Source organism: Periplaneta americana, chromosome 15, assembly GCF_040183065.1.
Source record: "Periplaneta americana isolate PAMFEO1 chromosome 15, P.americana_PAMFEO1_priV1, whole genome shotgun sequence".
NCBI lineage: Eukaryota > Metazoa > Arthropoda > Insecta > Blattodea > Blattidae > Periplaneta > Periplaneta americana.
This window is the reverse complement of record NC_091131.1, coordinates 174,904,367-174,976,455: the sequence shown is the minus strand read 5'-3', so window position 1 is coordinate 174,976,455 and position 72,089 is coordinate 174,904,367.

Below are 72,089 nucleotides of genomic sequence, written 5' to 3'. Positions count from 1 at the left end.
TTTGGGTGTGTTTGAAAGTGTCTAATATTGTTCAGGTGTGTTTGCAAGTGTTTAACAGTGTTTGGGTGTGTTTACATATGTTCAAAGTTGTTTGGGTGTTTTTACAAATTTTTAACAGTGCTTGGGTGTGTTTGCAAGTGTTTCACAGCGTTTGGGTATGTCTCAATGTGTCTTATAGTATTCGGGTGTGTTTGCAAGTTTTTAATAGTGCTCGGGTGTATTTGCAAGTGTTTAACTGTGTTTGGGTGTGTTTGCAAGTGTTTAACAGTGTTTGGGTGCGTTTGCAAGTTTTTAACAATGTTCTGGCTTTTTTGCAAGTGTTTAGGTGTTCGGGTGTGTTTGCATGTGTTTAATAGTGTTCGGGTGTGTTTGAAAGTTTTTAACAGTGTTTTGGTGTGCTTGCAAGTGTTTAACAGTGTGTGGTTTTGTTTCTATTTGTCTGATAGTTTTCTGGTTTGTATGCACGTTTTTAGCAGTGTTCGGGTGTGTTTGCAAGTGTTTAACAGTGTTTGGTTTTGTTTGCAAGTGCATAACAGTTTTTGGGTGTGTTTGCAAGTGTTATCAGTGTTTGGGAGTGTTTGCAAGTATTTAAGAGTGTTTGGTTCTGTTTGCAAGTTTTAACAGTGTTTGGGTGTGTTTGCAATTCTTTAACAGTGTTCGGGTGTATTTGCAAGTGTTTAACTGTGTTTGGGTGTGTTTGCAAGTGTTTAACTGTGTTTTGTTGTGTTTTGCAAGTGTTTACCGTTTCGGCTGTGTTTGCAAGTGCTTACCTGTGTTTGAGTGTGCTTGCAAGTGTTTAACAATGTACGGGTGTGTTAGCAAGTGTTTTTAAAGTGCTCGGGTGTGTTTGAAAGTGTTTAACAGTGTTTGGGAAAGTTTGCAAGTGTTGAACAGTGTTTGGTTGTGTTTGCAAATGTTTAACAGTGTTCGGGTGTGTTTGAAAGTGTCTAATAGTGTTCGGGTGTGTTTGCAAGTGTTTAACAGGGTTTGGGTTTGTTTGCAATCATTTAACAGTTTTTGGGTGTGTTTGCATGTGTTTAACAGTGTTTGCGTGTGTTTGCAAGTGTTTAACAGTGTTTGGGTGAGTATGCAACTGTTTCACTGTGTTCGGGTGTGTTTGCAAATGTTTAACAATGTTTTTGTGTATGTGCAACTCTTTACCAGTGTTTGGGTGTGTTTGCAAATGTTTAACAATGTTTGGGTGTGTTTGCTAGTGTTTAACAATGTTTGTTTTTGTTTGAAAGTGTCTAATAATGTTCGGGTGTGTTTGCAAGTGTTGAACAGTGTTTGGGTGTGTTTGAAAATGTCTAATAGTGTTCGTGTTTGTTTGCATTTTTTAAACAGAGTTTGGTTGTGTTTGAAAGAGTCTAATAGTGTTCGAGTGAGTTTGCAAGCGATTGACAATGTTTGGTATTGTTTGAAAGTGTCTAATGGTGTTCGGGTGTGTTTGTAATTGTTTAACAGTTTTGGTTGTGTTTGGAAGTATCTAATAGTGTTCGGGTGTGTTTGCAAGTGTTTAATAGTGTTTTGTTGTGTTTGCAAGTGTTTAACAGTGTTTGGGTGGGTTCGAAAATGTATAACAGTGTTTGGTTGTGTCTGAAATTGTCTAATAGTGTTCGGGTGTGTTTGCAAGTGTTTAACAGTGTTTTGGAGTGTTTGAATGTATTTACCAGAGTTTGGGTGTGTTTGAAATTGTTTAGCAGTATTTCGATGTGTTTGAAATTGTTTACAAGTGCTTGGGTGTGTTCGAAATTTGTTACCAGTATTTGGGTGCGTTTGAAAGTGTTTACCAGTGTTTCTGTTCGTTTGAAAATTTTCACATGTGTTTGGGTTAGTTTGAATTTGTTTGCCAATGATTTGGTGTGTTAGAAAATTTTTACCAGTGTTTGGGTGTGCTTGAAATTCTTCACCAATGTTAGTTTGTGTTTGAAAATGTTTACCAGTTCTTGGCTGTGTTTGACATTGTTTGCCAGTGTTTGGGTGTGTTTTAAAGTGTTTATCTGTGTTTGGGAATATTTGAAAGTGTTTACCAGTGTTTGGAAATGTTTCAAATTGTTTGCCTGCGTTTGGGTGAGTTTGAAAATGTTTACCAGTGCTTGGGTGTGTTTGAAAATGTTTACCAGTGCTTGGGTGTGTTTGACATTGTTTGCCAGTGTTTCGGTGTGTTTGAAAGTGTCTATCTGTGTTTGGGAATATTTGAAAGTGTTTACCGGTGTTTGGAAGTGTTTGAAAGTGTTTGCCAGTGTTTGGTAGTGTTCGAAAAGTTTTACCAGTGTTTGGGTGTGTTTGTAAGTGTTTAAACGTGTTCCGGTGTGTTTTCAAGTCTTTACCAGTGTTTGGGTGTGTTTGAAAGTGTTTAACAATGTGTGGGTGTGTTTGCAACGTTTAACACTGTTTGTTGTGTTTGCAAGTGTGTAATATTGTTTGAGTGTGTTTGCAAGTGTTTAATAGTGTTTCGGTGTGTTTGCAAGTATTTAACAGTGTTCTGGTATGTTTGCATGTGTTTAAGATTGTTCGGGTGTGTTTGCAAGTGTCCAATATTGTTTGGTTTTGTTTGAAAGTGTTTGACAGTTTTTGGGTGAGTCTGCAATTGTTTAACAGTGTTTGGGTATGTTTGAAATTGTGTAACTGTGTTAGGGTGTGTTTGAATGTGTTTACCAGTGTTCGTGTGTGCTTGAAACTGTTTATCAGTGTATGGTTGTGTTTGAAAGTGCCTAATAGTGTTCGGGTGTTTGCAAGTTTTTAACAGTGTTTGGGTGTGTTTAAAAGTGACAAATCGTGTTTTGGTGTGATTGCATGTGTTTGAAAGTGTTTAACAGTGTTTGGGTGTGTTTGCAAGTGTATAACAAAGTTCGGGTACGTTTGCAAGTGTTTAAAAGTGTTCGGGTGTTTTTGCAAGTGTCTTAAAGGGGTTTGGCTTGCTTGCAAGTGTTTAACAGTGTTTGGGTGTGTTTGCAGATGTTTAACAGTGTTTGGTTGCGTTTGCAAGTGTTTAACAATGTTCGGGTGCGTTTGCAAGTGTTTAAAAGTGTTCGGGTGTTTTTGCAAGTGTATTAAAGTGGTTTGGTTTGTTTGCAAGTGTTTAACATTGTTTGGGTGTGTTTGCAAGTGTTTAGCAGTGTTTGTGTGCGTTGCAAGTGTTTAACAGTGTTTGGGTGTGCTTCAAAGCGTCTAATACTCTTCGGCAGTGTTTGCGTGTTCACCAGTGTTTGGGTGTGTTCGCAAATGTTTAACAGTGTTTGGGAGTGCTTGCAACTGTTTACCAATGTCTGGTTGTGTTTGAAATTGTTTAACATAATTTGGGTGTGTTTGAAAGTGTTTAACAATGTTTAGTTTGTTTGAAAGTGTATAAGTGTTTGGCTGTGTTTGCAAGTGTTTAAGGGTGTTTGGGTTTGTTTGCAATTGTTTAAGTGTGTTTGGGTGTGTTTGAAAAATTTAACAGTGTTTGGGTGTGTTTGCAAGTGTTTACCTGTGTTTGGGTGTGTTTGAATATGTTTAAGAGTATTTGGGTGTTTTGAATGTGTTTAATAGTATTGGGTGTGTTTGCAAGTGTTTGACAGTTTTTGGGGGTGTTTGCAAATGCTTAAAATTTTTTGGGTATGTTTGCAAGTGTTAGCAGTGTTTGGGTGTGTGTTGCAATATTTTAACAGTGTTTGGTTGCGTTTGCGATTGTTTAACAGTGTTTGGGTGCGTTTGCAAGTGTGTAACAGTGTTTGGGTATGTTTGCAAGTGTTTAACAGTGTTTGGATGTGTTTGCAATTGTTAACAGTTTTTGGGTGAGTTTGAACATGCTTAAGAGTGTTTGGGAGTGTTTGCAAATGGTTAACCGTGTTTGGGTGTTATTGCAAATATTTAACACTGTTTGGAAGTGTTTGAAAGCGTTTTACAGTGTTTAGGAGTGTTTGCAAATCTTTAACAGTGTATGGGTGTGTTTGTAAGTGTTTAACAGTGTTAGGGTGTGTTTGAAATCGTTTTGCAGTCTTTGGCTGTTTTTGAAAGTGTTTAATATGTTTGGGTGTGTGTGCAAGTCTTTAACAGTGTTTGGGGTGTTTGAAATTGTTTAACAGTGTTTGGGTGTGTTTCCAGGAGTTTAAAAACGGTTGGGTGCGTTTGCAAATGTTTAAGATTGTTTGGATGTGTTTGCATGTGTTTAACATTGTTTGGGTGTGTTTGAAAATGTTTAACAGTGTTTGGGTGTGTCTGAATGTGTTTAAGTGTATTTGGTTGTGTTTGAAAGTGTTTAAAAGTGTTTGTGTGTTTGGAAGAATTTAAATGTGTTTTGGTGTGTTTAAAACTGTTTAACAGTGTCTGAATATTTTTAATGTGTTTAACAGTATTTGGGTGTGTTTGAAAGTGTTTAATATTGTTTGGGTGTGTTTGAAAGTGTTTAACAATGTTTGGGTGTTTTTGAAATTGTTTAACAGTGTATGGATGTGTTAGAAAATCTTTAACAGTGTTTGCGTGTGTTTGAAAGTGTTTAACACTCTTTGGTTTTGTTTGAAATTGTTTAACAATGTTTGGATGTGTTTGAAAGTGTTTGAGAATGTTTGGGTATGTTTGAAATTCCTTAACAATGTTTGGGTGTTTTTGAAAGTGTTTAAGAGCGTTTGCGAGCGTTTCAAAGTTTTTAACAGTGTTTGGGCGTGTATTCAAGTTGTTAACAGTGTTTGTGTGTGTTTGCAAGTATTTAACAGTGTTTGGGTGTGTTTGTAAATGTTTAGTAGTTTAGTGTGTGTTTGAAAGTGTCTAACAGTGTTTGGGTGTATTTGAATTTTTTAACAGTGTTTGGGTGTGTTTGAATGTGTCTAAGTATACTTGGTTGTGTTTGAAAGTGTTTAACAGTGTTTGGGTGTGTTTGCAAGAGTTTATATGTGTTTGGGTGTGTTTGAAACTGTTTAACGATGTTTGGATTTTGTTTAATAGTGTTTGGGTTATTTTGAAAGGGTTTAACAGTGTTTGTTTGTGTTTGAAATTGTCTAATAATGTTCGAGTATGATTGCATGTGTTTAACTGTGTTTGATTGTGTTTGAAAGTGTCTAATAGTGTTCGGGTGTGTTCGCAAGTGTTTAACAGTGTTTGGTTGTGTTTGAAAGTGTCTAATATTGTTCGGGTATGGTTGCATGTGTTTAACAGTGTTTGAGTGTGTTTGAAAGCGTTTAACAGTATTTGGTTGTGTTAGAAAGAGTTTACCAGTGTTAGGGTGAGTTTGGAAATGTGTAACAGAGTTAGGGTGAGTTTGAAAGTGTTTACAAGTGTTTGGGTGTCTTTGAAAGTGTTAAGAGTTTCGTTTGTGTTTGAAAGTGTTTAATAGTGTTTGGGTATGTTAGGAAGTGTTTATTTGTGTTTGGTGTGTTTGAAATTGTTTACCAGTGTATGGGTATGGTTTCAGTGTGTCTAATAGTTTTCGGGTGTGTTTGGAAGTTTTAACAGTGTTTGGGTGTGTTTGCTAGTGTTTTAAAGTGTTTGGGTGTGTTTGCATGTGCTTAAGAATGTTGGGGTGTGTTTGTAAATGTTTAACCGTGTTCCGGTGTGTTTGCAAGTGTTTACCAGTGTTAGAGTGAGTTTCCAAGGGTTTAACGGTGCTTGGGTGTGTTTGAAATTTTTATTAGTGTTTATGTGTGTTTGCAATTTTTACCAGTGTGTGGGTGTGTTTGAAATTGTTTACCAGTGTTTGGGTGTGTTTGCAAGTGTTAAGAGTGTTGTTTGTGTTTGAAAGTGTCTAATAGTGTTTGGGTGTGTTTGTAAGTGTTTAACCGTGTTCCGGTGTGTTTGCAAGTCTTTACCAGTGTTTGGGTGTGTTTCAAACTGTTTAACGGTGCTTGGGTGTGTTTGAAATTTTTAACAGTTTTTGGGTGTGTTTGCAAATTTTTTACAGTGCTTGGTTTTGTTTGAAAGAGTTTAACATTGTTAGGGTGTCTTTGAAAGAGTTTAACAGTGTTTGGTTATGACTGAAGTTGTTTAACAGTGTTTGGGTATGTTTGTATGTGTTTAACAATGTTTGGGAGTGTTTTAAATTGTTTCACAGTGTTTGGGTGTTTGTGTGCAAGTTTTTAAAAATGTTTGTTTGTGTTTGCAAGTATTTAACATTGTTTGGATATGTTTGCAAGTGTTTACCAGTGTTAGGGGGCGTTTGAAAGTATTTAACACTGTCTGGTTGTGTTTGAATGTGTCTAATAGTGTTTCGGGTATGTTTGCAACAGTTTAACAGTGCTTGCTTTAGTTTGCAAGTATTTAACAGTGCTTGGTTTAGTTTGCAAGTATTTAGCAGTGTTTGGGTGTGTTTGAAGTTGTTTACCACTGTTTGGGTGTGTTTGAAAATGTTTAACAGTGTTTGGTTATGTTTGAAAAAGTCTAATAGTATTTGGGAGTGTTTGCAAATGTTTACTAGTGTTTGGGTGTGTTTGAAAGTGTTTACCAGTGTTTGGGTGTGTTTTCAGGTGGCTAATAGTTCTGTGAGTGTTTGCAATTGTTTAACAGTGTTTGGTTGTGTTTGAAAGTGTCTAATAGTGTTCGGGTGTGTTTTCAAGTGTTTAACGGAGTTTGACTTTGTTTGAAAGTATCTAAGAGTGTATGGGTGTGTTTGCAAGTGTTTAACAGTGTTTGGGTGTGTTTGACAGTATTTAACAGTCTTTGCGTGTGTTTGCAAATTTTTAACAGGTTTCGGTTGTGTTTCAAAGTCTCTAATAGTGTTCGGGTGTGTTTGCATGTGTGTCACAGTGTTTGGGAGAGCTTGCAAGTGTTTAACAGTGGTTGGGTGTGTTTGCAAGTATTTAACATTGTTTGGTTGTGTTTGCAAGTGTTTAACAGTGCTTGGGTGTGTTTGCAAGTGTTTAACATTGTTTGGGTGTGTTTGGAAGTGTTTAACAGCGTTTGGGTGAGTTTAGAAGTGTTTACCAGTGTCTGTGTGTGTTTGCAAGTGTTATGCAGTGTTTGGGTGTGTTTGCAATTGTTTGCCAGTGTTTGGGTGTGTTTGCATGTGTTTGCCAGTGTTTGGGTGTGTTGGAAAGTGTTTAAGAGTGTTTGGGTGTGTTTGCAAGCTTTTACCAGTGTTTGGGTGTGTTTACAAATGTTTAACACTGTTTGTTTGAGTTTGAGAGTGTCTAATATTGTTCGGGTGTGTTTGAAAGTGTATAACATTGTTCGGGTCTGTTTGCAAGAGTTTAAAAGTGTTTGGGTGTGTTTGCAATTGTTTAAGATTGCTTGGGTGCGTTTGCAAGTGTTTTAGAATGTTTCGGTGTGTTTTATATAGTTTAACACCCTTTGTGTGTGTTTGCAAGTCTTTTTGAGTGTTTGGGTGTGTTTGGAAGTTATTAACAGTGTTTCGGAGTGTTGCAAATGTTTAACTTTGTTTGGTCTGGTTTCCAAGTGTTTAAGATTGCTTGGGTGTTTTTGCAAGTGTTTACGAGTGTTTGTGTGTTTTTGCAAGAGTTTGACTGTGTTTGGGTGTGTTCGCAAGTATTTAACAATTTTGGTTGTGTTTGCTAGTGTTTACCAGTGTTTGGATGTGTTTTCAAGTGTTTAACAGTGTTTCGGTGTGTTTGCTAATATTGAACAGTGTTTGGTTGTGTTTGAAATTGTCGAATAGTGTTCGAGTGTCTTTGCAAGCGTTAACAGTGTTTGGTTATATTTGAAAAAGTCTAATAGTATTTGGGAGTGTTTGCAAATGTTTACCAGTGTTTGGGTGTGTTTGAAAGTGTTTAACACAATTTGGTTGTGTTTGAAAGTGTGTAATATTGTTCGGATGTATTTGCAATTGTTTAACAGTGTTTGGGATTGTTTGAAATTGTTTAACAGTGTTTGGTTTGTTTCAAAGAGTTTACCAGTGTTAGGGTGAGTTTGGAAGTGTCTAAGAGTGTTAGGGTGTGTTTGATATTGTTTAACTGTGTTTGGGTGTGTTTGAATGTGTTAAGAGCTTTGTTTGTGTTTGAAAGTGTCTAATAGTGTTTGGGTCTCTTTGCAAGTGTTTACCTGTGTTTGGGTGTGTTTGAAAGTGTTTACCAGCGTATGGGTGTGGTTTCAAGTGTATAATAGTGTTCGGGTGTATTTGGAAGCTTCAAAAGTATTTGGGTGTGTTTGCAAATGTTTAAGAGTGTTTGGGTGTGTTTGCATGTGCTTAAGAATGTTCAGGTGTGTTTGTAAGTGTTTAAACGTGTTCCGGTGTGTTTTCAAGTCTTTACCAGTGTTTGGGTGCGTTTGAAAGTGTTTAACAATGTGTGGGTGTGTTTGCAATGTTTAACACTGTTTGTTGTGTTTGCAAGTGTGTAATATTGTTTGAGTGTGTTTGCAAGTGTTTAATAGTGTTTCGGTGTGTTTGCAAGTATTTAACAGTGTTCTGGTATGTTTACATGTGTTTAAGATTGTTCGGGTGTGTTTGCAAGTGTCCAATATTGTTTGGTTGTGTTTGAAAGTGTTTGACAGTTTTTGGGTGAGTCTGCAATTGTTTGAGAGTGTTTGGTTGTGTTTGCAATTGTTTAATAGTGTTGGCTGTGTTTGAAAGTGTTTAAGAGTGTTTTTGGGTTTTTGCAATATATTAACAATATTTGGGAGTGTTTGGAAGTGTTTAACAGGGTTTGGTTGTGTTTGAAAGTTTCTAATTGCGTTCGGGTGTGTTTTCAAGTGTTTAACAGAGTTCGGATGTAATTGCAAATGTTTAAGTGTGTTAGGGTGCGTTTGCTAGTGTTTAATAGTGTTTGGGTGTGTTTGCAAGTGTTTACCCGTGTTTTGTTGTGCTTGCAAGTGTTTAACAGTGCTAGGGTGTTTTTGCAAGTGTATAACAGTGTTGGGTGTGTTTGCAAGTGTGTAAATTTGTTTGGGGATGTTTGCAAGTATTTAACGGTGTTTGGGTGTGTTTGCAATTCTTTAACAGTGTAAGGTGTGTTTGCAAGTATTTAAAAGTTTTTGGTTGTGTTTCAAGTGTTTAACAGTGTTTGGGTGTGTTTGAAAGTGTTTAACACTGTTTGGGTGTTTTTGAATGTGTTTAACAATATTTGGGTGTGTCTGAAATTGCTTAACAGTGTATCGGTATGTTAGAAATTCTTTAAGAGTGATTTTGTCTGTTTGCAAGTGTTTAAGAGTGTTTGGGTGTGTTTGAAATTGTTTAACATGGTTTGGGTGTTTTTGAAAGTGTTTAACAGCGTTTGCGGTTGTTTTAAATTGTTTAACAGTGTTTGGGTGTGTTTGCAAGTGTTTACATTGTTTCTGTGTGTTTGTAAGTTTCTAATATTGTTCGTGTGTGTTTGCAAGTTGTTAACAGTATTTGGGTGTGTTTGCAAGTATTTAACAGTGTTTGGGTGTGTTTGCAAGTGTTTAGTAGTTTAGGGTGTGCTTGAAAGTGTTTAACAGTGTTTGGATTAGTTTGAATGTGTTTAACAGTGGTTGGGTGTGTTTCAATATGTCTAAGTGTTTTTGGGTGTGTTTGAAAGTGCTCATCAGTGTTTGGGTGTGTTTGCAATTGTTTAACAGTGTTTGGGTGTGTTTTGCAAGTTTTTAACCGTTTTTGTGTGCGATTGCAAATGTTTAACATTGTTTGGTTGCGTTTGGAAGTGATAGACAGTGTTTGGGTGCGTTTGCAAGTTTTTAAAAGTGTTTGGGTGTGTTTGCAAATGTTTAACATTGTTAGGAAGCGTTTTGAAGTGTTTCGATGTGTTTGCAATTGTTTAACAATATTTGGGTGTGTTTGCAAATGTTTAACTGTGTTTGGGTTTGTTTCAAAGTGTTTAACAGTGTCTGAGTGTGTTTGCAAGTGTTTAACGGTGTTTATGTGTGTTTGGATGTGTTTAATAGTGTTTAACAGTGTCAGGGTGTGTTTGCAAGCGTTTAATATTGTTTGGGTGTGTTTGAAGGTGTTTAACAGGGTTTGGTTTTGTGTGAAATTGTTTAAGTGTGTTTTTTATGTTTGAATGGGGTTAACAGTATTTGTGTGTGATTGAAAGTGTTTAACAGTGATTTAGTGTGTTTGCAAGTGTTTAACAGTATTTGGAGTGTTTGCAAGTGTTGAAGAGTGTTTGGGTTGTGTTTTCAATTGTTTAACTGTGGTTGAGCATCTTTAAATCTGTTCAACAATGTTTGGATGTGCATGAAAATGTTTAAAAATATTTGGGTGTGTTTGAAATAACAACAGTGTTTGGGTGTGTTTGCAAGTGTTTAACAGTGTTTGGTGTGTTTGAAAGTTTTTAAAAGTGTTTGGGTGTGCTTTCAAGTGTTTAAGAATGTTTGGTTCTTTTTGCATGTGTTTAATTGAGTATGGGTGTTTTTGCAAGTGTTAACAGTGTTTGGGTGTGTATGCAAGTGTTTTACAGTGTATGGGTGTGTGAGAAATTGTTTTACAATATTTAGTTTTGTTTGCAATTGTTTAACAGTATTTGGGTGTGTTTGCAACTGCTTAACAGTGTTTGGATGTGTTTGCAAGTGTTTAACATTGTTTGGGTGTGTTTCAATGTGTCTAATAATATTTGTGTGTGTTTGCAAATTTGTAACAGTGTTCTGTGTGTATTTGCAATTGTTTAAGAATGTTTGGGTGTGTTTGCAAGTGTTTAAAAGTGTTTCGGTGTGTTTGAAAGCTTCTAATATTATTCGTGTGTGTTTGCAAGTGTTTAACAGTTTTCGGGTGTGTTTGCAATTGTTTAACGGTGTTTGGGTGTGTTTGCAAGTGTTTAACAGTGTTTGAGTGTGTTTGCAAGAGTTCAGCATTGTTTTGGTGTGTTTGCAAGTTTTACCAGTGTTTGGTTGTGCTTGCAAGTGTTTAACAGTTTTGGTGTTTTTGCAAGTGTTTAACAGTGTTGGTTGTATTTGCAAGAATTTAACAGTGTTTGGGTGTGTTTGCATGTGTTTAACAGAGTTTGGGTGTGTTTGCAAGTGTTCAACTGAGTTCGGGTGTGTTTGCAAGTGTTTAAGAGTGTTTTTGTGTGTTTGCAACTGTTTACCTGTGTTTGGGTGTGTTTGCATGTGCTTAACCCTGTATGGGTGTGTTTGCAAGTGTTTAACATTGTTGGGTGTGTTTGCAATTTTTTAAGTCTTTGGGCGAGTTTGCAAGTTTTTAAGAGTGCTTGGGAGTGTTTGCAAGTGTTTAATATTGTTTGGCTGTGATAGCAAATGTTTAAAATTGTTTGGGTGTGTTTACAAGTGTTTAACAGTTTTTAGGTATGTTTGAAGCGTTTAAAAGTGCTTGGGTGCTTTTGAAAATGTTCAACTGTATTTGGTTGTGTTTGAAAGTGTATAGCAGTGTTTGGGTGGTTTCGAAAAAGTTCAAATGTGTTTGGGTGTGTTTGAATCTGTTTAACAGGGTTGAATATTTTTGAATGTGTTTAACAGTGTTTGATTGTGTTTGAAAGCGTTTAAAATGATTGGGTGTGTTAGAAATTCTTTAACAGTGTTTGTGTGTGTTTGAAAGTGTTTAACAGTGTTTGGTTGTGTTTGAAATTGATTAACAGTGTTTGGGTGTGTTTGCAAGTGTTTAACAGTTTGGGTGCGTTTGAAATTGTTTAACAGTGTTTGGTTGATTTTGAAAGTGTTTAACAGTGGTTGGTTGTGTTTGAAATTGTTTAACAGTGTTTGGGTGTGTTTTCAAGTGTTTAACAGTTTTTCGGTGTGTTTAAAATTGTTTAACAGTGTTTGGGTGATTTTGAAATTGTTTAACAGAGGTTGCGTCTGTTTGAAAATGTTTAAGAGTGTTTGGGTGTGTCTGCAAGTGTTTAACAGTGTGTGATTGTGTTTGAAAGTGTTTAACAATGTTTGGTTTTGTTTGCAAGCGTTTGGCAAAGTTTGGGTGTGATTGCAAGTATTCAACCTTGTTCGGGTTTGTTTGCATGAGCTTAACAGTGTTTGGGTGTGTTTAAAAATGTTTAACAATGTTTGGTTGTGTTTGCAAGCGATTGGCAAAGTTTGGGTGTGTTTGCAAGTATTCAACATTGTTTGGGTTTGTTTGCATGTGTTTAACAGTGTTTTTAAGTGTGTTTAAAATTGTTTAACAATGTTTGGGTGTGTTTGAATATGTTTAACAGTGTTTGGGTGTGTTTGAATGTTTTTAACAGTGTTTGGTTGTGTTTGTAAGAGTTTAAATGTTTTCGGGTGTGTTTGAAACTGTTTAACATTGTTTGGATGCTTTTGAAAGTGTTTAAAAGTGTTTGGGTGTGTTTGAAAGTGTTTAACATTGTTTGGGTGTGTTTGAATGTGTTTAACAGTGTTTGGTTTTGATTGAAGTTGTTTAACAGTGTTTGGGTATGTTTGCAAGTGTTTAACAGTGTTAGGGAGTGTTTGAAATTGTTTCACAGTGTTTGGGTGTTTGTGTGTGCAAATGTTTAACAGTGTCTGGGTGTGTTTGCAAGTGTTTAACAGTGTTTGTGTGTGTTTGGAAGTGTTTAATAGTGTTTAACAGTGTCAGGGTGTGTTTGCAAGCGTTTAATATTGTTTTGGTGTGTTTTAAGGTGTTTAACAGGGTTTGGTTTTGTGTGAAATTGTTTAAGTGTGTTTTTTATGTTTGAATGGGGTTAACAGTGTTTGGGTGTGATTAAAAGTGTTTAACAGTGATTTAGTGTGTTTGCAAGTGTTTAACAATATTTGGAGTGTTTGCAAGTGTTGAACAGTGTTTGGGTTGTGTTTTCAATTGTTTAACTGTGGTTGAGCGTCTTTAAATCTGTTCAACAATGTTTGGATGTGTATGAAAATGTTTAAAAATATTTGGGTGTGTTTGAAATAACAACAGTGTTTGGGTGTGTTTGCAAGTGTTTAACAGTGTTTGGTGTGTTTGAAAGTTTTTAAAAGTATTTGGGTGTGCTTTCAAGTGTTTAAGAATGTTTGGTTGTTTTTGCATGTGTTTAATTGAGTATGGGTGTTTTTGCAAGTGTTAACAGTGTTTGGGTGTGTATGCAAATGTTAACAGTGTTTGGGCGTGTATGCAAGTGTTTTACAGTGTATGGGTGTGAGAAATTGTTTTACAATATTTAGTTTTGTTTGCAATTGTTTAACAGTATTTGGGTGTGTTTGCAATTGCTTAACAGTGTTTGGATGTGTTTGCAAGTGTTTAACATTGTTTGGGTGTGTTTCAATGTGTCTAATAATATTTGTGTGTGTTTGCAAATTTGTAACAGTGTTTTGTGTGTATTTGCAATTGTTTAAGAATGTTTGGGTGTGTTTGCAAGTGTTTAAAAGTGTTTCGGTGTGTTTGAAATCTTCTAATATTATTCGTGTGTGTTTGCAAGTGTTTAACAGTTTTCGGGTGTGTTTGCAATTGTTTAACGCTGTTTGGGTGTGTTTGCAAGTGTTTAACAGTGTTTGAGTGTGTTTGCAAGAGTTTAGCATTGTTTTGGTGTGTTTGCAAGTGTTTACCAGTGTTTGGTTTTGCTTGCAAGTGTTTAACAGTGTTGGTGTTTTTGCAAGTGTTTAACAGTGTTGGTTGTATTTGCAAGTATTTAACAGTGTTTGGGTGTGTTTGCATGTGTTTAACAGAGTTTGGGTGTGTTTGCATGTGTTTAACAGTGTTTAGGTGAGTTTGAAAATCTTTAACAGCGTTGGGGTGTGTTTGCAAGTATTTAACAGTGTTTGGGTGTGTTTGCATGTGTTTAACAGAGTTTGGGTGTGTTTGCAAGTGTTCAACTGTGTTCGAGTGTGTTTGCAAGTGTTTAAGAGTGTTTTTGTGTGTTTGCAACTGTTTACCTGTGTTTGGGTGTGTTTGCAATTGCTTATCACTGTTTGGGTGTGTTTGCAAGTGTTTAACATTGTTGGGTGTGTTTGCAAGTTTTTAACAGTCTTTGGGTGAGTTTGCAAGTTTTTAAGATTGCTTGGGAGTGTTTGCAAGTGTTTAATATTGTTTGGCTGTGATAGCAAATGTTTAAAATTGTTTGGGTGTGTTTACAAGTTTTTAACAGTTTTTAGGTATGTTTGAAGCGTTTAAAAGTGCTTGGGTGCTTTTGAAAATGTTCAACTGTATTTGGTTGTGTTTGAAAGTGTTTAACAGTGTTTGGGTGGTTTCGAAACAGTTCAAATGTGTTTGGGTGTGTTTGAATCTGTTTAACAGGATTGAATATTTTTGAATGTGTTTAACAGTGTTTGATTGTGTTTGAAAGCGTTTAACAATGATTGGGTGTGTTAGAAGTTCTTTAACAGTGTTTGTGTGTGTTTGAAAGTGTTTAACAGTGTTTGGTTGTGTTTGAAATTGATTAACAGTGTTTGGGTGTGTTTGCAAGTGTTTAACAGTTTGGGTGCGTTTGAAATTGTTTAACAGTGATTGGTTGATTTTGAAATTGTTTAACAGTGGTTGGTTGTATTTGAAATTGTTTAACAGAATTTGGGTGTGTTTGAAAGTGTTTAACATTGTTTACGTGTGTTTGAAAGTGTTTAACAGTGTTTGGGGTGTTTGAAATTATTTAATATGTTTGGTTGTGTCTGCCAGTGTTTAACAGTGTTTGTGGTGTTTGAAAGTGTTTAACAGTGTTTGGGTGTGTTTGCTAGAGTTTAAAAGTGTTCGGGTGTCTTTAAGCTGCTTAACAGTGTTTGGATGCTTTTGAAAGTGATTAAAAGTGTTTGGGTGTGTTTGAAAGTGGTTAACATTGTTTGGGTGTGTTTGAAAGTGTTTAATAGTGTTTGGCTTTGATTGAAGTTTTTTAACAGCATTTGGGTATGTTTGAAAATGTTTAACAGTAATTGGGAGTGTTTGAAATTGTTTCACAGTGTTTGGTTGTGTGTGTGTGCAAGTGTTTAACAATGTTTGGGTGTGTTTGCAAGTATTTAACATTGTTTGGTTGTGTTTGAAAGTGTTTAACTGTGTTTGGTTTTGATTGAAGTTGTTTAACAGTGTTTGATTATGTTTGCAAGTGCTTAACAGTGATTGGGAGTGTACGAAATTGTTTCACAGTGTTTGTGTATGTGTGTGTGCAAGTGTTTAACAATGTTTGGGTGTGTTTGCAAGTATTTAAAATTGTTTGGGTGTGTTTGCAAGAGTTTAGTAGTTTAGAGTGTGTTTTAAAGTGTTTAATAATGTTTGGGTGTGTTTGAATGTGTTTTACAGTGTCAGGGTGTGTTTGAATGTCTCTAAGAGTGTTTGGGTGTGTTTGAAAGTATTTATTAATGCTAGGGTGTGTTTGCATGTGTTTAACAGTGTTTGGGAGTGTTTGAAATCGTTTCACAGAGTTTGGGTGTGTGTGTGCAAGTGTTTAACAATGTTTGTTTGTGTTTGCAAGTATTTAACATTGTTTGGGTGTGTTTGCAAGTGTTTACCAGTGTTAGGGGGCGTTTGAAATTGTTTAGCACTGTCTGGTTTTGTTTGAATGTGTCTAATAGTGTTCGGGTATGTTTGCAACCGTTTAACAGTGCCTGGTTTTGCTTGCAAGTATTTAACAGTGCTTGGGTGTGTTTGAAAGTGTTTACCACTGTTAGGGTGTGTTTGAAAATGTTTAACAGTGTTTGGTTATGTTTGAAAAAGTATAATAGTATTTGGGAGTGTTTGCAAATGTTTACCAGTGTTTGGATGTGTTTGAAAGTGTTTACCAATATTTGGGTGTGTTTTCAAGTGGCTAATAATGTTCGGAAGAGTTTGCAATTGTTTAAGAGTGTTCGGTTGTGTTTGAAATGTCTAATAGTGTTTGGGTGTTTTTTCAAATGTTTAACAGTGTTTGGTTTGTTTGAAAGTATCTAAGAGTGTATGGGTGTGTTTGCAAGTGTTTAACAGTGTTTGGGTGTGTTTGAAAGTGTTTAACAGTCTTTTCGTGTGTTTGCAAATTTTTAACAGCTTTCGGTTGTGTTTCAAAGTGTCTAATAGTGTTCGCGTGTGTTTGCAAGCGCTTAACAATGTTTGAGTAAGTTTGAATGTGTCAAATCTTTACCAGTTTTTGGGTGTGTTTGCAAGTGTTTAACATTGTTTGGATGTGTTTGCAAGTGTTTAACAGCGTTTGGGTGAGTTTATAAGTGTTTACCAGTGTCTGTTTGTGTTTGCAAGTGTTTACCAGTGTTTGGGTGTGTTTGCAAGATTTAGCCATTGTTTGGGTTTGCTTGCAAGTGTTTAACAGCGTTTGGGTGAGTTTACAAGTGTTTACCAATGTCTCTTTTTGTTTGCAAGTGTTATGCAGTGTTTGGGTGTGTTTGCAAGTGTTGAACGGTGTTTGGGTGTTTTTGCAAGTGATTAACAGTGTTTAGCTGTGTATGCAATTGTTTAACAGTGTTTGGGTGTGTTTGCAAGTGTTCACCCATGTTTGGTTGTGCTTGCAAGAGTTTAAGAGTGTTGGGGTGTTTTTGCAAGTGATGAACAGTGTTGGGTGTGTTTGCAAATGTGTAACTTTGTTTGGGGATGTTTGCAAGTGTTTAAGATGTTTGGGTGTGCTTGCATGTCTTTAAGAGTGTAAGGTGTGTTTGCAAGTATATAAACGTGTATGGGTGTGTTTTCAAGTGTTTAACAGTGTTTGGGTGTATTTTAAACTGTTTAACTGTGTTCGGGTGTGTTTGCATGCGTTTAACATTGTTTTTGTGTGTTTGCAACTGTTTACCAGTGTTTGGGCGTGTTTGCAAGTGTTTGACATGTTTGGGTGTGTTTGCAAGTGTTTAACAGTGTTGTGTGTGTTTGCTAGTGTTTGACAGGTTGTGTTTGAAAGTGTCTAATAATGTTCGGGTGTGTTTGCAAGTGTTTAACAGTGTTTGGGTGTGTTTGAAATTGTCTAATATTGTTCGGGTGTGTTTGCAATTGTTTACCATTGTTTGGTTGTGTTTGAAATTGTCTAATAGTGTTCGAGTGTGTTTGCAAGTGTTTAAAAGAGTGTTTGGTTGTATTTCAAAGAGTCTAATATTATTCGGGGGTGCTTCCAAGCATTTAACAGTGTTTGGTTGTGTTTGAGAGTGTCTAATAATGATCGGGTGTGTTTGCAAGTGTTTAACTGTGTTTGGCTGTGTTTGTAATTGTCTGATAGTGTTCGGGTGTTTTGTTCAATTGTTTAACAGTGCTTGGTTGTGTTTGAAGGAGTCTAATAGTGTTCAGGTGTGTTTGCATGTGTTTGACAGTGTTAGGGTGTGTTTGCAAGTGTTTTACAGGGTTTGGTTGTGTTTGAAAGTGTCTAATATGTGTTGGGGTGTGTTTGAAAATGTCTAATAGTGTTTGGGTATGTTTGAAATTGTTTACAATTGTTTGGGTGTGTTTTCAAGTGTCTAATATTTTTCGGGTATGTGTGCAAACGTTTTCACAGTGTTTGGGTGTATTGGTAAATGTTTAACAGTGTTTGGGTGTGTTTGCAAGTATTTAACAGTGATCGGGATGTTTGCAAGTGTTTAACAGTGTTCGGGCGTGTTTGCAAGTGTTTAACAGTTTTCGGTTGTGTTTGAAAGTGTCTAATAGTGTACGGGTGTGTTTGAAAGTGTTTAAGAGTGTTTGGTTTTGTTTGAAAGTGTTTAAGAGTGTTTGGTTTTGTTTGAATGTGTCTAATATTGTTCGGGTATGTTTGCAAGTGTTTAACAGTGTTTGGGTGTGTTTGCAAGCGTTTAACAGTGTTTGGTTGTATTTGTTAGTCTTTACCAGTATTTGGGTTTGTCTGAAAGTGTTTACAGGTGTTAGGATATGTTTGAAAGTGTTTAATAGTGTTTGGTTGTGTTTGAATGCGTCTAATAGTGTTCGGGTGTGTTTGCAAGTGTATAAAATTGCTTGGGTGTGTTTGAAATTGTTTAACACTGTTTGGATGTGTTTGAAACTGTTACGTTTGCAGGGGTTAAAAGTTTTTGGAAGCGCGTGCAAGTGTTTAACAGTGTTTGGGTGTGTTTGCAAGTGTTTAACAGTGTTTGGATGTGTTTCCAATTGTTTTACAGTGTTTGGGTGTGCTTGCATCTGTTTAACAGTGTTCGGGTGTGTTTGCAAGTATTTAACAGTGTTTGGTTATGTCTGTATGAGTTCAAAAGTGTTTGTGTGAGTTTGCAAGTCTTTTCCATTGTCTGGGTGTGTTTGCAAGTGTTTAACACTGTTTGGGTGTGTTTGCAAATGTTTAAAAGTGGTTGGGTGTGATTGCAAGTGTTTACCAATGTTTCGGTATGTTTCCAAGGGTTTAACTATGTTTGGGTGTGTTTGCAAGTTTTTACCAGTTTTTGGGTGTGTTTGCAAGAGTTTACCGGTGTTTTGCTGTGTTCGCAAGAGTCTAACAGTGTTTGGGTGTGTTTGCTTTAGTATATCAATGTTTGGGTCTGTTTTCAATTGTTTAAGTGTGTTTCGGTGTGTTTGCTATTGTTTAACAGTGTTTGGCTGTGTTTGAAATTGTATAATAGTGTTCGAGTGTGTTTGCAAGCGTTAACAGTGTGTGGTTTTATTTGACAATGTCTAATAATGCTCGGGTGTGTTTCCAATTGTTTAACAGTGTTTGGTTGTGTTTGAAAGTGTCTAATAGTGTTCGGGTGTATTTGAAATTCTTTACCAGTGTTTGGTTGTGTTTCAAAGTATCTAATAGTGTTCGGGTGTGTTTGTAAGTGTTTAACAGTGTTTGGGTAAGTTTGCAATTGTTTAACAGAGTTTGGTTGTGTTTCAAAGTGTCTAATAGTGTTCGGGTGTGTTTGCAAGTGCAAACAGTGTTTCCGTGTGTTTGAAAGTTTCTAATACTGTTCGGGTGTGTTTCCAAGTGTTTAACAGCGTTTGGGTGTGTTTGAAAGTGTCTAATATTGTTCAGGTGTGTTTGCAAGTGTTTAACAGTGTTTGGGTGTGTTTACATATGTTCAAAGTTGTTTGGGTGTTTTTACAAATTTTTAACAGTGCTTGGGTGTGTTTGCAAGTGTTTCACAGCGTTTGGGTATGTCTCAATGTGTCTTATAGTATTCGGGTGTGTTTGCAAGTTTTTAACAGTGCTCGGGTGTATTTGCAAGTGTTTAACTGTGTTTGGGTGTGTTTGCAAGTGTTTAACAGTGTTTGGGTGCGTTTGCAAGTTTTTAACAATGTTCTGGCTTTTTTGCAAGTGTTTAGGTGTTCGGGTGTGTTTGAAAGTTTTTAACAGTGTTTTGGTGTGCTTGCAAGTGTTTAACAGTGTGTGGTTTTGTTTCTATTTGTCTGATAGTTTTCTGGTTTGTATGCACGTTTTTAGCAGTGTTCGGGTGTGTTTGCAAGTGTTTAACAGTGTTTGGTTTTGTTTGCAAGTGCATAACAGTTTTTGGGTGTGTTTGCAAGTGTTATCAGTGTTTGGGAGTGTTTGCAAGTATTTAAGAGTGTTTGGTTCTGTTTGCAAGTTTTAACAGTGTTTGGGTGTGTTTGCAATTCTTTAACAGTGTTCGGGTGTATTTGCAAGTGTTTAACTGTGTTTGGGTGTGTTTGCAAGTGTTTAACTGTGTTTTGTTGTGTTTTGCAAGTGTTTACCGTTTCGGCTGTGTTTGCAAGTGCTTACCTGTGTTTGAGTGTGCTTGCAAGTGTTTAACAATGTACGGGTGTGTTAGCAAGTGTTTTTAAAGTGCTCGGGTGTGTTTGAAAGTGTTTAACAGTGTTTGGGAAAGTTTGCAAGTGTTGAACAGTGTTTGGTTGTGTTTGCAAATGTTTAACAGTGTTCGGGTGTGTTTGAAAGTGTCTAATAGTGTTCGGGTGTGTTTGCAAGTGTTTAACAGGGTTTGGGTTTGTTTGCAATCATTTAACAGTTTTTGGGTGTGTTTGCATGTGTTTAACAGTGTTTGCGTGTGTTTGCAAGTGTTTAACAGTGTTTGGGTGAGTATGCAACTGTTTCACTGTGTTCGGGTGTGTTTGCAAATGTTTAACAATGTTTTTGTGTATGTGCAACTCTTTACCAGTGTTTGGGTGTGTTTGCAAATGTTTAACAATGTTTGGGTGTGTTTGCTAGTGTTTAACAATGTTTGTTTTTGTTTGAAAGTGTCTAATAATGTTCGGGTGTGTTTGCAAGTGTTGAACAGTGTTTGGGTGTGTTTGAAAATGTCTAATAGTGTTCGTGTTTGTTTGCATTTTTTAAACAGAGTTTGGTTGTGTTTGAAAGAGTCTAATAGTGTTCGAGTGAGTTTGCAAGCGATTGACAATGTTTGGTATTGTTTGAAAGTGTCTAATGGTGTTCGGGTGTGTTTGTAATTGTTTAACAGTTTTGGTTGTGTTTGGAAGTATCTAATAGTGTTCGGGTGTGTTTGCAAGTGTTTAATAGTGTTTTGTTGTGTTTGCAAGTGTTTAACAGTGTTTGGGTGGGTTCGAAAATGTATAACAGTGTTTGGTTGTGTCTGAAATTGTCTAATAGTGTTCGGGTGTGTTTGCAAGTGTTTAACAGTGTTTTGGAGTGTTTGAATGTATTTACCAGAGTTTGGGTGTGTTTGAAATTGTTTAGCAGTATTTCGATGTGTTTGAAATTGTTTACAAGTGCTTGGGTGTGTTCGAAATTTGTTACCAGTATTTGGGTGCGTTTGAAAGTGTTTACCAGTGTTTCTGTTCGTTTGAAAATTTTCACATGTGTTTGGGTTAGTTTGAATTTGTTTGCCAATGATTTGGTGTGTTAGAAAATTTTTACCAGTGTTTGGGTGTGCTTGAAATTCTTCACCAATGTTAGTTTGTGTTTGAAAATGTTTACCAGTTCTTGGCTGTGTTTGACATTGTTTGCCAGTGTTTGGGTGTGTTTTAAAGTGTTTATCTGTGTTTGGGAATATTTGAAAGTGTTTACCAGTGTTTGGAAATGTTTCAAATTGTTTGCCTGCGTTTGGGTGAGTTTGAAAATGTTTACCAGTGCTTGGGTGTGTTTGAAAATGTTTACCAGTGCTTGGGTGTGTTTGACATTGTTTGCCAGTGTTTCGGTGTGTTTGAAAGTGTCTATCTGTGTTTGGGAATATTTGAAAGTGTTTACCGGTGTTTGGAAGTGTTTGAAAGTGTTTGCCAGTGTTTGGTAGTGTTCGAAAAGTTTTACCAGTGTTTGGGTGTGTTTGAAAGTGTTTATCAGTGTCTGGGAATGTTTGAAAATGTTTAGCAGTGTTTGGAAGTGTTTCAAATTGTTTACCAATATTTGGGTGTGTTTGAATGTTTTTACCAGTGTTTGGATCTTTTGAAAGTGTTTGCAAGTGTTTGGGTGTGTTTGAAAGTGTTTACCAGTGCTTTGTTTGTTGACAGTTTTTACCAGTGTTTGGGCGTTTCAAAGTGTTTACCAGTGTTTGGGTGTGTTTGAAGTTCTCTATCAGTGTTAGGGTGAGGTTGAAAGTGTTTACCATGTGTTTGGGAGTGTTTGAAAGTGTTTACCAGTGTTTGGGTGTGTATTAAATTGTTTACCAGTGTTTGGGTGTGTTTGAAATTGTTTACAGGTGTTTGGGAGTGTTTGAAAGTGTAAAAAATGTTTGGGAGTGTTTGAAATTGTTTATCAGTGTTTGGGTGTGTTTGAATGTGTCTACCAGTGTTTGGGTGTGTTTGAAAGTTTTTACCAGCGTTTGGGTGTGTTTCAAAGTACTTACCAGTTGTTTGGGAAAGTTAGAAGGTTTTTACCAATGTTTGAGTGTGTTTGAAAGTGTTTGCCATTGTTTGGCTGTGTTTGAAAATGTTTAACAATGTTTGGGTTCGTTTGCAAGTGTTCACCAGTGTTCGGTTGTGTTTGAAAGTGTCTGATATCGTTCGGGTGTGTTTAAAAGTGTTTAACAGTGTCCAAGTGTGTTTGCAAGTTTTGAAGTGTCCAGGTATGTTTGCAAGTGTTTAACAGTGTTTGTATGTGTTTGCAAGTGTTTAACAGTGTTTGGGTGTGTTTGTAAATGTTCAACAGTGTTTGAAGTGTTTGCAAGTGTTTAACAGAGTTTGGGTTTGTTTGCATTTGTCTAATAGGATTCGGGTGTGTTTGCAAGTTTTTAACAGTGCTTGGGTGTATTTGCAAGTGTTATACAGTGTTTGGGTGTGTTTGCAAGTGTTTAACAGTGTTTGGGTGTGTCTGCATGTGTTTAACAGTGTTTAGTTGTGTTTGCAATTGTTTAACAGTGTTTGTTTGTGTCTGCAAGTGTTCAACAGTGTCTGGGTGTGTTGCAAGTGTTAAAAGTGTTTGGGTGTGTTTGCAAGTGTTTAACAATGTAAGAGATTGTGTGAAAGTGTTTAACAGTGTTTAAGTGTGCTTTCAAGTGTTCAACTGTGTTTAAGAGTGATTGGGTGTGTTTTCAATTTTTTATCATTGTTTGGGTGTGTTTGCAGTTGTTGACCACTGTTTGGGTGTGTTTTGAAACTGTTTAACATTGTTTGGGTGTCTTTGCAAATGATTAACACAGTTTGGGTGTGTTTGAAAGTGTTTAACAGTGGTTGTGTGTGTTTGAAAGTTTTTAACAGTGTTTGGTTGTGTTTGCAAGTGTTTGACAGATTTGCGGGTGTGTTTGCAAATGTTTAACAGTGTTTGGTATTGTTTGCAAGTGTTTAATAATGTTTGGGTGAGTGTAGCAAGTTTTTGAACAGTGTTTGGTTGCGTTTGCGATTGTTTAACAGTGTTTGGGTGCGTTAGCAAGAGTTTAACAGTGTTTGGGTGTGTTTGCATGTGTTTAACTGTGTTTGGATGTGTTTGCAATTGTTAAAAAATTTTTGGGTGTGTTTGCAACTGTTTTACAGGGTTTGGGTGTTTTTAGCAAGCGTTTAACATTTCTGGGTGTGTCTGCAAATGTTTAACAATGTTTGGGTGTGTTTGCAAGTGTTAAACAGTGTTTGGGTGAGTTTGAAATTGTTTAACAGTCTTTGGGTGTTTTTGAATGTGTTTAACAATGTTTGCGTGTGTTTGAAAATGTTTAACAGTGTTTGGGAGTGTTTAAAAGTATTTAATATGTTTGTGTGTGTCTGCAAGTGTTTAACAGTGTTTGGGGTGTTTGAAAGTGCTTAACAGTGTTTGGGTGTGTTTGCAAGAGTTTAAAGATGGTTGGGTGTGTTTGCAAAAGTTTAACATTGTTGGATGTGTTTAAATGTGTTTAACAATGTTTGGGTGAGTTTGAAAGAATTTAAATGTGTTTGGGTGTGTTTGAAATTGTTTAACAGTGTCTGGATATTTTTAATGTGTTTAACAGTGTTTGGGTGTCTTTGAAAGTGTTTAACAGTGATTGGGTGTTTTCAATATATTATCCTTGTTTGGGTGTGTTTGCAGTTGTTGACCACTGTTTGGGTGTGTTTGAAAGTGTTTAATATTGTTTGGGTGTGTGTGCAAGTGATTAACACAGTTTGGGTGTGTTTGAATGTGTTTAACAGAGTTTAGGTGTGTTTGAAACTGTTTAACAGTGTTCGGGGGATTTGCAAATTTTCAAATGTGTTTGGGTGTGTTTGAAAGTTTTTATAGTATTGGGTGTGTTTGAAACTGCCAAACAGCGTTTGGCTGTGTTTGAAAGTGATTAACAATGTTTGGGTGTGTCTGAAATTGTTTAACAGGGTATGGGTGTGTTAGAAATTCTTTAAGAGTGATTGTGTGTGTTTGCAGATGTTTAACAGTGTTTCGGTGTGTTTGCAAGTGTTTAACAGTGTTTGAGGTTGATTGCAATTATATAGCAGTGTTTGTGTGCGTTGCAAGTATTTAACAGTGTTTGGGTGTGCTTTAAAGCGTCTAATACTCTTCGAGTGTGTTTGCAGTTGTTCACCAATATTTTTGTTGTGTTCGCAAATGTTTAACAGTGTTTGGGTGTGCTTGCAATTGTTTACCACTGTTTGGATGTGTTTGAAATTGTTTAACAGAATTTGGGTGTCTTCCAAACTATTTCACAGTGTTTAAGTGTGTTTGAGAGTGTTTAACAGCGTTTAGTTTGTTTGAAAGTGTTTACCTGTTAGGGTGTGTTTGCAAGAGTTTAAGTGTGTTTGGGTTTGTTTGCTAGTGTTTAAGTGTGTTTGGGTGTGTTTGCAAGTGTTTAAGTGTGTTTGAGTGTGTTTGCAAGTTTTAAAAAGTGTTCGGGTGTGTTTGCAAGTGTTTACATGTGTTTTGGTGTGTTTGGAATTGTTTAACAGTGTTTGGGTGTGTTTGCAAGTGATGACAGATTTTTGGGTGTGTTTGCAAATATTTAACAGTGATTGGTTGTGTTTGCAAGTGTTTAACAATGTTTGGGTGAGTGTTGCAAGTTTTTTAACAATGTTTGGTTGCGTTTGCTATTGTTTAACAGTGTTTGGGTGCGTTAGCAAGAGTTTAACAGTGTTTGAATGTTTTCGCAAGTGTTTAACAATGTTTTGGTGTATTTGAAGTGTTTAACAGTGTTTGGTTGTGTTTGCAAGTGTTTAACAATTTCTGGGTGTGTCTGCAAATGTTTAACACTGTTTGGGTGTGTTTGAAAGCGTTTAAAAGTTTGTTAGTTGTGTTTGAAAGTGTTTAACAGTGTTTGGGTGTGTTTGCAAGTGTTTAACAGTGTTTGGATGTTTTTTAAAATTGTTTAACAGTCTTTGGGTGTTTTTGAATGTGTTTAACAATGTTAGCGTGTGTTTGAAAGTGTTTAACAGTGTTTGGGAATGGTTGAATATATTTAATATCTTTGTTTGTGTCTGCAAGTGTTTAACAGTGTTTGGGGTGTTTGAAAGTGTTTAACAGTGTTTGGGTGTGTTTGCAAGAGTTTAAAGATGGTTGGGTGTGTTTGCAAATGTTAAATATTGTTTGGATGTGTTTGCATATGTTTAACGTGTTTGGGTGAGTTTGAAAGAGTATAAATGTGTTTGGGTGTTTTTGACACTGTTTAACAGTGTCTGGATATTTTTAATGTGTTTAACAGTGTTTGGGTGTGTTTGAAAGTGCTTAACAGTGATTGGGTTTTTTCAATTTTTTATCATTATTTGGGTGTGTTTGCAGTTGTTGACCACTATTTGGGTGTGTTTGAAAATGTTTAACATAGTTTGGGTGTGTTTGCAAGTGTTGAACAGTGGTTGGGTGTGTTTGCAAGTGTTTAACAGTGTTTGTGTGTGTTTTAAATTGTTTAACAGTCTTTGGGTGTTTTTGAATGTGTTTAACAATGTTTGCGTGTGTTTGAAAGTGTTTAACAGTGTTTGGGAGTGTTTAAAATCATTTAATATATTTGGGTGTGTCTGCAAGTGTTTAAGAGTGTTTGGGGTGTTTGAAAGTGTTTAACAGTGTTTGGGTGTGTTTGCAAGTCTTTAAAGATGGTTAGGTGTGTTTGCAAATGTTTAACATTGTTGGATGTGTTTGCATGTGTTTAACAATGTTAGGGTGTGTTTGAAAGAGTTTAAATGTGTTTGGGTGTGTTTGAAACTGTTTAACAGTGTCTGGATATTTTTAATGTGTTTAACAGTGTTTTTGTGTGTTTGAAGGTGTTTAACAGTGATTGGGTGTTTTAAATTTATTATCCTTGTTTGGGTGTGTTTGCAGTTGTTACCACTGTTTGGGTGTGTTTGAAAGTGTTTAACATTGTTTGGGTGTGAGTGCAAGTGATTAACACAGTTTGGGTGTGTTTGAATGTGTTTAACAGTGTTTAGGTGTGTTTGAAAGTTTTTAACAGTGTTCGGGGGTTTTTGCAAATTTTCAAATATGTTTGGGTGTGTTTGAAAGTTTTTATAGTATTTCGGTGTGTTTGAAACTGCCAAACAGCGTTTGGCTGTGTTTGAAAGTGATTAACAATGTTTGGGTGTGTCTGAAATTGTTTAACAGTGTATGGGTGTGTTAGAAATTCTTTAAGAGTGATTGTGTGTGTTTGCAGATGTTTAACAGTGTTTCGGTGTGTTTGCAAGTGTTTAACATTTTTTGAGGTTGATTGCAATTATATAGCAGTGTTTGTGTGCGTTGCATGTATTTAACAGCGTTTGGGTGTGCTTCAAAGCGTCGAATACTCTTCGAGTGTGTTTGCAATTGTTCACCAGTGTTTGGTTGTGTTCGCAAATGTTTAACAGTGTTTGGGTGTGCTTGCAATTGTTTACCACTGTTTGGATGTGTTTGAAATTGTTTAACAGAATTTGGGTGTGTTCCAAACTATTTCACAGTGTTTAGGTGTGTTTGAAAGTGTTTAACAGTGTTTAGTTTGTTTGAAAGTGTTTAACTGTTAGGGTGTGTTTGCAAGAGTTTAAGTGTGTTTGGGTTTGTTTGCAAGTGTTTAAGTGTGTTTGGGTGTGTTTGCAAGTGTTTAAGTGTGTTTGGGTGTGTTTGCAAGTTTTAAAAATTGTTTGGGTGTGTTTGCAAGTGTTTACATGTGTTTTGGTGTGTTTGGAATTGTTTAACAGTGCTTGGGTGTGTTTGCAAGTGTTTGACAGATTTTTGGGTGTGTTTGCAAATATTTAACAGTGATTGGTTGTGTTTGCAAGTGTTTAACAATGTTTGGGTGAGTGTTGCAAGTTTTTTAACAATGTTTGGTTGCGTTTGCTATTGTTTAACAGTGTTTGGGTGCGTTAGCAAGAGTTTAACAGTGTTTGGGTGTTTTTGCAAGTGTTTAACAATGTTTTGGTGTATTTGAAGTGTTTAACAGTGTTTGGGTGTGTTTGCAAGTGTCTAACAATTTCTGGGTGTGTCTGCAAATGTTTAACACTGTTTGGGTGTGTTTGAAAGCGTTAAAATTTTGTTAGTTGTGTTTGAAAGTGTTTAACAGTGTTTGGGTGTGTTTGCAAGTGTTTAACAGTGTTTGGATGTGTTTAAAATTGTTTAACAGTCTTTGGGTGTTTTTGAATGTGTTTAACAATGTTAGCGTGTGTTTGAAAGTGTTTAACAGTGGTTGGGAATGTTTGAAAGTATTTAATATCTTTGGGTGTGACTGCAAGTGTTTAACAGTGTTTGGGGTGTTTGAAAGTGTTTAACAGTGTTTGGGTGTGTTTGCAAGAGTTTAAAGATGGTTGGGTGTGTTTGCAAATGTTAAATATTGTTTGGATGTGTTTGCATATGTTTAACAGTATTTGGGTGTGTTTGAAAGAGTTTAAATGTGTTTGGGTGTTTTTGACACTGTTTAACAGTGTCTGGATATTTTTAATGTGTTTAACAGTGTTTGGGTGTGTTTGAAAGTGCTTAACAGTGATTGGGTTTTTTCAAATTTTTATCATTATTTGGGTGTGTTTGCAGTTGTTGACCACTATTTGGGTGTATTTGAAAATGTTTAACATAGTTTGGGTGTGTTTGCAAGTGTTGAACAGTGGTTGGGTGTGTTTGCAAGTGTTTAACAGTGTTTGTGTGTGTTTTAAATTGTTTAAAAGTCTTTGGGTGTTTTTTAATGTGTTTAACAATGTTTGCGTGTGTTTGAAAGTGTTTAACAGTGTTTGGGAGTGTTTAAAATTATTTAATATATTTGGGTGTGTCTGCAAGTGTTTAAGAGTGTTTGGGGTGTTTGAAAGTGTTTAACAGTGTTTGGGTGTGTTTGCAAGAGTTTAAAGATGGTTGGGTGTGTTTGCAAATGTTTAACATTGTTGGATGTGTTTGCATGTGTTTAACAATGTTAGGGTGTGTTTGAAAGAGTTTAAATGTGTTTGGGTGTGTTTGAAACTGTTTAACAGTGTCTGAATATTTTTGATGTGTTTAACAGTGTTTTTGTGTGTTTGAAAGTGTTTTACAGTGATTGGGTGTTTTCAATTTATTATCCTTGTTTGGGTGTGTTTGCAGTTGTTGACCATTGTTTGGGTGTGTTTGAAAGTGTTTAACATTGTTTGGGTGTGAGTGCAAGTGATTAACACAGTTTGGGTGTGTTTGAAAATGTTTAACAATGTTTAGGTGTGTTTGAAAGATTTTAACAGTGTTCGGGGGTTTTTGCAAATTTTCAAATGTGTTTGGGTGTGTTTGAAAGTTTTTATAGTATTTCGGTGTGTTTGAAACTGCCAAACAGCGTTTGGCTGTGTTTGAAAGTGATTAACAATGTTTGGGTGTGTCTGAAATTGTTTAACAGTGTATGGGTGTGTTAGAAATTCTTTAAGAGTGATTGTGTGTTTGCAGATGTTTAACAGTGTTTCGGTGTGTTTGCAAGTGTTTAACAGTGTTTGAGGTTGATTGCAATTATATAGCAGTGTTTGTGTGCGTTGCAAGTATTTAACAGTGTTTGGGTGTGCTTCAAAGCGTCGAATACTCTTCGAGTGCGTTTGCAATAGTTCACCAGTGTTTGGTTGTGTTCGCAAATGTTTAACAGTGTTTGGGTGTGCTTGCAATTGTTTACCACTGTTTGTGTGTGTTTGAAATTGTTTAACAGAATTTGGTTGTGTGTTCCAAACTATTTCACAGTGTTTAGGTGTGTTTGAAAGTGTTTAACAGTGTTTAGTTTGTTTGAAAGTGTTTACCTGTTGGGGTGTGTTTGCAAGAGTTTAAGTGTGTTTGCTGGTTTTAAAAAGTGTTTGGGTGTGTTTGCAAGTCTTTACATGTGTTTTGGTGTGTTTGGAATTGTTTAATAGTGTTTGGGTGTGTTTGCAAGTGTTTGACAGATTTTTGGGTGTGTTTGCAAATGTTTAACAGTGTTTGGTTGTGTTTGCAAGTGTTTAAGAATGTTTGGGTGAGTGTTGCAAGTTTTTTAACAATGTTTGGTTGCGTTTGCTATTGTTTAACAGTGTTTGGGTGCGTTAGCAAGAGTTTAACAGTGTTTGGGTGTGTTTGCAAGTGTTTAACAGTGTTTGGATGTGTTTGCAATTGTTTAAAAATATTTGGGTGTGTTTGCAACTGTTTTACAGTGTTTGGGTGTTTTTGCAAGTGTTTAACAATGTTTTGCTGTATTTGAAGTGTTTAACAGTGTTTGGGTGTGTTTGAAAATGCTTAACGGTGTTTGGGTATGTTTGCAAGTGTTTAACAATTTCTGGTTGTGTCTGCAAATGTTTAAAACTGTTTGGGTGTGTTTGAAAGCGTTTGAAAGTTTGTTAGTTATGTTTGAAAGTGTTTAACAGTGTTTGGGTGTGTTTGCAAGTGTTTAACAGTGTTTGGATGTGTTTGAAATTGTTTAACAATGTTTGGGTGTTTTTGAATATATTTAACAATGTTTGCGTGTGTTTGAAAGTGTTTAACAGTGTTTGGGAATGTTTGAAAATATTTAATATGTTTGGGTGTGTCTGCAAGTGTTTAAGAGTGTTTGGGGTGTTTGAAAGTGTTTAACAGTGTTTGGGTGTGTTTGCAAGAGTTTAAAGATGGTTGGGTGTGTTTGCAAATGTTAAACATTGTTTGGATGTGTTTGCATATGTTTAACAGTGTTTGGGTGTGTTTGAAAGAGTTTAAATGTGTTTGGGTGTGTTTGACACTGTTTAACAGTGTCTGGATATTTTTAATGTGTTTAACAGTGTTTGGGTGTATTTGAAAGTGCTTAACAGTAATTGGGATTTTTCAATTTTTTATCATTGTTTGGGTGTGTTTGCAATTTTTTAACAGTGTTTGGGTGTGTTTGCAAGTGTTTAACAGTGTTTGGGTGTTTTTGAATGTGTTTAACAATGTTTGCGTGTGTTTGAAAGTGTTTAACAGTGTTTGGGAGTGTTTAAAAGTATTTAATATGTTTGGGTGTGTCTGCAAGTGTTTAACAATGTTTAACAGTGTTTGGGTGTGTTTGCAAGAGTTTAAAGAATGTTGGGTGTGTTTGCAATGCTTACCATTGTTGGATGTGTTTGCATATGTTTAACAGTGTTTGGGTGTGTTTGAAAGAATTTAAATGTGTTTGGGTGTGTTTGACACTATTTAACAGTGTCTGGATATTTTTAATGTGTTTAACATTGTTTGGGTGTATTTGCAAGAGTTTAAATGTGTTTGGGTGTGTTTGAAACTGTTTAACAGTGTTTGGATATTGTTTAACAGTGTTTGGGTGATTTTGAAAGGGTTTAACAGTATTTGTTTGTGTTTGAAATTGTCTAATAATGTTCGAGTATGTTTGCATGTGTTTAACAGTGTTTGATTATGTTTGAAAGTGTCTAATAATGTTCGGGTGTGTTTGCAAGTTTTTAACAGTGTCTGGTTTGATTCTGAAAGTGTTTAATAGTGTTCGGGTATAGTTGCAAGTGTTTAACAGTGTTTGAGCGTGTTTGAAAGCGTTTAACAGTATTTGGTTGTGGTTGAAAGAGTTTAACAGTGTTAGGGAGAGTTTGGAACTGTCTAACAGTGTTAGGGTATGTTTGAAAGTGTTTACCAGTGTTTGGGTGTGTTTGCAAGTGTTTACACGTGTTTGGGTGTGTTTGCAAATGTTTAACAGTGCTTGGTTGTGTTTCAAAATGTTTAACATTGTTTGGGTGTGCTTGAAAGTGTTTAACAGCGTTTGGTTATGATTGAAGTTGTTTAACAGTGTTTGGGTATGTTTTCATGTGTTTAACAGTGTTTGGGAGAGTTTGAAATCGTTTCACAGTGTTTGGGTGTGTGTGTGCAAGTGTTTAATAATGTTTGTTTGTGTTTGCAAGTATTTAACATTGTTTTGGTGTGTTTGCAAGTGTTTACCAGTGTTAGGGGGCGTTTCAAAGTGTTTAACACAGTCTGGTTGTGATTGAATGTGTCTAATAGTGTTCGAGTATGTTTGCTACAGTTTAACAGTGCTTGGTTTTGTTTGCAAGTATTTAACAGTGCTTGGGTGTGTTTGAATGTGTTTTCCACTGTTTGGGTGTGTTTGAAAATGTTTAACAGTGTTTGGTTATGTTTGAAAAAGTATAATAGTGTTTTGGAGTGTTTGCAAAGGTTTAAAAGTGTTTTGGTGTGTTTGAAAGTGTTTACCAATGTTTCGGTGTGTTTTCAAGTGGCTAATAGTGTTCGGGAGTGTTTGCAATTGTTTAACAGTGTCTGGTTGTGTTTGAAATTGTCTAATATTGTTTGGATGTGTTTTCAAGTGTTTAACAGTGTTTCGTTTTGTTTGAAAGTATCTAAGAATGTTTGGGTATGTTTGCAAGTGTTTAACAGTGTTTGGGTGTGTTTGAAAGTGTTTAACAGTCTTTGCGTTTGTTTGCAAATTTTATAACAGTTTTCGGTTGTGTTTGAAAGTGTCTAATAGTGTTCGGGTGTGTTTGCAAGTGCTTAACAATGTTTGGGTAAGTTTGAAGGTGTCAAATGTTTATCAGTTTTTGGATGTGTCTGCAAGTGTTTAACATTGTTTGGGTGTGTTTGCAAGTGTTTACCAGTATCTGTGTGTGTTTGCAAGTGTTATGCATTTTTTTGGTGTGTTTGCAAGTGTTTACCAGTGTTTGGGTGTGTTTGCAAGGGTTTGCCAGTGTTTGGGTGTGTTTGCAAGTGTTTAACAGTGTTTGGATGAGTTTACAAGTGTTTACCAGTGACTGTGTGTGTTTGCAAGTGTTATGCAGAGTTTGGGTGTGTTTGCAATTGTTTACCAGTGGCTGGGTGTGTTTGCAAGTGTTTGCCAGTGTTTGGGTGTGTTGAAAAGTGTTTAAGAGTGTTTGGGTATGTTTGCAAGCTTTTACCAGTGATTGGGTGTGTTTGCAAATGTTTAACACTGTTTGTTTGTTCTTGAAAGTGTCTAATAGTGTTCGGGTGTGTTTGAAAGTTTATAACATTGTTTGGGTCTGTTTGCTAGAGTTTAAGAGTGTTTGGTGTGTTTGCAATTGTTTAAGATTGTTTGGGTGTGTTTGCAAGTGTTTAAGAGTGTTTCGGTCTGTTTATTATAGTTTAACAGCGTTTGTGTTTGTTGGCACGTCTTATCCAGTGTTTGGGTGTGTTTGCATGTTATTAACAGTGTTTCGGTGTGTTTGCAAATGTTTAACATTGTTTGGTTCTGTTTCCAAGTGTTTAAGAGTGCTCGGGTGTGTTTTGTAAGTGTTTACCAGTTTTGGTTGTGTTTGCAAATGTTTAACAGTGTTTGGGATTGTTTGAAATTGTTTAACAGTGTTTGCTTGTGTTTCAAAGAGTCTACCAGTGTTAGGGTGAGTTTGGAAGTGTCTAACAGTGTTAGGGTGTGTTTGCAAGTATTTAACAGTGATCGGGGGTGTTTGCAAGTGTTTAACAATGTTCGGGTGTATTTGCAAGTGTTTAACAGTGTTCGGTTGTGTTTGAACGTATCTAATAGTGTACGGGTGTGTTTGAAAGTGTTTAAGAGTGTTTGGTTTTGTTTGAATGTGGGTAATATTGTTCGGGTATGTTTGCAAGTGTTTAACAGTGTTTGGTTGTATTTGATAGTCTTTACCAGTATTTGGGTGTGTTTGAAAGTGGTTACCAGTGTGAGGCTATGTTTGAAAGTGTTTAATAGTGTTTGGTTGTGTTTGAAAGTGTGTAATAGTGTTCGGGTGTGTTTGCAAGTGTTCAAAAGTGCTTGGGTGTGTTTGAAATTGTTTGACACTTTTTGGATGTTTTTGAAATTGTTACACAGTTTCTGGTTATGTTGGAAAAGTGTCTAATAGTATTTGGGTGTGTTTGCAAATGTTTACCAGTGTTCGGGTGTGTTTGGAAGTGTTTACCAATGTTTAGGTGTGTTTTCAAGTGGCTAATAGTGTTCGGGAATGTTTGCAATTGTTTAACAGTGTTTGGTTGCGTTTGAAAGTGTCTAATGGTGTTTGGGTGTGTTTTCAAGTGTTTAACAGTGTTTGGTTTTGTTTGAAAGTATCTGAGAATGTTTGGGTGTGTTTGCAAGTGTTTAACAGTGTTTGGGTGTGTTTGAAAGTGATTAACAGTCTCTGCGTGTGTTTGCAAATTTTTAACAGTTTTCGGTTGTGTTTCAAAGTGTCTAATAGTATTCGGGTGTGTTAGCAAGTGCTTAACAATGTTTGGGTAAGTTTGAAAGTGTCAAATGTTTACCAGTTTTTGGGTGTGTCTGCAAGTGTTTAGCATTGTTTGGGTGTGTTTGAAACTGTCTAATAGCGTTTGGATGTGATTGCAAGTGTTTACAGTTGTTTGGGTATGTTTGAAAGTGTCTAATAGTGTTCGGGTTTGTTTGCAATGTTTAACAGTGTTTGGGTGTGTGTGAAAGTTTTTAACAATGTTTCTTTGTATTTGAAAGTGTATTCCAGTGTTTGGTTGTGTTTGAAAGTGTTTAACAGTGTTTGGTTGGGTTTGAAAGTGTCTAATAGCGTTTGGATGTGATTGCAAGTGTTTACAGGTGTTTGGGTATGTTTGATAGTGTTTACCAGTGTTTTGGTGAGTTTTCAAGTGTCTAATATTGTTCCGGTGTGTTTGCAAGTGTTTCACAGTGTTTGGGAGTGCTTGCAAGTGTTTAACAGTGGTTGGGTGTGTTTGCAATTATTTAACAGTGTTTGGGTGTGTTTGCAATTGTTTACCAGTGTTTGGGTGTGTTTGCAAGTGTTTGCCAGTGTTTGGGTGTGTTGGAAAGTGTTTAAGAGTGTTTGAGTGTGTTTGCAAGCTTTTACCAGTGTTTGGGTGTGTTTGCAAAGGTTTAACACTGTTTGTGTTTGAAGTGTCTAATAGTGTTCGGGTGTGTTTGAAAGTGTATAACATTGTTTGGGTCTGTTTGTAAGAGTTTAAAAGTGTTTGGGTGTGTTTGCAATTGTTTAAGATTGTTTGGGTGTGTTTGCAAGTGTTTAACAGTGTTTGGATGTGTTTGAAATTGTTTAACAGTGTTTGGGTGTTTTTGAATATATTTAACAAAGTTTGCGTGTGTTTGAAAGTGTTTAACAGTGTTTGGGAATGTTTGAAAATATTTAATATGTTTGGGTGTGTCTGCAAGTGTTTAAGAGTGTTTGGGGTGTTTGAAAGTGTTTAACAGTGTTTGGGTGTGTTTGCAAGAGTTTAAAGATGGTTGGGTGTGTTTGCAAATGTTAAACATTGTTTGGATGTGTTTGCATATGTTTAACAGTGTTTGGGTGTGTTTGAAAGAGTTTAAATGTGTTTGGGTGTATTTGAAAGTGCTTATCAGTAATTGGGATTTTTCAATTTTTTATCATTGTTTGGGTGTGTTTGCAGTTTTTGACCACTGTTTGGGTGTGTTAGAAAATGTTTAACATTGTTTGGGTGTGTTTGCAATTTTTTAACAGTGTTTGGGTGTGTTTGCAAGTGTTTAACAGTGTTTGGGTGTTTTTGAATGTGTTTAACAATGTTTGCGTGTGTTTGAAAGTGTTTAACAGTGTTTGGGAGTGTTTAAAAGTATTTAATATGTTTGGGTGTGTCTGCAAGTGTTTAACAATGTTTAACAGTGTTTGGGTGTGTTTGCAAGAGTTTAAAGAATGTTGGGTGTGTTTGCAACTGCTTACCATTGTTGGATGTGTTTGCATATGTTTAACAGTGTTTGGGTGTGTTTGAAAGAATTTAAATGTGTTTGGGTGTGTTTGACACTATTTAACAGTGTCTGGATATTTTTAATGTGTTTAACATTGTTTGGGTGTATTTGCAAGAGTTTAAATGTGTTTGGGTGTGTTTGAAACTGTTTAACAGTGTTTGGATATTGTTTAACAGTGTTTGGGTGATTTTGAAAGGGTTTAACAGTATTTGTTTGTGTTTGAAATTGTCTAATAATGTTCGAGTATGTTTGCATGTGTTTAACAGTGTTTGATTATGTTTGAAAGTGTCTAATAATGTTCGGGTGTGTTTGCAAGTGTTTAACAGTGTCTGGTTTGATTCTGAAAGTGTTTAATAGTGTTCGGGTATATTTGCAAGTGTTTAACAGTGTTTGAGCGTGTTTGAAAGCGTTTAACAGTATTTGGTTGTGGTTGAAAGAGTTTAACAGTGTTAGGGAGAGTTTGGAACTGTCTAACAGTGTTAGGGTATGTTTGAAAGTGTTTACCAGTGTTTGGGTGTGTTTGCAAGTGTTTACACGTGTTTGGGTGTGTTTGCAAATGTTTAACAGTGCTTGGTTGTGTTTCAAAATGTTTAACATTGTTTGGGTGTGCTTGAAAGTGTTTAACAGCGTTTGGTTATGATTGAAGTTGTTTAACAGTGTTTGGGTATGTTTTCATGTGTTTAACAGTGTTTGGGAGAGTTTGAAATCGTTTCACAGTGTTTGGGTGTGTGTGTGCAAGTGTTTAATAATGTTTGTTTGTTTTTGCAAGTATTTAACATTGTTTTGGTGTGTTTGCAAGTGTTTACCAGTGTTAGGGGGCGTTTCAAAGTGTTTAACACAGTCTGGTTGTGTTTGAATGTGTCTAATAGTGTTCGAGTATGTTTGCTACAGTTTAACAGTGCTTGGTTTTGTTTGCAAGTATTTAACAGTGCTTGGGTGTGTTTGAATGTGTTTTCCACTGTTTGGGTGTGTTTGAAAATGTTTAACAGTGTTTGGTTATGTTTGAAAAAGTATAATAGTGTTTTGGAGTGTTTGCAAAGGTTTAAAAGTGTTTTGGTGTGTTTGAAAGTGTTTACCAATGTTTCGGTGTGTTTTCAAGTGGCTAATAGTGTTCGGGAGTGTTTGCAATTGTTTAACAGTGTCTGGTTGTGTTTGAAATTGTCTAATATTGTTTGGATGTGTTTTCAAGTGTTTAACAGTGTTTCGTTTTGTTTGAAAGTATCTAAGAATGTTTGGGTATGTTTGCAAGTGTTTAACAGTGTTTGGGTGTGTTTGAAAGTGTTTAACAGTCTTTGCGTTTGTTTGCAAATTTTATAACAGTTTTCGGTTGTGTTTGAAAGTGTCTAATAGTGTTCGGGTGTGTTTGCAAGTGCTTAACAATGTTTGGGTAAGTTTGAAGGTGTCAAATGTTTACCAGTTTTTGGATGTGTCTGCAAGTGTTTAACATTGTTTGGGTGTGTTTGCAAGTGTTTACCAGTATCTGTGTGTGTTTGCAAGTGTTATGCATGTTTTTGGTGTGTTTGCAAGTGTTTACCAGTGTTTGGGTGTGTTTGCAAGGGTTTGCCAGTGTTTGGGTGTGTTTGCAAGTGTTTAACAGTGTTTGGATGAGTTTACAAGTGTTTACCAGTGACTGTGTGTGTTTGCAAGTGTTATGCAGAGTTTGGGTGTGTTTGCAATTGTTTACCAGTGGCTGGGTGTGTTTGCAAGTGTTTGCCAGTGTTTGGGTGTGTTGAAAAGTGTTTAAGAGTGTTTGGATATGTTTGCAAGCTTTTACCAGTGATTGGGTGTGTTTGCAAATGTTTAACACTGTTTGTTTGTTCTTGAAAGTGTCTAATAGTGTTCGGGTGTGTTTGAAAGTTTATAACATTGTTTGGGTCTGTTTGCTAGAGTTTAAGAGTGTTTGGTGTGTTTGCAATTGTTTAAGATTGTTTGGGTGTGTTTGCAAGTGTTTAAGAGTGTTTCGGTCTGTTTATTATAGTTTAACAGCGTTTGTGTTTGTTGGCACGTCTTATCCAGTGTTTGGGTGTGTTTGCATGTTATTAACAGTGTTTCGGTGTGTTTGCAAATGTTTAACATTGTTTGGTTCTGTTTCCAAGTGTTTAAGAGTGCTCGGGTGTGTTTTGTAAGTGTTTACCAGTTTTGGTTGTGTTTGCAAATGTTTAACAGTGTTTGGGATTGTTTGAAATTGTTTAACAGTGTTTGCTTGTGTTTCAAAGAGTCTACCAGTGTTAGGGTGAGTTTGGAAGTGTCTAACAGTGTTAGGGTGTGTTTGCAAGTATTTAACAGTGATCGGGGGTGTTTGCAAGTGTTTAACAGTGTTCGGGTGTATTTGCAAGTGTTTAACAGTGTTCGGTTGTGTTTTAACGTATCTAATAGTGTACGGGTGTGTTTGAAAGTGTTTAAGAGTGTTTGGTTTTGTTTGAATGTGGGTAATATTGTTCGGGTATGTTTGCAAGTGTTTAACAGTGTTTGGTTGTATTTGATAGTCTTTACCAGTATTTGGGTGTGTTTGAAAGTGGTTACCAGTGTGAGGCTATGTTTGAAAGTGTTTAATAGTGTTTGGTTGTGTTTGAAAGTGTGTAATAGTGTTCGGGTGTGTTTGCAAGTGTTCAAAAGTGCTTGGGTGTGTTTGAAATTGTTTGACACTTTTTGGATGTTTTTGAAATTGTTACACAGTTTCTGGTTATGTTGGAAAAGTGTCTAATAGTATTTGGGTGTGTTTGCAAATGTTTACCAGTGTTCGGGTGTGTTTGGAAGTGTTTACCAATGTTTGGGTGTGTTTTCAAGTGGCTAATAGTGTTCGGGAATGTTTGCAATTGTTTAACAGTGTTTGGTTGCGTTTGAAAGTGTCTAATGGTGTTTGGGTGTGTTTTCAAGTGTTTAACAGTGTTTGGTTTTGTTTGAAAGTATCTGAGAATGTTTGGGTGTGTTTGCAAGTGTTTAACAGTGTTTGGGTGTGTTTGAAAGTGATTAACAGTCTCTGCGTGTGTTTGCAAATTTTTAACAGTTTTCGGTTGTGTTTCAAAGTGTCTAATAGTGTTCGGGTGTGTTAGCAAGTGCTTAACAATGTTTGGGTAAGTTTGAAAGTGTCAAATGTTTACCAGTTTTTGGGTGTGTCTGCAAGTGTTTAGCATTGTTTGGGTGTGTTTGAAACTGTCTAATAGCGTTTGGATGTGATTGCAAGTGTTTACAGTTGTTTGGGTATGTTTGAAAGTGTCTAATAGTGTTCGGGTTTGTTTGCAATGTTTAACAGTGTTTGGGTGTGTGTGAAAGTTTTTAACAATGTTTCTTTGTATTTGAAAGTGTATTCCAGTGTTTGGTTGTGTTTGAAAGTGTTTAACAGTGTTTGGTTGGGTTTGAAAGTGTCTAATAGCGTTTGGATGTGATTGCAAGTGTTTACAGGTGTTTGGGTATGTTTGATAGTGTTTACCAGTGTTTTGGTGAGTTTTCAAGTGTCTAATATTGTTCCGGTGTGTTTGCAAGTGTTTCACAGTGTTTGGGAGTGCTTGCAAGTGTTTAACAGTGGTTGGGTGTGTTTGCAATTATTTAACAGTGTTTGGGTGTGTTTGCAATTGTTTACCAGTGTTTGGGTGTGTTTGCAAGTGTTTGCCAGTGTTTGGGTGTGTTGGAAAGTGTTTAAGAGTGTTTGAGTGTGTTTGCAAGCTTTTACCAGTGTTTGGGTGTGTTTGCAAAGGTTTAACACTGTTTGTGTTTGAAGTGTCTAATAGTGTTCGGGTGTGTTTGAAAGTGTATAACATTGTTTGGGTCTGTTTGTAAGAGTTTAAAAGTGTTTGGGTGTGTTTGCAATTGTTTAAGATTGTTTGGGTGTGTTTGCAAATGTTTAAGAATGTTTCGGTGTGTTTTATATATTTTAACAGCCATTGTGTGTGATTGCAAGTCTTTTTCTGTGTTTGGGTGTGTTTGCAAGTTATTAACAGTGTTTCGGTGTTTGCAAATGTTTAACATTATTTGGTCCTGTTTCCAAGTGTTTAAGAGTGCTTGGATGTTTTTGCAAGAGTTTGACCGTGTTTGAGTGTGTTCGCAATTATTTAACAGTTTTGGTTGTGTTTGCTAGTTGACAAGTACATTTGTAGCAGAAATACTGTAACATAAAAGATTGGTTTCATTGACCTTTCAACACTCGTAACAGACACATAATAATAATAATAATAATAGTAATAATAATAATAATAATAATAATAATAATAATAATAATAATCATCATCATCATCAGTACGCCACAGAACCGACTGTTATTTAAGAAACACAATCATGAATCATATTATACCTCATATAGGCCTATTATGTACATTATGAATTTATTTATTATAATAAATAATCATACATCGTAGATCAGTGATTTTCAACCAGAGGTCCGCGGCCACCTGAGTATCCGCACAGCTATTAATGCGGGATCGCGAACAAAATAATAATAATAATAATAATAATAATAATAATAATAATAATAATAATAATAATAAATAATAATAATAACTCTTGATCTTCAAAATAGCTCCACCGATGCGATGATTTCTCAAACAGGATAGCACAAACTGGAACCTCTCCTATTATTTCAGAGATTTGCCGATAGTTTAATTGTCATTAAACTTGACAAGTGGGAGATTGTAAGCTACTTCTTTCACAGTGACAATATCATTCATTACACTGAAATCTCTTACAGCTTCCGCACTGCTAATGGTGATGTAATTCGGGATTTATTTTGGCTTTGGCTGCAGTGAATGACAAAAGGGCAATTTTTTCCTATTAAGTTATCCACGAAATCTCGGAAATCATAATTAGCTATAGAGAGTCTCCAACAAGCAGTGCAAAAGCCACTAAATTTCTGTATTTTCAATCGATCGCTTTAGCAGAATGCAGAATAGTAGCTGGTTACCTAAATTAGAAAAATGCGTTTATTTGATTGATTTTTCCTTGCGAGTTATTTTAACAAAGATCTTGGAACCAATATAAATATTTAACAAAGGGCTCGCGCGAGCCTTTGCGAGTGCCCTCCAGCACATCCCTGGCTGTTGGTGACGTCAGAACGGTGGGGGGGGGGGATAGTAACTTAATAGTATGAAATTGTGCCACATAGTTTCATTTTAATATTAGACAGATTTTCTAAAATGTACCTTGTTTTCAGTTTACTTTTCGTATTTATGCAGTGCTAACATATATTTTTTAAAATTTTCTTTTGAGATTTAGGAAGCCAAAGCCTCTCCCTGACCTACCCACTTGCTTACGCCCATGAAAGCATTGTAAAAGGATAAGATATGACGACTTTATAGAAGTGTAGACAAAGTCTAAGAAATTATTTAAAGTAGTTTTATCGGTACCTATATAAACAAGCTCAAACTTTCTCTCCCCCCCCCCCCCCACGATATTGAAAGGCTAGATCCACCTATGAAATTAGTAGGCCCCTAATGCGACAAATCATGCAATAATAGTTTATTTTAAATATTTGAAAACTTCATATTATTGCGAAGGACATCAATAGCTTATGATATATAATAAACTAAATTGATTTATTCATCATGACTAATTTTTGTGATGGTTTAGCTTGCATATACACATTCCACTTCTGGTGGAAATATTTTATGAAGAGTATATAGCCGTTTTTAATATATTTTCTTACAGATTTAATAACAGTAATATTGTGAAATATCATATTCTCGGCTCTGATCGAAACCGTGCCACAGTCTAATATATATATATATATATATATATATATATATATATATATATATATATATATATATCAGAGGCGGCTTTTCAGGTGAACCAAGTGAACCCCAACTTCACCATAGCATTTTAAAAAATTGAAAAATTCACTTTACTTTTACTATAAATCACAGTGTGATTGATTTTATGATATTTATATCTATGTACGTTCAAAAATCGCGCCGGGCTGAAGAATTAACAAACATAGCGTCGGTGAATCCACTTCTTGCATTGTGACTTTCTATTTCGCTTGCTATGGTTACCGTAGAAACAAGACTGCGATACGTTTAAGTTCTGCGCCGTTGAAGCGAGCTCGATTTTCCTCCTGTTAGTGTTTCACTCAGCTATGGTTACCATGGCAACAAGGCTACACCCCTCACCCCGCAACAACAGTTAGTATCATGGCTTTGGTCGGACGTGAAGTAGTAGAAGAGACGAATTCACAACGTTCCGCCAATCAACGACAAAGGGACTATTCAGGGTAGCCAACTCTAACAATGAAAATGACAGAAATTTAAAAGCGTAAAATTAAAAGTTATAGGCCTACTTAATGAATACATATTTGTAATTTTTTTAAACTTTTGCTATAGAAGCAAGCGCGAGTCTTGAGAAAAGTGGAAATATAATGTAAGAGGAATTGAAAAACCATGGCTATGGTGTTAACGTTGTAGGTACTACTGTAGCCTATGTACAAAGTTAAATTTGTTCGCGCTTTCGTTAGCGAGTGTGCATAAAGATCGCGTTGTGTGCATTGTAATATTATTTTCTCTACTGTTCTTTACATTAATTATTAGGACTATTTTAAATAATTACGAGTAATATTTGTTCATAAAAATCAGTATGCTTTAGGGATTTGGGCTGTTTCTTAACAAATTTGTCCGCGGAAAGATATTTTTCTTACATGAATCACATTAAAAACTATTTGCGTAGTTGCATGTCACAACAAAGACGCTCATCAATCGCAAAATATTCCTATGCTGAAGCAAATTATGCACAAAATTATGAAAAAAATCAGCCTTTCCACAACGATGTTACTGATAAGTTCGTTGCCATGAACAGAAGGATTAAACTTGTCTTAAAAAATTGGTATGATTATTTATTACCATTAATTTATGATTTTATTATTATTATTATTATTATTATTATTATTATTATTATTATTATTATTATTATTAGGCCTACTATTACTATCATCATCATCAATTTTACGTATTTTAAATATACCGGTATTTAATATACATAAGCCTATACATGATTTTTGTTATAAAATTAGAAGTCGACCTAACACTGCTTCACACACCTTTCACGTCACGAGCCGTCACTGTAATATATATTAGACTGTGACCGTGCTCTGTGCTCTGCTTTAGGGAACAGACTTAGTTGATATTTTTGTAACCAGATGGTGAAACACATTAGTAATGCCGCGCTATCTCGTGGACCGGTTGAACACTACGTAATGACGTTATTATAACTAGTTTCTTTTGCATAAGTTACATCCAGACGAAAGTAACAGTGTAACAGCGAGTAACTAGTTATTTCATGTCCAAGTTATTTTTGTAGCCGTTACAATTAAATAACTGTTACAAAGTAACTGCTACGTTATTTTTCGCCCATCCCTACATGCAAGTATCTGATTTTTTGCTGATAATATAGCCTAGTTTTTTAAATTAAAATCGTGGACAGTTAGGTTCTGTTGACGGGATACCTTGAACGCATGTAGCATTTCTTTTTTTATAGTGTCCCGTGTGCTTGATTTGGGAGTTTTTTAAAATATTCTATAGTCTTTTTTTTACATATTTCACTGTGCACTTATTTTTTTTTTTTTGCTGCAGATGTAATCATATTCTAGTTGTTTCCGAGGGTTTTCAGGCTCTCATACAGTTCCGTACTCTTCTGTACCTGTCAAGAACATTTGCATTTTTTCGTGTTCGGATTACTCCTTTTTGAGACTTGAAGGTTCGTATTCACTAGTGCAAGGTCCTGGATCACATTCTGAATCTACACTTCCTTCATGCAAAGTTTCGCCACTATCCGAATCACTATCGACGTCTAAAGTGTCACACGTTAGAATTAAGCTATGGTTCCGCTACGGCGATCATCGCTCAGCGCTCAACGTCGGCTATGCGGTTTCCTTTTGCAGCGAACATCGCCGTCTTTGCTGTAGAGAATAATCGATTTCTAAGAATCGACAATCAGTCGATCGAGGACATCGCTGGTTAATATCGATTGTCTCCAGCTGTTTAACAATGAACTTGAGAATTTACAAGTTGTTAAAATAGCTGTAAATAGGGAAAAATAATGACTGTATTACTTCTTGAGGAAGAAGAATATGAATGAATTAAATATATTGTACACCAATAGACAGAAGTCTCCAAACCAATGATATGTTTAAAACCAGACGTACAAAAGAATGTTTCAATGCGCTAATTTGTAGATATATACTTAGGCCTACTGATCAAATTAAATTCAAAGACTATTTTACACTCACCATAGAGCAGTTCAATTTTATTTTGTCTTTAATTGAAAGTGATGTGAAGAGAAATCCTACTTCATTTGTTGAAAAACCATCAGCGAGAAATTGTCTATTACTTTAAGGTAGGTCTACCGGTACCGTAAAATGATATTGCAATTATGTTAAAACAATTATTCATGTTTACTAAATTCTATAATTTTCAGAAATATGTAGCTTTCCTCCGTCTGCTTGTTACAAACATAATACTCAACAGGTGCAGGAGCAATAGTAAGGAAACTGACCACATGGATACAGTAATTCATCCTGGATCTCTCGCATGTTATGTTGGTAAATTAACAAATGGAGTGGGGCTACAACAGTGCATTAGAATATATAGCTAGGCATTAAACGATATTTATTCCGTATTGAAAATACATGTGGCTACAGACTAATAGCAAGCCCGTGTTTATCAATATACAGTATGTCGCTAAAGCTCACAGAAGTCAGTGAAGGGAAAGAATATTGTGCCCTCTCTGTTTTAGCTTTTCTGGAAAAATAACTGTATTTTCCGAGCGAGCAAATCATGTCAACAAAATAAATTACACTGTTCGTTATAAATTGTAGTGGTTTCAATATTCAAGCTATGGCCAAGATATTCAACTGAAATCTAATGATAAGACACACTTCATTTGAATTTTAAAATAGTCTCGAGTAGGCTAATTAATTAGACCTATAATACTGTAATCGTCGTTATTAAAGGTTGAAATTTCATGGAAGAGATTCTCTTGACACCCAGTTTATACATCCCTGCTTAAAAACACTCAATTCGGCATTTTTATAACCACTGTCATTAAAAAGTTCATTTGTAATATTGTTTTTCTAATGTACCTATTCGCATATTATCCTATCTCGAAAACAAGTTACTTTACCACCCTTCCCTACAATTTCACCAACTTCCTTCCACAACATTTATTTTTATGGGCATCTCTATATACTTTCGAACCCATATCATGCAGGCAGGATGACTGGCAACAAAATTAATTAAAATATAGTCATTTATTGTTGAGAAGTTGTACACGTTTTGAAGCCATATTGCTTTACCGTCATTCTTTTGTTTTCTGAATGTACGACGATCATCGCTCTCAATTCGAAGTCAAATCAATCCAGAGCGATGAACGCTGACGCACATCGCTGCAGCCAGCGATGAACGTCGTAAAGAAACCAGCTGCGTATATTTACACGTAGAGCTAATCGAGCGGCGTTGTTCGCTCGGCGATGATCGCCGTAGCGGAACCATAGCTTAAATGTCCTGTTTTCATATTTGCCATGTTAAGTAGTAGAAGTTCATACGCAAATGCTCATCTTCTGCTTCTTCTCCGACTATTTCACCCTACACCTTATCAACTTCCAGTTTTAAAATGTTAACAACACTAATGGGATTAATGCACGTCATAATATAAGATTCGTATTCAATACAAAATATAAACACAAAAGTAGTCCGTTCCTTACGAAAGATACATAAGAACATAACACAAGATAATACAGACTGTCTAGCCATGGACACAACTATATACAACAGTGCTCGTGGATTCAGTCGCAGAGAGGGCGCCGCAATTGCCAGTCACGTTCAGCTCAAGAGCGGAATAAGTCTATGCGTTCGAATTTCATGATTTTATACATCGTCTAACAACAAAAAACCACATAAGCGACTATTACCATGTTATTTACCAAACAAAAATTAGCTTGTATATTTGTTATTGAAATAGCCGCCGCCCAGTTCCTTGGGAGAGGCATTCGCTTTAATTATTATCGCAGAGCAGTGCCACATCGCAGCGGCTGCAGTGAATCATTGCACGTCGATAAGATGAATGAATGTGTGAAGTGAAGATAACCGATATAACTAAGATATATATGTTTAAGAACCATGTAAACTCGAGAAAAGAAAAATGATTGGCTTAAGGAAATCTTCATGGTGGCCATGCACGAAGTTTTTCATCATACTGTCTTCATGATCTCGTTGACTGTTTTTCCTTCCACGTCTTTACAAACAATCTAATCCTATTCTGCTGTTACGTATGTCTTTCTACTTTAGACAATGATAGGCTATAGGCTAACTCTCTAAACTCCCTAATACAGCAATTCAGTGGCGATTCGTGCCCAAAATGACAGGAGTTCACTATATTTATGATATTACATAGTTTTCCAACAATTTAAACAATGTCCCATTTCTTAAAATTAAAAAAAAAAAAAAATACTACAGTTCTTTAAAGTAGATAATTCCCTCAAAATGATGATGATAATAATGATGATCAATATCTTTGAAAGAGCATGGTTTCTTAATTTTCTGAGCCAAATGGTTTAAATATTACACACCAGTGCATGTCCAGATCGTGTCTTTACTCTTAGCAAATAGCAAACTCCGGAAACAAAATAATTTATTTGTAGATGTTTCGCCGCTTTGCTTGTCTGACATCAAGTTGTTATGATGTCATACTTGTGAACAAGAACTTTGTTATGCTCGACAACTTGTCACATGGCTTGCAGAACGGAAGGCTACTGCACTCGACTCCCACTGAATACCACACTCAAAGTTATCAGGATTTCTGACATCGCCGTTATAATATCTTATAATGGAAAAAGAAGACTAACTGTACCTCGTTTCCAACTTCCTTAACATTTTATTGTGTAGCTAATTTCACTCGTTATACTTAATTTTGCTAGTATCACTTATTTTACTTGTTATACTGCTTTTAATCAGGATATATAGAAAATCAACTCAGTTTCTCAATTCAGATTCAAGATTAAATTAATTGCAAACATAACTATACTTGATTTATTGAATTTACTACTTACTTACACAAAATAACTACCTTCGTTCGTTCGTTCGTTCGTTCGTGCGTCCGTCAACTGATGCCATAATTTCTTCCGAATTTTCTTGAAATATCTTCTGCAATCTAGACGGTGAACAGCCAACCGTAAGCGAGTAACAAAGAGATCCTCACGAACTCGGAGCAACGGGTTTTGTATTCGCAACAGCAGCAATTCACCTTCAGTAGGCAAAATATCCTTAAGACGTTTATGCCTTAAGAAAAACAATAGTGTCGACATAATTAGGACAATACGAGACGCACGTCGGATTATATTTAACAGCAGTAACGTTGTAAGTGAAAACAATGCAATTCCGCTGAGGAAAATAGTTCTGTTAACGTTCCGGCATCGATAGTCAATTAGAATTAAACACGACCATACGTAAAGAAAAAATCAAAGGGTGTTAAATCTGGAGACCTGGCGGCCATTCTCCTGGTCCACGCCGAGCAATCGAATATCCAGAGAACTGTTCGTCCAATCTGCTGCAACATTTCTGTGGTTTAACCTACCGGAATGAAATTGATACCAATTCTTTCCTATTTCGATAATATCATCACGAAAATCAAGAAATTTGTTACAGGAAAGCTTCAAATAATCACAACAATGCATTGAAACTGTCACAGGTTAACCACACAGTATAGCTGGGAAAGTTAATTACTAGAATTGCATAAAAACACCTTTTCCAAAGCCTCTTTAGTACTGTACCATGTTACAAAATATCTGTAGACGCAGTATTAAATAACTATTGTTTGTGTCATTGTTGCGATTAGAGATATCTCAAAACAGATTGCACCATTGTTTTTCTGAAAATTCCACATGATTTTGAGTACATATATGACTCCCTTTCCATTTAAAATTTCAAAGTTGTATTCAAAATGGTGGCTTTTGAAATAGCTGAGGGCTAGAATCGAATGTGTCATTAGTAGAGCATTTGGTCTTTGGTAACACCAATAGTAACCGAAAATCAAGCATATGGAAGATATTTATATAGTTACAGACTTTTGATTCACCCTGTACATTTATTTAAATAATTAAATTGTTTTCCCAGCGGTTCTCTGAACCACTGAATACATAGGACGCACCGCCACTGCAGGCAATAAGCAAAAGTTGCCCGCGATGTTCACCGGCGTACATGTGGAGAGGAGACTGGCAAAGCCTTGTGCCGTAGCTCAAAGTTTTATGATATCAAACGAACGTTAGGTTGTTCGAATCGCGCTCATTGCTTGATTTTTTGTAAGTTTTTATACAGTCTCTCGTGATATTAATTTTATTCCACTATCGGTATCGTCATCGTCATAATTTTCCCACAATTTGTCTTATTATCAAGTAAATTCACTGAGCTGCCAGAAACAAAAATACTCATGAGCATAATAAACAATGTCACGTTTGACTGACACTGCATCGGTGTGCTTCTGGTCGACCAGTTTGTTGTTAGCAAGCAGAAATTGGTTTTTAGGCTTGACGAGTTTTTAACTTTGATAAAAGGAAATGGTGCTGTTGAAGTCCATCAGTACAGAAGAATAATAAAGACGATAAATTATACTTTGACGTGACAATGAAGAAATGAAAATTTTACTTTAACTTACATTAATAGCCTTCCTTATCCAACGATTCTGTCTGCACCTCATGGTTTATTAGCTAAGATAACCAGTGTAGAGATTATTCCCTCATGCCTTTTCGATGTTAAAACTTCATTTTAATTAATTATTCTATTTTCTCCTTCTTTCAAAAAGTTGTACAAATTATTTCAAAATTACAGTAATTAAATTTACGTACTAACTCTTTTATGTGCATTTCACTTCAATTTCTTCTATTTTACATTCCGTCATTAACATTTTTATATTAACGTTATGCAATAATTCCAGTTGTGAAAAACACCAAAATAATACTGTACACTATTGGCCGTATTCATAGACATTCTTAGCGCGGGATTTCGGTGGATGATCAGCGAACTAACGTTTTTCGTATTCACAAACCAGTGTCAGCAATATGATATGATATGAATCCTGTTTAGCACACTCATAGCCCGGGCTAGCGAAATGTCTATGAATAGCATCCTATGAGTTTTATTTAAAGAGAAACAAATGTTAAAAGGATTAGGTAAACTGTAATTAGGCTAACTTTATGACGATGTTACTCAACTCTAATATTTTAAATATTTTGTATTCCCACCATTCATTCATTATGGTGTGGAATACGTAACTATAAGGCTAGACATATATAATATAGATACTAAGTACAGACGAATGATCTGGCTTATGCACTGCAACTCTTTCAATCTTATAAATAAAATAATTATGCTTCCGCGAGTAGTAAGCATTATATTATCTTTTTCTATTCTAGTATAAGAAATCGCTCACAAGGGAGGACATTGATTTTCATATTGAATGGACACTCAAAGTAAGCTCTTTTCAGGGCTAGGTACATCAATTTCCAAAAATTTATAACAAAAAATAGTATTCAAGAAACATACAATTCCCATTTAGGCCTACCATAAATTAGAATTAGGATATAGACTGTCATCATCATCGTCCTTGCAGGTAGGCCTATTGGGCCTAATGTCCTGTTACGGTCTCCGTCCATCTTTTCAGGGGCGTCCCAAAGATCGTCTTCCATGTGGTATATAGCGGAGAAATTGTCTTGGGAATCTGGAACGATCCATCCTATTGACATAGTTAAGCCATTTTTGTCTATAGTGGTTGAGATGTTCATAAATAGGTGTAATTTTCAATTCTTGTCTAATCAGTTCATTCCTTTTGTGGTCAAGCAAGCTGTAGCCGGAAGTCCTCCTTAGAAATCTCATTTCCGCAGTTGTTAGGCGTTGAACATCTGAGTTTCGGACAGTCCAGGCCTCACTACCATACATGAGAACAGGTCTTGCTAGAACTTTATATGCTTTTAAGCTAGTATGTTTTTGGGTTTTCGTGGTTGTGAAAACCTGCTTGATGGTTCTTAAAGCTCCATTAAAATGTTGAATATTTTCAGATATAGGCCTATCAGTAATAGGTAAATAAGTCAAATTATAACCTAAATATTTAAATGAGTTTACCTGTTCTAACGTATGGGTTCCAATGCAAATTTCACTCCTAACTGGCTGTTTACCTTGGAACGCCATAATTTTTGTTTTGTTTGGGGAAATTTTCATATTGAAATTTTGTGCTATTATATTCAGGTGATGTATTGAGTATTGCAACTCGTCTTCATTTGTGGCAAAAAGAACCTGATCGTCTGCATATAATAATGTATCTAGAGTACAATTTCGGAAGAGCGGGATGTTTCCATGAATTAGGCCTATTAGTCGCCAATGTCTGACGATGGAGTTGATGTATATATTGAATAAAAGTGGTGACTGTAAATTACATAATTGTGTAAGATAGACATTTAGTTAATACTTTATTATATCCAAGCTCAATCTGCAACACGATGATATTATGTATTACTGTTAGTAGTAGCCAGCGGCGTAGCTCAGTCGGCTGCTGAACGGAGTTCGCTCGGACGCGGGTTCGTTTTACTTGAAAGTTGGTTTTACTGCAGCGGTCACTGAGTGGACAGAAGTGCGGACAGCTTATGCTGGACGTGCAACTGTGATAATCAGATAATGCCAAATCATATTAATACGACGTCATGAAGACACTTCAGAGACATTGAGATAGATCATTACCGTCTTAATCTCGGCACTAGAACGAGGTGGTAGTCGACCTGGTTGGCGAGTTGGTATAGCGCTGGCCTTCTATGCCCAAGGTTGCGGGTTCGATCCCGGGCCAGGTCGATGGCATTTAAGTGTGCTTAAATGCGACAGGCTCATGACAGTAGATTTACTGGCATGTAAAAGAACTCCTGCGGGACAAAATTCCGGCACATCCGGCGACGCTGATATAACCTCTGCAGTTGCGAGCGTCGTTAAATAAAACATATCGAGGTGGTATGGTCGGCACCACGCTGCGATTGTCTTTTACCTCCGGAAAGAACCCGGTATTCATCTACAATGATTAACCATGAAAAACCTGAGCAGTTACTGAAAAGATCAAAACAAACTGAAGTCTATTCGAGACAAAAATATTAGTTTCTCAATCATATTATGTAGTATGCGTCATGTGTTAGTGAAACAAGGAAAGTTACAGTTTGACAGAAGAAATGCAGCAAAATTATCACTGACAATATATGTTTTTATCACTTATCGCGACGTCGAAAGGAGTTTCTTACAGTAAAGTATTGCTTAAGTGACCACTTCACTTTAATTTCCGCTATTTTCACATAAACACATTCGTCTTTATAAACAGGAGACCTTGTATATTATACATTATTGATATAATATATGAAAATTAATTACAATAAATCATAAATGAAGTGAAGACACCAGGAGATCGAATTTATAGCAGCAAAGAATGAAGGCAAACGAGAGACGAGGGAATAAGAAATAAAGAGCATAATATTACTATGAATGCCACAAGAAGTTCTTACCTAGTGTAACAGAATAATGCAATAAATGCGAGTGAAGCTGGAAAAAGTTAATGATTTAATTAAACATTTAATGGCCAACTTATTTTTGACATGGTAAGGAATTAGCAACTGAACAATATGAAGAGAAATGAAGAATATAAAGAGAGGAAGAATAAACACGAAAAGAGATGTTAAAAAAACTTAAATGGAGAAAAATATGAAAATAGTCACAGAATTAATATAAAACGGTCACAGCATTACTGAACGACAGAAATGTACAAAAGATACAAAAGAAATGTACAAAGAAAAGAACGTCATTTTATATCGATGGCTAAGAGGTGATACGTCGTATCTACAAAAATTGTTATTTAGTTTAATTGCATTATATAATTTATCACTATGTTTACAAAATTGGACAGTTAACTAATATTTTGTCCTCGAGTAGAAGACCTTGCAAGGTAGAAGCATATATAAAAAGTCTGTCTATGTTGAGAGAAACTAAGGTGCCTGAGAGCGTTAAGGCCCAGCATGTTATAAGGCCCACTGCCTAGTTTTGGCATTAGTTACACAAAAGAGAGCAACCGCTCTACAGGCCTTTTCTTCTAGCGTTCGAGTGAGGTATTAAGAAATTAAATTCTCGTTCTTGTTTGTAGCTGACTGGTTGCAACAAGTTACGTGATTATTTATGATTTCTTCAAAAATGTTTGCAAAATTTAAGTTGATATTTAATCGTTTTACTATGTGTTGTTAATATAATGTTAAATACACGTTATTGTGTAAACTTTAAAAAGTTTGAGGCTACCGTGAAACTTTCGCTAATGAGCATATGAGCAGTTCATAAATTAAAATTGTCGCGAAGTAACAGAGCAGGCCCATGAAATAAATACGTAGAAACGCCCACAAGTTCACAGAAGTCCCTACACTATAAAGTTGAAACTCTGAAGCACAAACTTTCATGCAAGAAGTGAAACAAACGAAAGACTGACAGTTCCCAGTGCAGAGAGAACATTGGATGAACCATCAATTTCAGGATTTATAAACATCCAGGGGACTCGGATGAGTTCTGTCTGCGAATAAAATTGTTTTAGACATGCATATGTGTGTCTCTTGTGAATATTGGGTGCACGATGAATGTGTAGGTCTCACTGAGGGAAAAATTGAAGACTTTGTATGCCCAAATTGTGTTCAATACATAAGTTATATTCTTTATTGTGGGCCTTATTATCTGTCACAGCAGGATATGAGGCCCAGTGATATGATGTTAATTTTGATTGCTCACAGCATTTATGTGTCTGTTTGAATATTTGTTTGAAGTAAAATATTATAGGATAACTATAAAAGTATGTTATTCCATCATTTAAAAATTGCTAAACGTATCCATTTCAAAGAAAGAACGTTTTATTACTTAGGTGGGCCTTATTACCATCGGTTAACTTAATTGCAGACCTCGGGGGTAAATAGTGATAAGCATCAAAATTGAGATCGACAGTTTTCTGGTTGTTAACAGCCTATCAGTCACATTATGTTTAATTTGGTTAAATAATTATGTAAATATGTTAACAAATTATTGGATTATGCTACTTGAAATATATAGCAATCTTCTTGTGTTTGCAGTAAAAATTAAAATGTATGCAATTTGTATATGTGGATTATCATTATTTAACCGCCAAGTCTTCAATTTTTTAAACAATTTTCTAATTCACCTGCAAATTCACAGATACGAGGTATCACTTCTTAGCCATCAATATGTTATGTCAACTGAATGTTAAGATACTACCTAATTCTTACTAATTGCAAATGGTCTTTGGAAGTAAAGAACAACTGATATAGAAACAAAGAAATGTAACTAAGAATGTGACAAAATTTGATTATTATAACATTATTATTCATTATGTATTATACTACAACTACATCTTCATGGAGGCTTTCACAGCTTCATGTAAAGAGTTGTAAATGGAACGCTAATATAAATACAAGACTAACATTGTTTCACGTGGAAGAGTCTGAAGACATTTAACTGAACATTATAAATGAGTAAATAACCATGAAGAGCCCTTGTCCACAAGGTATTGAGGTTGGGAATGGCAGGGCGGAACTCGACGTGCAGCCACCTCCTCGTGGTGAGTTCTGGGTTGTTTCATTTCATAGTGAATGGAACAAGCAAAGAGCTGCATTTTAACTGTAAGTACATTAATTTTAACTATTTATGATGATTAGAAAAACTCTACTGCAAGAAACAATTTGATTTTTTCATATAACAATGTATAAACAAACCAGCGTCACTAAATCGACACATACTTTCTCACCGAATGTTTCACTACTTCACAAACATGCACATTTCTACTGAAAATGATGTAACCATTTATAATTTATTTTCTTGCACTAGCATTCGAGGGACATGTGTAAATGAGATAATTTGGTAAGTACCAAAATCATTGCATGAAAGTTCATATTCTGGATTATTGATAATCACGAAATTAAGAATTTATTTCAAATAATGCAACGTATGTTTTCAGTACGCGCAGTTCCCCAAGAAAAGGAACGAGACGATGGAATATTCTTAAGTCCCAGATGTAAGACACTGCGCATGATCGGACACCAGAGCACTGATACACAAGGTAACGAATATTTGAGTTACTTAAATTCAGACAATTTGGTTTGTTGCTAGCATCGTTCCGAAATTCACTTCAAAAACTTCAAAACATATGGCGATATGACGTAAATAATAGATAAGTATATAGATAAATAGTGTAGTTAAATCGACATTTGAACCTTCATGACTAGAACGACACTCCGCGCAGAAATGAAAGCTTTCGTGTTGTCTCAGTAGCAAGAACCTAAGACTTCTGCGTATTGCCCAGAAGAGAGCGGGTTCGATTCTTAATCTATAACAAAGTTTTTTTGTCTGAATAACGTTGAAATATAGTTTTACAGAGTTCTCAGATTAAGTGTTAATGATCGCAGACAATAGAAAATTACAAATTGAGGCGGTAGCCGGAAAAGGGGCCCATGGGTCTATAGGCCCTTTTTCGGGAGAAAGTTTAAATCGAGTCTCCGTGTTAAAATCTACTAGCTTACTTAGTTTCGTTTCAATATCTTGTACACAGAGGGCAGGGTAGCTAATTGAATGAACCCATGCACTCTTGCGTAGTTGTGGAATGCAGCAAACATCAACACAGTCAGTTCGAGGCAGGCAGTATAATTGTGTTGTGTGCAGCAGTTGTGATCTGTGTGCGATCTGAATTGTTTCAAAATGGAATGAAATGAACATAAACGAAAAAAGAGGAGACAGGACATAAAAATGAACTTAAAACGGGAAGACAGAAAAATGAACAATCAACATGATATCACGTATGTAACTTCGAAAGGTGCTATTGTTGAAGGTAAGTTTTTGCACCCATTACCTCCTGCTGCCAGAAGGAATGTTTCTCCAAGTTCACTGCTGATGAACGAAAAGATCTCTTCGAAATATTTTACAGTGGGCAAACAAAGTTACTGCAGGATGCTACAGTGGCAGGCTTATTATAAAAAAAAAAACTTGTCATAAATGTAACTTAAAATCCAAAAGTAAGTCGTGAAAATGTATGGACATATTCTCTGCGTCGAAGTGGTGTTCAGCTAGAGGTGTGCCGTCAAATGATTTTGGAAATCTTCAAAATGTTTTCCAAAAGACTGAGAGTAATACAAGGGAAAATATTTAAAAGTGAAAGATTTGAGGGAAAAAGGAGTTCCCATGAAAACAGACCATATAAAATGAACAACAATATAATGGGATTTACTGCAGTCATACCTACAACCGATTCCACATAGCAAGATCCTTTATTGTCCACTAACCCAAACCTAAACATCAAGATTCTCTTTGGGTTATTCTGCGATTATTACAAAGAAAAGACTGGTGAAAAACTGAATGTGAAGTGCAAAACATATTGAAGAGAGAAGAGTTAGAGTGGGAGAAAACATCAATGTAGGCCTACAGTACTTAGATGATTCCCAAAGTGAGTGTGAGTCCATCAAGGATGTGCACTGAAGTGTAAACTGCACTGAGTGTGAATCCATTCTAGATTGATATTAAATAACTTGTAATCTGTGTTCTGTACCCAATAGATATTCTTGATTCTTACGTATTCGGTACAATTTATGACGTAACTATGAGATATATGTAAGAAATATAATTTTACTAAAATTATTAAGAAATCGTAAACCTCTGTAATGTGCGCCGTTCAATGATGATATCAAATTTTGCTAAAATATAATTATACTGAAAGTATTTTGATAAAATAAACTTGTTCTCTGGAAAAAGGGCCTATAAAATGCTTCAATAAAATATATTCTTTTATTATCACTATTAAATTCGGAATATATTATTTAACAAAAACTTGTAGACAAATATTATTGTAACAGTATGAAAATTGTTATGTTGATAAAAGTGCATCCAAATCGCAATGACATAGCCTACAAGTAAATTTTTCAATCATTGTTTTCTCGAAACATGACTTTTGCTTATGGGCTCTTTTTCCGGCTACCGCCTTAATTATAAAATATTACAAACGTTAATAGTGTGCAGCTTAAAAGTAGCGACGTGTGACAAGGTTCTCAGGGCTGCAGTCGCAGCATTTTTGATATCGGTTTTGTTAAAATTTAGCAGCGGTTGCGAACAGTGTTGACACCCAAATGTGCCAATAATACATTATATTATTTTAATATATTTCAAGAAGAAGAACTAGTCATTCATAATCATAAGTAATGCCCTGATACTGCCTTTATCAGCGGAACCGTGATAAGGAAGGCAGTAAATATAACAGAAGTACGAGGCCAAACTTAGGAAACCAGACAAACTTGGGACGACGGGCGCGTCCCATGAGATTGGAATTGCCTCCCACAATCTGAAACGTCACATGTTCTTATAGAAATTATTAAAAAGGAATCTTGTATGAAAATCCAAATTTTAAGGATTGAAACGCAATATAACGAAGGTCCATTTTGAATCTTGCGTACACTACTTTTAACACTTGAGAATATGATAATGATTAATTGATTAACTCGTGGGACTTACTCGTGTTAATTATGTAAGATTTGTCCTGCTTACAACTGTTTCAGTGCTTCACGCACCATCGTCAGAACCTACTAGATCACGGCGTCATCTCGAACTTCTCTGCCTGTTAAGTGGGTGTGTTTGATTGTTGAAAGGTGTTGAAGATTGGAGTCAAATAGTGTGTGAGTACTGAAATTGATCTGTGTGTTGAGAATTTGATCGGGGTGTGTTTTAATGTGTTTGTATACAAACAGGTTCGTCTTGTAAAGTACCCATTACTGAAACTGAGGGTATTAAAGTAGTTAGTCTTAAACCGTAAATGTAACAAAACATTATGCAAAATTATTTGTTACAACTGAAAAGTGTAATGTAGGCATGATCACAAAATGTGCGTTTCTAAATATGTTTAAAAGATAATGGTATCAAATGTAATATAGCTATTTTATACAAGTTGCGAAATGATAGCGCTTTAAGCACGAGAGGTGAAGATTATCCACCAACCGGAAGAGGAGGGGGATAACATGGCGAGTGCCTAAAACGCTAATTTCGCAAGAGTTTCATACAAGATTTTTTAGACAGTCACTCATGTATTTATATTTTAAAGGGGATAAAACTGTTAATTCGTTCTCTCGCAATGCCGAACTTCTGATATTAAACGAATACTGAACCAAACAAATATTTTTCCACATAATGTAGAGGTATGCTTTCTCCATTCTGCACCAGTGCATATTTCTATGAACTGCTCACCCGTTACCCATTTCAGTGAGTGCTGACGACCATTGCATTAGCAGGAAAGAATATAGAATAAGAAATTTGAATCGACCTCTATCTGACTTAACCACTAAACCTCACTGTGATCGTGACAAAAGTATTAGATGAATCTTCACTCCGCGAGGTTAGGGAATGGGCTTTCATCCTATAAAATAATACTTTACGATTTCCAGACACTTGTTGACCTTGTTTCATAATTGCATTCAAATAATTCCCAAGACTTCCTTTATTACTTCAATTTATAATTTATGAATTATATTTCATTTAACGATGATCGCAACTTCCGAGGATACATCAGCATCGGCGGTGAACCTTCTCTTGTGGAGTTCTTTCACATGCCAGAAAATCCACTGATATCAGCCTATCGCATTTAAGCACACTTAAATGTCATCGACCTGGGCTGAAATCGAACCCGCAACGTCGACCACAATATCCCAGCACTCTACCGACTGCGCCACCCACATCGACAGTTTTTTTTCTATTTTTGTTTTCTGTTTGTTTACCTTTGTTTTTGTTTCCTTTGTTTTACTTATACTACTACAATCACAACACCCATGCCCGAGGCGGGATTCGAACCCACAACCCTTCGGACCAAGCGATAGGGACATGCCGTGCCCCTACCGCTTGAGCCATCCGGGCCGGCCAGTTCAGTTTGCTTATCCTCTCTTCTACTTTGTGTGTCATCATTTTCATAGCTCTCAGTATATAAATATTAAAGATATTTATATTTAGTTGGTAGGCGAACTTCATTTAAGTTAACCAAAATCATTCTCCTTCTCTTAAATTTTCTAATGAGGACATTAACAACATTTTTCTAATGGTATTGAGAGATTCAATATCCATTTTACACAATCACTTGTATCACACTACATAATATTATTATTATTTTCTATTTTACTTCATTTCATTACTCTTAACTGTACTTTCATCTCATGTTTCTCCGAAATCAAACTGTAATAATCTATTTTTAAATTTAACATTGTTCTGTATTCTCTCCGCAAATCATATTGTATCTTATTTTTAATTTAAACGTCTGCTTTGTTTTGTGGATCCTATTGGTCAGCCGTAGATGTCGGCCAGATGTCCCAAATTGTGGAATTAGTAGAATACACATTTTTATTGTGACGAGAAACGACCAGTAGATTTTTTCCAGTGGCCTCTCATTCAAGGTAAGCATTTTCTGTTTACAACTCCAAGTTGGGAAATTAAAACTTTAGTTTGAGGTGATCCCTATTCCAGGTAGGATGTAGAAAGACTGGAAAATAGTCTCAAATGTCGGCTTTAGGCATAAAATATAATACATAGGTCATGTAACACGTATGGCCGAATCCAGAAATGCATATAGAGTGTTAGTTGAGAGAGCGGAGGGAAAACACCTTTGAGGATGCCGAGGCGTAGATAGGAGGATAATATTAAAATGAATTTGAGGAGGGTGGGATGCGATGATAGAGACTGGATTAATTTTGCACAAGATAGGGACAGATGGCGGGCTTATGTGAGAGCGACAATGAATCTCCGGGTTCCTTAAAAGTTGTAAATAAGTAAGTAGGTAAGTAAGTATATAGGTCATGTTACATGTCGGACCATTCAATGAACAGGCAGTATAAGCAGCCATCGAATGTATGGATGCGTTCGAACAGGCGGTGAAATAAAGATATATCGAAGACATTGCATATAAACTCTATTATTTCTCTGTTCAAATTCAAATTCAGATTTATTTACAATTTACATTTGAATTGAATACATATGAATAGATACCCGAAATGAGCATAATGCTCGTGCTCGGGTACAGTCCAGTAGTCTACATAAATTTTACAGGGTTCAAATAATAATGCTGATGATATAAATAATAATAATAATAATAATAATAATAATAATAATAATAATAATAATAATAATAGAATAATCGTGACAGAAATGATACAAGGATTGTAATACAAAATAATTATTAGTAATAATAATAATAATAATAATAATAATAATAACAATAATAATAGTGATAAAACAAAAATATTTACAATAATAAAATAAATACTAAGACGGATAAAATTTATATATATAATTTGAACTGGTAATGGAAATTACGAGAAAACGGCTGAACGGATTTTAATAAATGGCCCCTCATTTTGAAGCTTGGAACCCAAAGTTTTTCGGAAAAGTAGTAGATTTCAGTGAAATGTCAATTTTCCTACATAATTTTCCTATTTTCCAAAATCCATCTGTTGTCAGTTTTGAGAACTAATTTTATCGAATCACGGCCGACTTGATTGAATTTCAGAACAAAACACACACTACAATAAACAATAGGCTATTACACGAAGGCCATGACCTGCATGATTGCCGACATATTTAGAGCTCAATTCAATTTGTTATTAAAAACTGATTCTGCAGTGTATAATAATTTTCTGAGTACAGCTGTGTATTGGATATTGAAATCTACGAAATTTGAGGTGGTTTGATGACATTATTATCATTAAAAATGAAATATTATTATAGTTAATACCATGATGCATCTATTTTTCATTAATTGTACATAATACTGATGCTATATTGATGACATGAAAGTGAAACGTTTTGAGGTTATGTAAGTAAATGTAGAGAATATCTTAATTTAGATCTTCATTTCTATAATTCACTGAGTGGCTGCTATATGTAACTACAAAACTTAAGTAAGATAATAATATTGTTATTGAAAATCAAATATTTTTATACTTATTAGCCCAGTGGGATTGGGTCTTTTTCATGTATTTAATGGCGGTGTAGTGTAGATATTGATATGTGTCATTGTCTTCAGTATTGGCTCGAGAGAGCGCAAAAATTACAGTTCCTAAGGAAAGATAAAAAGGTATTACTTACTGATAAATAAGAGGCCTAGAAAATTTTGTAGTCTCCAGATCATTTCAGCAAGATCTCTTAGTAGGATAAAATGATTTTACGCTCTACATTTCAAGTTCTACATGCAGCAGCTATACGAAAATGCTATTATTCGAAAGCTTAGCAAACCTGACATTCTTTTTAACTTTCGCCTACAATCCACAATGACCTGAAATAGCTACTGCTATCGTCCTGACATTGATACTTGCGTTTTCGCGTTGAAACTCAAAAACTGAAGTTGGATAGGTTCAAGAGAAAGTATTTGGCCTAAAAAAATCCATTCAGAGGGAGTGTGTTTCATTATTATGGAAGCAAATAACTATTAAAAAGACAAGTATTCTTCATTGAAAATAAATCTGAAAAATTTTTATTTGAACGTCTAACGAACTTAGTTTGCAGCAACATTTGCTGCACAAGCCACTAGTAAAATATAAAACCACTAGCGAGAGTTAACACAACTTAAATAAGCATACAATAACCGGAAAAAATGCCAAACTCGAAAATCAACAGAAAAGTTCGTTGTATCGCAGACGACAGCAACCGCCGTATTGACATTGTGTTGTGCATTAATGGTAGTAGTGGGGAGCTGAAAGTCTACGTAACTGCCGTTCTCTTCGAATCTTCTCGCAAAATCATGGGAAGTTAATGCTGAAAAAACAAAATGTCTACGAGTCAAACTGTTCATTATTATCAGGATAAATACAAATAATACTGAAATATATTAATGGAGTTTCAGTTATAGATCTCTCCTTTTGTGCAAGAGGTATCATATCAAAATATTTTATGAATGGCGGGGAAAATATAAATTTCAATAACTTTCTAGTGACAAGATATAGTGACAAGTACAATCAAGTGTATCTGTGGCGATACTAAGGAATCATTTATTGGAGATATACACTGTTTTTAATTAAGAAAATGATTTATTTATATTTATTACAATGTTTAAAACCCTGGATCACTTCGGGTATGGTTAAATCAATACGCACAAGAGACAGACTAGCCAAAAAAGTAAAACGTGAACCTTTGAATGAAGATTTATCAAAACAATATAAAGGGTACAGAAATATCTTAACTTGCGTTATAAGAAATATGAAAGTTAGTTACTACTCAGAAATTTGTCAACAATAGGAATGATCCCAAAAGATTTTGGCAGACTATTAACGAAGCTACTAACCTTTCAACAAATAAAAGCTGCAGTATTATGGAAATAGTAGATAAAGATGGCTCAATTATTAAGAATCATTATGATATTGCAACGAACTTAATGCTCGTTTTACAAACGTGGTGTTCGAATATTTGAATTTCAATAACAAAAAATAAATAAATTTAAATTCTTAGATTGATAATTTTATTTATTTATTTGTAGAAGTGTTTAACGATTTTCAAGCATTTTATTTTATTATAAACGAAAATCTTGAAGTCGTTCTCGTTTGTGTAAATGGTAGACTATTGGAATATTTAAATATCAGCAAATATCTGAAATGATTTTCAATTTATTTTATGACTTTCATTGCTTGTAAATTTGTTGTCCAGCTCGTCAAAACTATGTAGTATTGAAGAGTTTGCCTTGAAATCAAAGAGATGCAAGTTCAACTTCATATAAGTTTTCTCATATTTGCACCAATAACATGCAGTATTTTCAAGTTCATTAATCTAGGTATAGTACATTTTCAAGAAAATTCAACAGGCCCTTTGAATCAGCCTGTATTTTTAAAAAGAGCAAACTTATTTGACATTTTCTGAGGTCCGTAGTCAATAATATATACATTTATAATAAATTATTCCAAATGCTTAACCAAGATTGGTATACGATTTTGATTGGTGTAATTGTATTACCTCCCTCCATGGTAGTAAAACACCTTGATAACAGGAGGGTTAAACGCGTCCTTTATTGCTCATTGATAGTGATTTATGTGGTCTCTTTTTAATTTTTCAAATTGATTCTCAGAAAGAAAATTTTGTGTTTTACTAATATAATCAGTTTTATCCAATGTTACAGTAGCATTTCCTTTATCAGCTTTTGTTATGATCAAGTTATTATCTGAAATTTTGTTACCGGTATTAAGATTCTTTATTAATTTCTTATTTTGAGGAAATTGTTGTTGTCAATTGTTATTCATTTGTAATCTATTTATTTTCTTGTCTATTTCATGTCTAACTATGCTTTTTTTCAGATCTTAAAGTTTTTGTAATGCAATTTTGAATCTATAACAATTTGTTGAATTGATTTACTTTGGTTTTTTTCCTTCGAAATTGTATTTTGTCTTTTCTTCAACAGTTCTGTTTCTTCCTGATTAAACACAGTGTTTGATAAATTTACAATTCTGGCATAGAATATATGTTTAGTTTTGAAATCACTATCCTTTTTCAGAGATTCTTTTGTTTGAGTTGATCTGAGGTTCTGAATTTTATTATTAAGTTTAAGACATTGAAAGCCAATCTTTCTACTTATACGTACGTCGAAAGATTTCTTCTCGTGTAAATTGCCATTCAAAACTAAACATTGACATAACAACATTAGAACAGATGAATATATTCTTGTCTGCTGCTCAGAAACACAACATGGTTTCCTATTCGTATCCTTTGAGTGCATATAAGTGTGTGAAATGATTTTGAAAAGACCCTTACTATATATTTTACCAGTTTTGTGAAAAAAAAGTGTCATATTTTTTTTATTTTCGTATAGAGGTAATTTAATATTGCAGAATCACTGTACATCACTAATTTTCTTACATACTTAAAAAATCACTATGAAACAGACATACATTCATACCTGAATTATTATCCCGAGTTATCTTGTGCACCTTGATTCCAGCTCTGGTAGTTGTCCCACTTTGATTTTCTCCTCAACTATTTACCAACTTATGTTTTTTATGGATTAATTTATGAGGTACAATACCAGTGCTGTTATCAAGGCATTAAATGTTGCTTGTCGTGTGATAGACTCGAAAGCAGGGTATTACGCACAGTGGCACATTGCATTCCGCACAGTAGTAACTGCTCTTGTGTCGAATTTGATTGTATTTTGAGTTTCTCGCAATACTGCACATGAAACACTGTCTGGTTGGTTGTTCTTCTTCAGAGTTCGTGAAATAACTTCTGGAGAATGTCTACCTGTAAGCCGAAGTGGGTTGGGCGATTTTCCTGGCCATCCTGCCTTGAGTGATAGGACATTCGGGGTGTATTTTTCGAAAATCTTACGAATTACCACCATTCGATAGTCCAAGGGTATATTCCTGCATTCAGATATCGTAGGAATTCCACAGGGCCAACTCGAGAAGATGAAAAGATATTTTTATAATATCCCTCTGCACTATTTCGCGGGACAGGATAAGCTGCCCAGTGCTGGTGTACCTCGTCGACTCCTCCCATTGAGTTGTTATAGTCCCCCACCATTTTCGGCTTCAAATCATCCTTGATGACGACCATCTCAGCGCTGTGTATTGTGCTAAGAAGCACCACATCTTTTTTATCCTTCAACCTGAGGGTAATATTCTTGTCCCTCTGGAAGGGAAGGCTGCATTTTCTTCAGCTTTGTTCTCTTCATTCCTGGTGACATCTCTTTCCTACTCATTCTCACGGCCCCGTAAGTGTCTGTAGTGTGTGAAATGCATGTTGGATAACTGGGGTGACGTGTAAAATTGTCAGTTGTAAGACAATAGTCCCGGCCAAGTAAAGACTTTATGAGTATCATGACTTCTTGTCTAGACATTGAAATATCCTTGTAGTCGTTGTCAAGAACGGTTCCTTTTCCAGTGTAAATTATACTGGACTAAACGTACCCGCTCTTAGATTCACAGAGCATACAGTATATGTTATGCCTTTATCCCAAACCTGGCTCGTTTTAGTGATATATACTGTACCCACCCTAGTCGCCCCTTTATAAATCAACAGGCTCTCTTCGATGGTGACATCTCTGTCGGGAGTGTATTTGTCTTCAAGATTCCGAAAAATAGGCCAGACTTATTCAATTTCAGATTTCAGATTTGGGTGGGTTTCCGGATCGTAGTCCTCATTGTTGGCGAAGTGCAGGAATTTTTCAATTCGACAAATCTCCTATATGAGAGCGTTTTGGGAAGAATGGTGTAGCAGTCATTGAATATTTGTACCAGTACATCTGTTCTTCAGGTTTGTGAATAATGTTCTGCAGTATCACTATGCCCAAAAGTACACGTATTTCAGAGTCTGTAGTAGGCCGCCACGAATTATTTTCAGCATTCTGTGAACACTTATTAGCATGCCGAATCGTCTCCTCGAATATAATGTTGATGAGGTCATTATTAAAGAATAATTTTAAAAATTGAGAATTATCGTTATCGGAAACAATGTTAAAATTTCAGGGAATGGGGACCTCGGAGGTGCAGAAGAAATGGTGCCAGATGTCTTCTATTCAAACCACTGTCGAAAAGACGCGACATCAACTGATCTGAATTTGTTTGTTGGTCTATAACTTCGTCTTCTGATACTGATGTTTCATTTCCTAATCTTCTACAGGAATATATTCCTGATCAAAGTTTCGGAATCACTAACTTGATCCATCTTTACACAAAACAGCACAAAAACACTAAACACAAACAGAAACCGCCAAAACTAACTAGCATCTACTCACTAATGTGTGTGAATGCTATATGAGCATAGAATTCCACTCGCAAGGAAGAAGTACAAAACACACCACCAGATGTATACCTTATTTTATTTCATGGAGTGCAGTTTCATAGAAAGAACTTTGCCGACAGACCTTCTACTGCCCCGTACTAATTGGTTGTCATAAATAAATGTCTTCCTTACTGTGACGGAAATCTTGTCTCCTCCTGTCAGTAACCAATCACAACCTTCGTTCAGAAGAATTGACAGTCTCCCGTCAAATCCACGTGGAGGCAGAGTTGTCGCATCTTTTCCGAATTCCAAGAATCCCGTCAGTTTCACTGCATAATTTTCGAGGATCATCAGGATTGTGGCAACTGTGCAATGTTGGGATGAGGGGACAGGATGCAATTGTCAGAATTGTTTGTGTAGGAAGTCATAAATCTGTAAGTGAGTGTTCAAAGGAGCCACCGAACTGCACTCCTTGAAATAAAATAAGGTATAGCAATATCACTAACTTCTGTAGCCATCTAGTGAGGAAAAGGTTAATGGAAGGATGGAAACGTATATATTCGGAATATAATCCTTAGCAGCGAAAATGGGACTCAAACGAGTTAAGTCGGGTTAATAAATTTTGACACAAGTTAGCAACCCGAGTTAACCCGGGTTAATTAGGGAAGTGGTTAATAAAAGACAAATTGAAGACAATCTAAATCTATAGACACAATGGTGATAAAACCTTAAATATAGGAAGATAGAAATATTATCAAGTTTCAATGCTGTTAAATTATAATTTCATTTTGCAGATAACATTAAATACTTTGGCATATTATAGAAGTTGCTGGTTGTGATGCGGCATCTTACTAACCGAGAATTAACAGCATTTAGCTGCTGCTTGTATTTCTGTAGCTAGAATTTCCCTCGATTCCACACGGTTCTATTCATTAATGTTATAATTCTTATTTAGATAAAATGTAAATTACTGTACCTCTTTGATAATAATTAATGTGTTAGTGTTATTTTCTTGAAAATTGTATTGCTACATACATCCTGGAGAATGTATTAATTTTTTTACGACAATACTGAAACGAAGTTATTATGCAATGATCATTTCGATACAGGTTATCATTTCGATATAAATTTCTTATTTCAATAAATAGCATCGATTTCGAGATTTTAAATGCTTTAATCAAACTGCAAAAGTATAGTGAACTCAATTAAAATGACTATTACACTTTTACTAAGTCACACTACTTTCGACCAATAAAACGGTACGAAAGGAGGTCTTTCGACCAATCATGGCTGCTTATCGCACAATTTTATCGCGTCCCTAGCATTTGTTTATTTTTATCACTACCCTAGCATTTGTTTCTTTGTTTGCCAACATTTCAAACTGCACTGGTCTGGACGTCAAAAAAAAAAAAAAAAAAAAATTACAAACCACTCCAGTCGATGCACAGCACTTTCAAATATGATTCGCATTGGCATTCGAGAACAAGAATTAATAAAGATCACTGGTCATAGCTATGCATCTTCCCTGAAACCCTATTTACAAATAAATGAAGAGCACCATTCGGAAATCCTGAATAAGTTGAGGGATACACCATGTACATCAACGAGTTCACTTCTTTTACACACACGTCCAATATAACATCAACTGAACCACCAACCACCAACCACCAAAATATTCAAATTTGAAAATTGTACTTTCAATAATTCTTTCTTTCAAAATTATTCATGTTTATTTTTTACTTCATCATCGCTAATTAAAACGTTTCTTGTTTATTTCATCACCCCTAATTAAAACTTTTCTAAGACTCGTTTATATTATTTAGGTTATGTTTGTTATAGCTTCTGCTATATGATATTATGAATAGTCACGTATCAGAGATTGTTTAATACTAAGATTTATTGAAAATCATCTGTCAAGTGACGTTGATTACTGGGATCTAGATAATTGAAGTGGAATGCAACTGTTTTAATAAAAATGAAACTGAATCAACAAAGCCTTCTTGACCAGTAACCTTCCACAGAGTTCAATGAAGATTCCATAGTTGGCACAACTGATAAGAAAAAAGCTATTCATAACACACTACTGCCATCTACAATACATTGTACTAATGTCTGCAATGTTCAATGACTTTTTATGTTACAACAATGTAGACATTTTAGATAATGCATAACACAAACGAACTTCAGAATAATAATAATCTCTTAAACGTTGTATTGTTCTGGTTATTTGAGAAAGTTAGAACATCTAACACTGAAAAATCGTTCGAATTTTTATGTTTGCAATCGAAAATTACGATTCTTCTACTGTAACAGAAAACTTTATTAAACGTGTAATAAAACCGAAGTAGAACTAAACTGCAACGATGTCCAACGAAAATGTGACTTAGCATAGAGTGCCAGTGAAGTCTGGATGGAAGACAGTCGTAAAACAAAAAGAGGCAATCGCCTTATTCATATTGGCAAATAGTGTGAACTGCATGGAAAGACATCTTTATCGCCTGAATATAAAATACTCTGAAAATAACTCCTGATATATTATTATGACGAGGACCATCTTGTACAGTACGAAGACCTGGATCAGTAGCAAGAACAACAGCGGTGCGAAAAGGTGCAATAGAAAGTATTAAGACAGTGCCAGAGAACATTACATGACTTAAAGCTTAATTTGACGGAAACTAAAAAATGAATAGTAAAAATGTACACCTCTAGGCAGACGAACAAATCTTAAAATTATGTGTTTTATAAATCTAATAACTGCCAGCATATTATGGAAAGAATATATTTTGAGAAATCTTCACAATTCAGATAGTGTAGACACTTATATAGAGGAAAGAATTGGGGGAAAACGTCGTAGAAAATGTGGGATTGAAAATGCTATGCGTAATCACTGATGCGTAATGTAATCTTCTTCTCCTTCTCCTTCTAAATGAAGGGTGTAGATTACTGCTGTAACACTTGGGCACAAATGGCCCCTTGTGCACTCCATATACTGGAGATCAGCCCAGAAGACCGCAACGTGTTACCAGCTTTGCTATGCTGCTGGGATTAATTTCCTCAGAAGTGACAACATTTGATAACGAGCCTGATTTGGCTTAGACCTGGACAATCCAGCAAAATGTGAAGTGATAACTCGGCCTCCAATCCACATTTCCTACAAGTTGAGTCAACATGTAGGTGCTTATTCAGATGACAGTGTCCTGTCAACATTCCAGTTAACCAACTTAAAAATTCTCCTTTCCAGTACCAGGTGTAGTTCAGTTCAGTCAGGTTAAAATTCTCAATAAGGAGTTTAGCATGTTATATGGCTGGTGTAGATCTCCAGGTTCTAGCAAACTTTTCAACAGGTTCTCCTTTAGGGCCTATTTCATTATATACTTAGAGATTCGAACACAGAGCTCCGGGCACAGCATTGGATGGAAGTTCCTTCCTTGGCTAATAGGCCGGCTTGTTATTGTCAGACATTTCACTATGTCCTGGGACATTGGATAAACTTTCCAGGCTAGTTCTGCATTCTTCAACCAGCCTGGAGTCGACCCTGTGCGCACTTAGCACACCCTGTGTAGCCTGGTTATTTGAGGAAATAAAGATATTCAGGCCTTGGCATGATCTAGTTAGATTTTCTGAGTTCATTTTTTAAAGTTCCAATAAATCAAGTAATACATACAAAGGAAAAGCTATTCAATCATGTGACTTATCTTTAAAGCAAATTATAAACTTACATTGTATTTTACATTGTCAACGTTTTCGCCATTCCATCCTTCTCCATAGCCACGTTTCAAATGCTTATATTCGCTTCTCTTCACTTCGTCGTAATATCCTCGTTTCTGCTCTATACACTGCCAATCTCCACACAAAGCATTTCAATAATCTCGTCCTTAGTTCCTTTTCCAGACTTCCGCAGAAAATGTTCCTTTTTCTATTAAAAGCTTCCTTTGACATAGCTATTCTCCTTTCAATTTCCTGGCAGCAGCTCATGTTACTGCACTTAGCACACTCCAAGTATTTGAAGCTGTTTACTTGCTCTACTGCCTCATTCAGTATTCGCACGTTTACCTCCTTGATTTTTCCGACAACCATGGACTTCGCCTTCTTTACATTTACTTTCAATCCATACTGCTCACAGCTCCAGTAGCATATCTCTTTGTATTACCTTCTCTTCTGTTAACAGCGCCATAACATCTGGTAATCTTATGCAATTTATTCTTCTGCCTCCTACTTTTACCCCTCCCTTGTTCTGAAAGCAGTTCTTCACTAAATCCTCCAAGTAGATGTTGAACATGGTAGATGATAAAGGGCAAACTTGTTGTACTCCTCTCCCCATTTCACTTCCTTCAGACATTTCTTGTACTATTTAAGCTTACAACATTATAATAAACGGCTAGTAAATTAAAATAAAACTCGTCGATTCCAGTACAGTCTGCAGTTTCTTTAGATACGACTGTATGATCCATAAAGGACATGAACAAGCAATAGTAAACTGCACAGTTAACTTCAGATAATGCTCTACAATTCCGCTCTCTAAATTATTTCGCCGAATATTAGGACATCTGTTACTGCAGTTTTATAATACAAAACATTTGTTTCTCTAAATTTTGAGGGATGACTTGAAGAAATCTCATTACATGTTATACAAATATAATAATCTTGTATTTGAATAATTTCAAGGGAAAAATTGTTCCGGGGCCGGGTATCGATCCCAGGACCTCTGGTTGAACGTACCAGCGCTCTGCCAACTGAGCTATCCGGGAACTCCACCCGACACCGTCTCAATTTTTCCCTTTATATCCACACAACTCGCGTGGGATGACGAAACGCCAGAGACCCACATCGTACAATTTTTCCCTTGACATTATTCAAATCTGCTCTACAGGGAGCTTTACCTGAAAGACTAGATTTGCATAATATATACGACACTGTGTACGATAACAGAAAACCACAATTCGAAGTCACCCAGAGATTGTGTGCACTCGATGTGGGTAAATATCCATTACTTAAACTAATTTAATATTAATTAGGGTATTAAATTATTATCACTTAAACCGTAAATGTACCAAAAACATTATGCAACATTATTTGTTGAAACTGAAAAGTGTAAAGTAGACATGTTTACAAAATATATGTTTGCAAATGTGTTTAAAAAATGGGATAAAAATAATCACATAATAGGTAGTTATTTATGCAACAATTTGCGAAATGATAGCTTTTTAAGCGCTGAAGATTGTCCTCTGACCCGAAGGGAAGGTGCACAATACGGCGAGTGCTTGAAACACTAGTTTGGCACGAAGATATTTTAGACAGGCGCTCAAGAACCATTTTTTCATTCTCTATGGAATTCGTGTTCATCGCTCAACACGTAGCAATGTCGTCTTCAATAATGCAAATGACATATTGGACCAACATTATGCTTTTTGATTTCAGTTAAAGCAAGCAAAGAAGCGCTTTATGGAGAGTATGTGTATTGAGGAGCTCAGATCGATTCCCATGGGACAACCAGGATGAACGTCTTCCCACTAAGGTAAACTTTCAAAGTTATATTATGATTTCTACTTGAAAACTGGAATAATAAGTAGGGAATAAAAACATTTACGCTTTATAGCGTCAATGACGATTCTAGGAATACCTGTGTATATTGGGAGGTGATAATTAAGCATCGACTGGATAGGCCCATTTAAAACGCGCAACGCAATTAAAAAATTACTGAGGGCAAAGAGGTTTATGATTTTAATACATTAAATTGTGTTATGACCATCCTTCTTTATCCATAAATACAAACAAAGTAAATCGTGTAATACAGCGCTTCTGAAAGTTTGGAATTCTGTGAATCGTAAATTGTATTTAAATAGTATTTTAAATCTAGAGAATACTGTAAAATGTATACAAAGTCACAGAGAAATCTACCTGCGACGAATAAATTTTCAAAGAAGGTGAACTTTCAAATGTTTGATAGAATCCACTCATTCAGGAATAAGACTAATTTAATTGTGTCAATCTATATCAATGACAACCCACTTTATTTTTGTTCTAAAATGAGCCATATTACGGCATTTATAGCCCTTAAAACTTAACTATCGTGGGTTGAAATCTCACCATTTATTATTCATTTCTGAAATTTTCTAGGAACAACTGGAGCCCATGCAGTGGGAGACATCGACCCGAGAATGATATGCAGTCCAAGGAGTGGGAACTTTTAACTAACCCAGTTGAATATCTGGCTACATCGGAATACCAGACAATGGAATGGGATATCCAACGGAAGTAATGAGGGTGGACTAATCGTTTCGCCAACAAGGTGAGACCTTGTGGCTTTCATCTTTTCATTACGTCAAATAATTGAATTATCATGAATTATTATTCCAGCAATATTCCTGGTCCGCATTGCAGTAGCAGGAAACTGAGGTTTGAATATTATTTATCCCTAGAAATGTAAGGCTTTTGCTTTGAGAAATATTCATGTTACATTATTGCATTTTTATAACGTTTTGAACGGCCAATTCTCCTTAATTCTTGAAATTAGTTTATAGAGATTTTTGATAGCTTGGATGTTCGAATGTGTGAAAATATGTAGCTTTTAATGATGATAAAACAGCTCGTTTTTCCGTATATAATTTTGTGTTTTTTGGGGTTTAGGCAACACTAGGTGTAACTTTCTCAATTCTCCTATAACTTCATCCTTCTTAATCCCAAATATTTACCTAAGAACCTTATTCTCAAATACCCTTAATCTCTGCCCTTCTCTGAAAGTGAGAGTCATGTTTCACAAACTTACAGAACAACTGGTAATTTTATAAATTCTAACTTTAAGATTTTTTGACAGCAGACTAGACGAGAAAAGCTTCTCAACCGAATAATAACAGGTATTTTCCCATATATTCTGCGTTCAATTTCCTCCCAAATGTCATTTATATTTGTTACTGTTGCTCCAAGATATTTGAATTTTTCCACCTCTTCGAAGCATAAATCTCCCAATTTTATATTTCCATTTCGTACAGCATTCTGGTCACGAGACATAATCATATACTTTGTCTTTTCGGGGTTTATTTCCAAACCTATCGCTTCAAGTAAAATTTCCGTGTTTTCCCTAACCGTTTGTGGATTTTCTCCTAACATATTCACGTCATCCGCATAGACAAGCAGCTGATGTAACCCGTTAAATTCCAAACCCTCTCTGTTATCCTGAACTTTCCTAATGGCATATTCTAGAACAAAGTTAAAAAGTAAAGGTGATAGTGCATCTCCCTGCTTTAGCCCGCAGTGAATTGGAAAACCATCTAACAGAACCTGGCCTGTACGGACTCTGTTGTAAGTTTCATTGAGACACATTTTAATTAATCGAACTAGTTCCTTGTGAATACCAAATTCAATAAGAATGTTATATAAAACGTCTCTCTTAACCGAGTTACATGCCTTTTTGAAATCTATGAATAACCGATATACTGTACCCTTATACTTCCATTTTTTCTCCAATACCTGTCGAATACAAACCTTAGCTGTGTTCGTGCCAGAGAATCAGTCCCATTCCGAGGCTTATTGTATGGTTTCGTAAGAAGCTGTTTTTTTTTTTTTACGGAGATGGGTTGTTAGCCCTTCGTCCAATCCCCAAGCTGGAGGACCACCCCTTATCGACTGTCCACGACTGCTTATTCAATATATTCACTCTACCCTCCATATCTGGAGGCCGTCTCCTCTATCCGCAGCCTGAGAACGCGCCATGCCGTGGTGAGGGGACCCACAATATATTGGTGTATTTCTTAGTAATAATGTTAATTTTACATTTCTAGTATTTCAGTGGCATAACTTTAATCTTAAATTATTCTGGAAGACTAACTTTCTTGGAGTCATGTTCGATACGTATCTTAGTTGTCTTTTTACACTGATGACCTTTATAAGGCTTTAGACTCAATAAGGGGGGCAAAGGCTAATTGGGATTTCCTGGTCTCTGATCGGGTCAAAAACCCTGATGGAACTGATATTTAACCCTTGCGGTGAATTTCGGTGAAGTCCGGAGGGCCTAATTAGTCAAATCCACTCTCCTCACCTCCACGCTGGGGCCCCCTGGGATCTTTTAAGATGCGAAAGAGAGAGTGGTGTGCGGAAAGCAATGGAAAGCTACCGCATTCATATATCACAAGAATAATTTGCAAGTATGTCATGATGAGTTCGTCCCTGGTAAAAAACTCCGGACGTAAACTATCCCCCCGATCGGATGTCCGGGTGGGGGATACTGGGGAAGGACGCTTCATGATGCAAGCCAACGAAGAGAAGAAAAGAAGACCGATGTCTACCGGATCGTGGAATGTGCAGACTTCAAATCTACCAGGTAAGTTGGAAAAATTGAAGGAAGTAATGAGTCTCGGAAGTTGATGAAGTATCATATTTTTTCTTAGACAACACAGGCAATGCAGGATAGAATATAAACTCGTGTCACTTCACACGAAGCAATACAGCCTGCTTTTATTTTGAGTTTATTTGCATTTTTTAAATCTTTTTTGGTTTACTGGTTTTTTTAGGAAATGTTCTACTTTTTGTTGCATTATTGTCCTTTTCTTCTTTTGAACGGAGTTTTTTATGGTGTAAACATAGTGTACATTCCAGAACCTACTGAAGGTTGCGTCATGCAGAAATTTGCCTTATGGCTGCAACAGCCTTAACTCCTGATCACGTGTGTAACGTGATTGTCCCCATTCAACACAAAGAACAAATACTGCAGCCACAGTCCTCGCAGTCAGCATACGTATCTTACAAGTGAAGACACTATTGACAAAGAAGGTGCTGCTTCTATAGCACTTTCTCAAGGCTTGCTGGCTGATTATCATCGTATCACAATCTCTTCACACGCACGCAAAATAGCCGCATACTAACCATACCAACACATAAGACATCATCGTATTCATCTTACACAATCTCGCTATCGCGCTTGTGGAATACTCACCTAGTGACATCAGAAATCTGTTCCTCCATTCACTGTTTGAGTCGCTTGAGGAACTTCTTGCCCTAGCAACTAAACCTTACCCTAGTACTAGCCCTAGTAATGCCGCACATCTATTATTGTGACGTTTTGTTAAGTGACCTAAGTTCTGAACTGTCAGTCAAGTTACAGCGTGTTCAGAATATGTGCGTCAGATACGTGTGCAACATCCGACGATATGATCACATATCACCGTCCTTCGCAAGTCTTTCGTGGCTCCGACTTAAAGAACGTAGAACTTTACACTCTTCGTCTTTACTCTTTCGAATTCTGCACACCTCAACACCAAGTTACCTTTCGTCTCGTTTCTCTTATCTATACTCTAACCACAACGTAAATACCAGATCACTTAGCCTATCTGTGGCACGCTAAGTATACATCTTCATAGAACATTTTGTTATTGATCATCTTTTACAGTATCCACCTCGCGACAATGCAATTCC